Raw genomic sequence first — 72,089 nt, 5'->3', positions numbered from 1 at the left:
GTATTGAAATGCAGAGGAATGAGAATTAATGTTGTGCTGGCAACAAATTTTAATTTTCCTTTGGATTTGCTAACATTCTCTGGGATAGTTTTTCAGACAGCATTTTTCCAGTTCAAATAACTTCAAGTAAAAATATTCCTTCAAGAAAATGCAAGATTCTAGAAAATATTATTTTTTTAAATATTTCTGAAAGTCTCACTACTAGCTTTGCATAGCAGAAGGAAAACAAAAGTCTCCATGGGATACACAGTTCCAAACTTATCCACTGAGATATTCTAGTTAGTTTTCAGCAGGGCCTGATGGTTTGTGTTTGAAATTTCTTCTAGTTTATGAATCATTCTTTATGTTCTTGGAATAGGTACATTCATAAGGAAGGATTTACTTTAAGCTGTATCTGCTTCCTCAGATTTTAGTACATTATTATTCTCAGCTGGTTAGAAACACAAAGCAAGGTCATATGGCTCTAGTTTCAAGAATATGAAATGTAGATTTGTGGTTGTTAATCTCATTTGTCACTAGGATTGCCTTCATAATTACTCACCCGTCAGCCTTGTAAAGTAAAAACATATGTAGTGTGGTAATGTCAACCTCTTTGTATTCATCCAGTGTCCCAGATCATTCCAGCCCTATGACAGCTACTGAAATATATGACAAGTTCAGTCAACCAACAATGGCAGTGAAAACTCTGGTTAAGGGCACATAGGCAAAGCATTACATCAAGAGCTCTACTGTTCAAATATATATTTTTAGGGTGGCCAGAGCTGCAGTGTCAGACATCAGTAAAGAGGGAGAAAAACGCATTCAGTGGAGAAACACACACCATATCCTTCATGCATGGATCTATTGACATCACACCTCTGAGCTCTAATACCTTGCAAGAAGCCAGGGCAAAGACCTTCTTTGAACTGAGCTAAAGAAGAAGTCATCGGTTAGACCCAGATGGCCTTTTTTTTAGCTAAAGGAACATGACAAGAAAGCCATATATTTTCTGTTTTATTTGAAAGGTCTAATATCAAAAAGCTTGGAGTGTAACTAAGCAGAAAACTTGTTTTCCATGTATTTTTAAACCTTTTGATTTCATTTCTTCTGGGAATAATGAAAAAGCTGAACCTATTTTTCTGCCTGAGACCTGCACCCATGTGTATTCTATCATGGGTGCTTGCTGAGTTTTGCTGCATGTCCCTCTCAAATGGGAATAGTTTCACTGCATGAACAATTGGTTTTACACAGGTAACAAACATAATGTTGCTTTCTAAAAGCAGTGCATCAGGAAGTGAAGACAGAAGCCAGCAGGAGCTTCAATTATACAGAAGAAAAGCAGATGTATTGATCAATACACTGTATGTATGTAGCAGCTCTTGAGTCAGCCATGCCAAATGGCATTCAAGAGACTGGGTTCCCTGGCTCAGAGTCAAGGTTTATCACAGATATGGCACCTGCTCCTATTCTTCAGTAGAAAATTGCTGCATATTGTATTTGATTTGCAGCAACAGTATTTACCAAAAGAGAGAGGGTTGTCATAGGGAAGAATTTCAAGAAAGCCTGCCTGAGCTGCCTCCACAACTCAGGAACATACACACTGGTGCAGTGCCCAGGCTCTGAATGGAAAGGAGAATGAGAAACACGCACATTTCAACAATGTGAGCAACTGAGGCACCAGAAATTCCTATAATTGTGGACACTCAGGGGAAATGGATTTTCTGCAATGACTTTATGCCGAAATCGATTGTGTTTGCCTTTGCATGTGGGGGCAGGAGGCTGGGGAATAATACAAGAAAGGAAAGAAACGTTACTGCCCAGAGGTTGGCGAGCACTTTGCACATATCACCAGAAGAGGGAAAAGACCTTACAAACTTTTCATGACCCCAGGATTCTTCTTTAAAAGAATCTTTGATGCTTTCTGGGAAAAAAAGACAGCTGATGCTGAGAACAAGCATAGTTTTTAAGTGCCACACATCATAAGTAAAACCATCCCAGATTCAAACCCAAATACTTACACTAGTGGCCTCTATTCGCAACACCTTTCCATAAGAGAACAGATCTGATTACCTACCGTGCACTTTTTTTGCTCCTGTGGGTTTTAGGTATCTAAAGTAGTCTGCTTTTCCCAAGTCCATAGATCTGCATTCCAGGGTTTGAATAGGTGGTCTATAGCAGTATTTCAGGCTCTGGGTAGTGTAAGTAATCTTGTTGAGTGCATCTAGTAATAAAGGACACTTAATAGTGCAGCATAGTTGGCAAAGGAACAATGAGTGAATACTGTCCTCAAGCAGCTTTGACCTGCATGGTGTTAGTCTCCAGTGATGGTCTCTAAGCTTTCCTCATGATTTTCTTTAGGTCGCCTCTCCCTAATAACCATCACCAGTTGTTTCTTGGTAAAAGCACTGAGAACAGACAGTATTAAGCTCTGAAGGCATCTTCAGTGAGGGAGATTTTTCTCTGTGCTAACAAGAATTGCATATAGATCACACATACATTATTTTGAACAGATGCAGTGGAGGTTTTTATTTACATTCACGTTGCATATCTGTGTATTGCAGATATCAGTTTAAGTAACAGAGTTCAGAGTTGGCAGCTCTCTACAATACTAGTGGCTGTGCTGTATTTATTCTGCCGTAGATTGTAGCATCCATTCTGAAATCAGAAGTAAAAAAGACAATTCATAACATTTACCTGTTCACAGCTAATTTTCCTATATGATAATAATATAGGTATCTTGTATATCCACTACAATCTCAATTGCTTGAAGACAAGAAGATCAAACTGTTAAGAGCATCAAAAATCTTCTCTTGTACACATAGGAAACAAGCATAAAAGAAGTCTGTGTTTCAAGGTAATAAATCAATGCTTAGTTTAGTAAAATGTTGAGTACTATTAGCATCAAGTCAGGAATATCTTTCAAAATAAATATGTAGGTACCATAGGATATTTCCTAGCATTTTTGATAAATTGAAGAAAGACAATATTATTAACTATGTATAATTTACATTTAAGGCAGGTCAATGTTTAATTACTGGGTACACAAATAAAGTGTATGTTTCCTTTCTTTTAGAATTATTTTGGCTAAGATTATAGGCTGGGAGGGGGAGGGCGCACGGGAGGAAGGAGGAAAATTCATCTAAGAAAAAAAAAATTGTGGTGAGGCTGCATCTCGAGTACTGTGTTCAGTTTTGGGCCCCTCCCTACAAGAAGGACATGGAGGTACTAGACCGTGTCCAAAGAAGGGCAACGAAGCCGGTGAAGGGTCTGGAGCACAAGTCTTATGAGGAGCGGCTGAGGGAGCTGGGGTTGTTTAGTTTGGAGAAGAGGAGGCTGAGGGGAGACCTTATCACTCTCTACAACTACCTGAAAGGAGGTTGTAGCGAGGTGGGGGTCGGTCTCTTCTCCCAAGTAACAAGTGATAGGACGAGAGGAAACGGCCTCAAGCTACGCCAGGGGAAGTTTAGGTTGAATTTTAGGAAAAACTTCTTCACCAGAAGGGTGGTCAGGCATTGGACCAGGCTGCCCAGGGAAGTGGTTGAGTCTCCATCCCTGGAGGTATTTAAAAGACGGGTAGATGTGGTGCTTGAGGACATGATTTAGTGGTGGACTTGGCAGTGCTAGGTTAATGGTTGGACTCGATGATCTTAAGGGTCTTTTCCAACCTTAACGATTCTATGATTCTACGATTCTATAATTGTAGATGATTAAGGAAAGGGGTATTCATTTTGGGTCAGAGTCATGTCATTACGCTGTGATAAACATGAAAGTGCTATCAGTGTATTTTTTTATGTAAAGCATAATTGTTTTGAAAAATGGAGACTGAAGATTATTTAAGCCTCATGGAGGGATCACAGGAAAACTGAGTTTCTTTAGGGTACTTTAAACACAGTCTTTATCCTCCACATTCCCTTCCTGCCAGCTTTTACCCAGAACCCTGGTAAAGGCTGATGTCACATCTGGGCTGGCTGATGTCATGATAGAGCCCTTTCAGGCTGCTCTCAGACTCTTATTACTCCAATTCCTCTACCATCTCCTTTTGCATTTGATAACGGAAAACATTTGTGTTTACTTTTAAAAGGATGCTGGAAAAGCTGGCAAGTCCCTTCTCAAAGACTTTCTCTGGAGAAACAGTGTCAGCAGCATACAGCTCCTCACCTACAAAAAAAAATTGGAAGTGGGCAGTGCTGGATCACATATGCTGCCTCTCTTTAAATGCTCTCACCTTGCAGAAAATTAGAAAGTAGCTTAATATTACCATTCCTGAACACTATGAGATATTTGTCTGAGTCTGCATTACCTTAACTGTCAGCAAACTACCAAGCAAGGTCATGACTACATCCACCCATAATTCACCCCCGAGCAATCAGAATTGACTTCTCACATGTAATTATATCCAGCAAATATATTTAGCTGTACTGTGCCTTCAATGGCTAAAACTCAGCCTCACATGCTGTATCTCTTTTAGCAGACGGTCTGGTAACTGACAGAGCAAAATTGGTTGGAGCAGTAAACAAGAAAATAATAAGCAGCTAAACTAAGCTCTTGGCTTGTGTTAGTAGATATAATTTATGTCATTACAAAATGTCCACTGCTGAACATTCTGCTCCAGAAACTGAGATAAATGGAGAAAAAAATCTATGAGTATTTTAATCTTATTATACTTCAGTGATGACCTCCTTCTATGTCTTCTTCCTAGGATCCTGAACTCTATGTTCAAGTGCTGTGTAACACTGATTTTCAGACATGACTTTGACACTTTGCTTTGTTTGCACCTTTCCACCCAAAGAATCCTGCCTCTATAAGCTGAGGTAATGATTAGTTTATATAGACTAAGCTATATAGGCTTGGCTTATATAGGCTTGTATAAGCTAGGCTTTCCCTCAGCTGCAGACTGTGCAGTTAAGCATAATATCCAGAGGTTTGCAATTTGCAAGCTGATTGTATCGTTGTGAGGATTAGCCTCCCATATTTAAGAAGAGCAATGACTTTCCCCTTTTTAGACTAAGCTGACTGGGACTTTAAAATAATTTGCACTGTTTCCTCACTCTATCTGTTTGTTCTTTGGTCAGCAGAGACTCTTCCAGGTAGGCAGGCTAGAAACGCTTTTTGGACAAGATTTGTCAGGATCTTAATCATCAATGTTAGTGGCTGTGAAGATGCCTTTAGTGTAATTAGTCCCTTGACATTTCATATGCCTCAGTTCCCTTGGTATGCTTTTTGTGTTGCAGAGATCATTCCGTTAACAAGGCGCATTAAAAAGCATATGGAATTCTGCTTTTGAACTAGTGCAAGAATTACTTCAGATGGACAGCTGAAGTGTTGGAGACCTTCAATGAATTTCAGGTCCATAAAAGTCAACAGTTTCACCACTAATTTCCATGAGGTCAGCATGTCTTTGCTAGTGAACAGCATCTTTAGAAATGGGCTCGGGACTTGTTTTCTTTTACTTCTAATCAGCACTGCAGAACAATTTTACAGAATTAACCCATCTCTGCTCATGTTGTTTGCCCTTTGAAGCCACAGGGATCTGTTTCACAAGGGATTCACTCTTCATATCTACCTCCTTCTGTGGCTTCACAGGAGTTAACTACTGAATACAAATCCCCGAATGCACAGAAAGGAAAATAAACACTCCCCATAGCCTCTGATTATATTTGACTCAATCTCATTATCCATCTTGTTTACATTGTTTCAAATTAAACACTTACTAAACCGAAGCTTAATGTCTCCAAAACAATTGTAATGTATTTGCTACTCTTCACTGCATTTTGGGTACTCAACAAATGTTGTTCTCTTGAAAACATATCCTCAAAGTACCCAGTTCTGATGACAATTAAAAAAGATCATCAACAGCTTTGTACCATTTGCACCCTCCTTCTGTCATATATTACTTTCAAGTACTCATGTTACTTTCTTCTTCAGAGTATTCCCCAGTATTTACTTCAGAATATTTCCTAATATTGTTATTCGGAGTTCTTCATTATGAGATAATGAAAAGATTAATATTAGTACTGTGGCACCACATCACATTTTAAATATACATCCAGGCAGCTTTTTAACTTATCTTTTTACAGCAGTTGTTCCCAAGTTTGGTGATGGAAAGCCCTAAGCAGAATGTCCCCCCTCCATCCCATGCTATACAGCCAAGTGGAATTCAGAGGGTGGACGTCTGTGTCGCTTGCATCTTCTGATCTCTTTGGTGTCTTAACATTTCACCTGAAGTTCTTATTCATAGATGTTTCACATCATAATAATTTTTCATCAGATCATTAAATTCGGCGCTCAGATCCTATGCAGTTTTAAGAGTTAAGAGTTCTCAGCTTTGTCTGCATTTCCATGTCCTGTGACCAAAATGGCATGCTTCTCAGCTATCCTTTCTGATAGCTATGGACCAAGAAAGGAATCTCAATACAGAAATTTCACATGCACGGAAAAATCACCACATTAAACCCAGAACTGGGCAAATATTTTAACATATTAGTCAAGGCTATACTGGCTGCGTTTTCTCTTTTCTTCATTTGTTTGCATCTGTCTAGTTTTGCAGCAACCTGATACCTAAGTAGCTTTCTGCTATCTCTCCTCTTGCAGGCAGTCTGGTGTCTCGTTTCTCCTTTGTGAGTAATTACTGCTCTATTGAATCCTTAGTTAGGAGATTGATTTTTCACAAATCTATTAGCAAATGTTTTCTGGGTTTATTCATTTCTTACTGGAAGTTAAATGAGCACAGGGAGTATTGCCAGTACAGTACTTGCTAAAAACTTACTCCATCTTCTGGATCAATCACTAATAAAGAACTGAAATTCAGCTTGGCATAACAAACTCTTGGAGAAGAGAGCTTTTCACACACCCATGTAAGTATACACACCCTCATCCTCATCACCATTGTTTCTTTACAGACATGCAGCCAGATTCTTTTCATTTAACACTGCTCTTTTCTGAGGTATTTTTAATTAAGTTTTGTGCTAAGTTTTTGTAAGGCACTGAATCAAATAACTATTTGTAATAACTATAAGTCCAGATTGCTCTGACTGCAGTCAGTCCTTCCATTTCTGAGGATTGACCACATTCATCCAGGATCTCTTTTTCATACATTGATACCATTTATTATTTTTAGTTCTGTTAACTTTGACGGACCTAATCTTCCTACCGTCACGTGTGCCTGACCTTGGATATTTTCTGAATGTGGAATAACTTTAGAATGAAACTTAAATACACCTTTTATTAAACCTTTTTTTTAATCTTAATTTCCTCCTTAAAATTAATTTAATAGCTTTAAAAATGCTAATCTTGCCTAGTCCATGCTATCTATTCTTTTTCAGTTCTTGATTTTCTCTTATTTTCTCAGTTAAAACACTGATTCTTGCCCTTGCAGCTTGACCTAGCAAGCCTGGTTTTATCCCCTTCCCCCTTCGCATCTAGTTTAAGGCGTCACTGAGAAAGCTTTAAACTAGATCCGAAGGGGGAAGGGGATAAAACCAGGCTTGCAAGGGATGAGCCTAGGGGTGGCATGCCTGTGTTGGAGAAGAGATCAACAGCCCAACTGAAGTGCATTTACACCAATGCACGCAGCATGGGCAATAAACAGGAGGAGCTGGAAGCCATTGCATGGCAGGAAAACTATGATGTGGTCACCATCACAGAAACATGGTGGGATGACTCACACAACTGGAGTGCTGCAATGGATGGCTACAAGCTCTTTAGAAGGGACAGGCAAGGAAGGAGAGGTGGTGGGGTAGCCTTGTACGTTAGGGAGGGTTTTGATTGTCTAGAGCTCAATGACGGTAATGATAAGGTTGAGTGCTTATGGGTAAAGATCAGAGGGAAGGCTAATAAGGCAGATATCCTGGTGGGAGTCTGTTATAGACCACCCAAGCAGGATGAAGAAACAGATGAAGTTTTCTACAAGTGGTTGGCTGAAGTCTCACAATGTCTAGCCCTTGTTCTCATGGGAGACTTCAACTTACCAGATATCTGCTGGAAATACAACACTGCAGAGAGAAAGCAGTCTCAGAGGTTCCTGGAGTGTGTGGAAGAGAACTTCCTGATGCAGCTGGTAAGCGAGCCAACCAGGGGAGGTGCCCCGCTGGACCTGCTGCTTACGAACAGAGAGGGCCTGGTGGGTGATGTGGTCGGAGGCTGTCTTGGGCACAGCGACCATGAAATGATAAGAGTTTTCAATTCTTGGAGAAGTAAGGAAGGGTAAGCCAGCAGTAAGCCAGTAAGTAAGTAAGCCAGCAAAACCGCTACCCTGAACTTTAGAAGGGCAGACTTTGGATTGCTGAGGAGTCTGGTTAACAGAGTCCCTTGGGAGGCCGTCCTGAAGGGCAAAGGAGTCCAGGAAGGCTGGATGTTATTCAAGAAGGAAGTCTCAAAGGCACAGGAGCAGGCCGTCCCCATGTGCTGTAAGTCGAGCAGGTGGGGGAGAAGACCAGCCTGGCTGAACAGAGAGCTTTGGCTGGAACTCAGGAAAAAAAGAAGAGCCTACTGCCTTTGGAAGAAGGGCCAGGTGACTCAGGAGGACTACAAGGATGTTTTGAGGTTATGCAGGGAGAAGATGAGAAAGGCGAAGGCCCAGCTAGAACTTCAACTGGCCACCACCATTAAAGATAACAAAAAATGTTTTTACAAATATATCAGCGACAAAAGGAGGGCCAGGGAGAATCTCCATCCTTTGTTGGATGCGGAGGGAAACATTGCCACGAAGGATGAGGAGAAGGCTGAGGTACTTAATGCCTTCTTTGCCTCAGTCTTTAATAGTCAGACTGGTCATCCTCGGGGTTTTCAGGCGCCTGAGCTGGGAGATGGAGATAGGATGCAGAGTGAAGCCCCAGTTGTCTAAGAGGTAACAGTGACCGACCTGCTCCTCCACCTGTATGCTCACAAGTCCATGGGCCCAGACGGGATCCACCCGAGGATACTGAGGGAGCTGGCAGAGGAGCTGGCCAAGCCACTCTCCATCATTTATCAGCACTCGTGGTCAACCAGGGAGGTCCCGGGTGACTGGAAGTTAACAAATGTGACGCCCCTCTACAAGAAGGGTCGGAAGAAGGATCTGGGGAACTACAGGCCTGTGTCCCGATCCAATATCGGGAGAGGTTTCGATACGATCCCAAGGACGAGATTAAGACGCAAACGAGGTCAAATGCCGTACAACCTTTTACTTTTATTAGAGGGGAGAAGAGAACGGAGGGAGGAGGGAGGGCAAGGGAAGAGAGGAAAAGAATTGGAGAGAGAGAGAGAGAGAAAGAGAAGGAGAAGGAGGAGTTTGTCACCACCACTTCGAGTCCGGTGATCTTCTGCAGGGTCTTCGGTGGCCTCGGGTTCCGGCGGGGATCGAAGCGGGTGGGGGGTGAGCCTTGAGGGTGCAGGAACGGAAGGAGGAGTCTCGCGCGCGCCGCTGCCGCCCCCGCCGAGGGGCACGTGCGCTCCTTATATAGGGGCTCCCACGCATGCGCAGATCACGAGTGTGTACGTGCAGTTCGCCACGGCCGTGCTGCCCCCGCCTCTGCTCTTTTCGCGCCTTTAGTCCCTGCGCAGGCGCACGAGGTTGTTTTTTCTCAAAGCTGTGGAGAAGATGGTCTTCTCGAAGCGCTGCGCTGGATGGCGCTACAGCAGCAATGTCGAGACAAAACCGCATTTGGTACCGGTTCTCTACACCACCCCGTGGCTCGACATTGCAGCTTGGTGGTATAAGACAGAGAAAGAGAAAACAAAGGAGAAAGAAAGAAAATGCAGAGTTGAAAGGGTTGGAGATAAGGGTGGAGGAAAGTTGTGGGAAGGGAAACGGGAATAACATTGTTTCAGGTGAGGGAATGTCTTAACACAGATTAACTGAGGTATTGCTCAATGCAAGCTATTCTTGAACGACTTTAACAATTCTTCAACTTTGAAGGGTAAACATTAGAAATAGGGTTGACAATAACTGGCAACAGCAAACATTAGAAATAGGGTTAACAGTAACTGGCAGTACACGGTTTCTTCCTTTAGAAGTAATTGGGGATGGGTTTAAATGATGGGTACTGAGGTTGGTTGTGGCTGACGGATGGTACAGATTTTCGTTACACCATCAGGTGAGGTGTTAGGAACAAATTGCATATTTGACACAACGTGTCGAATTAATTGAATAAAACATGGAATTATACAGGGTAGGAACAGTAAGGTAGCAGTTGCACATAGCAAGTACAATATTAATTGTTTGACCCACGGTGCCCCTGGTAACCAGGACCACAAATCACCATTCCAACCACTCCAGGTTTGAACAGGGACATGGGCTATTTTCCTGATATCTTGGGTCAGTTGGAGAACCACTTCTCCCACATCATCTATTTCTAGGCAGCAGTTAGAGATATTTAATTTTCCACATACCCCTCCCTCCTCAGCCAGTAAATAATCTAAAACCATGCGGTGTTGAAGGATTGCCGTGCGCATTTGTTGAGACTGCCGAGTTAATAGGTCTATGGCGTCAGCGGTTTTGTTGGTGATAATTTCTAGGGCCGCTTGTAGTCTGATTATTCGGTTTAGATTATAGATTGGTTCTCTTGCCCCTGCAATGGGCTCGTTCGGATTCCAGGTTGCTGGTCCATAGTGTTCAGTTATTCGCTCAGGGGGCCATTCATCATTCCCCAATTTTTGTGTCCCACCTAAATTTACCTTGGTAGATCGCGTCTTACGGGCAATACTTCTATGTCCGAGGTTATCATACACTTTTACGCCTAATTGGGGTCCACCAGTTTCTGGCAGGAGGAAGAATAGGGGCCTTATGATTCCTATGTAACAAACTCCCGACCACCCCGCGGGTAAGAATTTGTATGCCGTGTTTCCACAAATCCAATAATGCCCTTTTCTGGCTTTATTTCCTTGAGAAAATGGCCCATCTTTCCCTGGTGGAAATTGAAAGTAAGTTGTGTCTTTGTCACCCAGAGGGCTGAAAAGGTCGTTGCCCCATCCCTTATTCGGCCGGTACAATACCAAGCCGCATAAGTACTGAACATTCAATATTTACTTTTTGCAAAGAAAACTAGACAATTACATTTTCTAAGCAAGTACAACATTTCATGTTACTTGACTATTAAGTTTTCCCATATACAGGACTATTTAATGATGAAAATAGAGGAAGATCAAAAAAAAGAAAGAATTATATATACGGTAAATCATAGGTTGAAATCCTTGAGATGTCCAACATAAATAGGTATCATTGGAAAGTTATTGGGTATTTTTTCTTAAATAAGCACACACACATATACGTGCTTAGACACGCACCAGACAATTAGATGTCTTTGTACTATTGCCTAAAGACTGTAGTGCACTGAAACATCTAATATTTAGCCTGTTTGACATAGATATTAGATCTCGAATTATTCATAGAGCTGCAATGAAGTACAAACATGTACGCACACATATGTACCACCAATTATAAAAACTGATATACACAGTGGAATATTCTAATGGATTAGTGTCTCTGAGTTAAAATGATCCAAAGCAGCAGGTGCGTCATGGTCATATCGCTGCCTTTAAAAACAGAAACAGGAACAAAACTCGCTCCTTGGGTTAGAAGGAGGGAATAATCCATTTGGTGTGTATTTTGTGGGTTCTCCCACTAGTATCTTTCGCTTTCCACATGTGTTTATTTAGGGGGGTATCTAGTACAAGAGGCACAGCTCCCACAGTGGGAAGCTCAACCAGAACCGGTTGACCAGGAGAATAACATGGTGTCCCGGGCGAGTTGGGGTTTCGAGAGACAGGTACCATGGTTGGGGCTTGTGGACAAAATGCTGCAATTTTCGGGCACCCGTTTGCACCCCAGCGATTATTGACATTGGTCACCGCCTCTCCTACCCGCTCAGCCCACCCCGGTTCATGTGGTTTCAGGAAGCGCTTCAGCAAGCCATTTGTTCTCTCCACAATCCCATTTGCTTGGGGGTAGTATGGAGTGTGGAATACCCATGAAATCCCCTCCTGAGTCGCCCATTCCTGGACCATCTTGGCTGTGAAGTGTGTGCCATTGTCAGATTGTATCAACTGCGGTTTAGGGAAGGTCCCAAACCATTCTTTCAGGGCCTTCACCGTATTCTCCCCTGTTGCCTTAGCGCAGGCTTTAGCCTGTGCTAGGCCAGATACTATTTCAACACCCACTAATACATAGCACTTCCCTTCTGATTTACGGAACAGACCAATGTAATCAACCTGCCAGGCCTCCCACAAACCTTTTCCCTCTCTCAAATGTAGGGGACTGTCTTCCAGGGGGTGCCTGTCTAAGCGGATACGACATTGCTCACAGGCCGAAATGCAAGTTTTGCAATTTTCTCGGGTAACCGGCCAGCCTCTGGCCTGAGCCTCTCGGTAGAGGTCTTGGGCTCCAGTGTGCCCTCTCTTAAGGTGCAACCATTCCAGGAGTCGCTCCCAATCCTCTGCTACTGGATCACTTTGCAAGGGGGCGAGGCGGGCCAGCTCATCAACCCTATTGTTCCAATGACCGGACGGATCTTCTCCCGTCTGATGGGAGGCTACCCATCCTACCGCAAAGTTCCCCTGTCTGGCAATGGTTAAAATATCTTGCCACTTTTCCTTTTGCCATACAGGTATTCTGTTAACTTCCCACCCATTTTGTTCCCAAAAGGGGAGCCACTCTGTACACCCCTTAAAGACAGCAAAGGAGTCAGTGTAGATATAGATTGGAGGGGCAGATTGGGCTTCATGTTGAAAGACACTCCATACGGCCACTAATTCCCCTACTTGAGTGCTGCCTTCTCCTTCGGTAATTATTTTTTGGTCGGTCCTTATCCGTAGGGCGACTGCACGGTATTTCCAAGTTCTGCCCTCTCGTTTAGCAGAGGCATCAGTGAACCAAGCGTTCTGTAATTGTTCTGAAAATGGGGGGGCTACCTGCACAGCAGAAGGGGACACGTCATCTTCCCGGTCTGGGGCCACTCCCTCTTGGATAACTAAATTTTTGGCAGCGCCCTCAGAAACTTCAAAAATACCACAATAATGTTCTATTTGCGCGTACCATTTCCGCACTGAAGCTCTTTGTGCCACCCCGTCAGGGGGAGGTGTCCCAGTTAAAACTGGCTTAATCACTTTGAAAGGACCTCTGAGCACTATTGGTTGCTGGCGAATGGTGCGCTCTGCTTCTCGTAAAGCCAGGCTGACTACAAACAGCCCCTTTTCCCACGTAGTGTACCGTTTTTCTGCATCCTTGAAACTCCGAGAATAAAAGCCAATGGGGCGGATGGGCCCTGCCGGCCCCCGTTGCCACAAATGAATCGATAGCCCGGTTGCGGCAAACCCCCATTCGATCTGCACCGGGTCTGTCGGGTGGATAGGCCCCAGGGCTTGGTATGCATTTGCCTCGAACACCAATAGCCGTAGCGCCTCATCGTGGACCGGGGTCCACTCCCATTGCGCCCTTTTCCGTAGTAAATCATATAGGGGTCTCGCGATAATTGAGAAATCAGGGATATGCTTTCTCCAGAACACAAGCAGCCCTAACGCATGCTGTAAGTCTTTTTTTGATTCTGGTATCTTAATTTGGTCGAGGGAGGAAAGGGTGTCTGGTGGGATACATGTCATCCCTCCCTTCCACCAAATTCCTAAAAATTTCACCTCACTTGAAGGGGTTTGCATTTTCTCAGGTGGGATTGTCAATCCTATACTCTCTAGATGGGTGATGATGTCCTTCTGGACTTCCCCAACCTCTTCCACCTGATTTCCCCCTATGAGTACGTCATCTATATATTGGTAAACTTTCACCCCCGCCCTTATGGGAATTGCTTCCAGCTCCTGTGCTAGAGCATGGTGGGCTAAGGTGGGGGAGTGCTTGTATCCCTGAGGGAGCCACGTAAAGGTGTACTGTTGCCCCCGCCCAGGTAAAAGCAAAGCGGTCCTGGTCCTGCGGCTGCAGGGGGACCATAAAGAACATGTCTTTAACGTCAATAGTCGCCATAATAGGGTGTGATTGCTCTTGAATGGCGGCTATAAGCTCGGCAATGTTCGGTACGGCAGCTGTTAATGGGCCTGTGTTGGCATTCAGCCTCCGGTAATCTACTGTCAACCTCCACTTGCCGTTTGGTTTTCGGACAGGCCATACCGGGGAGTTAAAGGGGGAGTGGGTGGGAACTATAATCCCCCTCCCCTTTAGGTCCTCCAGCACTGGCACGATTCCATCTCTTGCTCCTATCGGTAGCGGGGAGGGTTTCACGCTTGTCAGTTTGGAAGGGGGGAGGGCAGGCGCCGCTTGCAACAGGCGCACCCCCACGCCGGGGGCGTCGGCCAGCCGCCTGATCTGCGGGACGCCGAAAGACCACGAATTTCCCTGGGTGTCGCGCCACTGTCTGCCCTTTAAAACGTCTATGCCCAAGAGGTTCATTTGAAAGGGTCCTATGGCTGCCATGGTGTTCACCGGACTCTCATCTCCTGGTAGCCATAAGGTTACTGGGGTCATGGGCACAGATTGGGTTTTCCCTAGGGCGTTTAATACTATCAGGCGCTTAGAAGGAGTTGAGATGCCGCACCGTTCTGCCTCGCTTTGTTTTATTGCTGTAATTTGGGCCCCTGTATCAATTAAAAAGGTCATGGGCCTCTTCCTCGGCCCTACTGCGACGGTAATGAGGAGGTCCCCTTTATTGTTGCAGGTGAGTTGTCTAATAAACATCCACCCTCCGCCTCCCCCCTCACCCTGAGGGGGCGGAGGTCTTAGTTTTCCACCACCCTTTCATCCCCCTTGAACCCCTCCTTCTTATCTAGTGCCGGCACGGAGGGCGCGTTTGGTTTGGGAGAGGGTCCTTGCCCGGACCACCTCCGCACAAGGAGCTCTAATTTTTTGGTGGGGAGCCCATCCATTAGGTCTCGGGGCACACCTTTTTGCAGTCCCTTCTGCCACAATTCTTGTCGGAGCAGGGGTTTTTCCCTTTTTGTTGGGCCGGGGCTTGTCCCCGAAAAAGCCAGCGGTTTATTTGCCGGCTCCGCTGCCCGCACGGCCCTAGTTTCCACCTTGTGGTAAGTTCTGCCTACTGGCCCGTATTTCCTTCCATAGTTTATCAGTTCCTGAGCTATCTCCCCCCAAGTCCACACCTTCCTCCCCCGCTGTCGCTGTTGCGGTGTTACTGTTCCCTCCAGGGCAGCTGCAATTCGCTCTTCGTGAGGCACATTTTGGATTCTCCCCTGTAATTGGATCCCGATAGGTTTTAACGAGTCGGGGAGTCCTCTTATTAGCGGTGTCAGCCGCTCGGGGTCTACTGGTAACAACATCGGAGAGCTTAAGTTTGGTTTAAGTTCCCGGTCATACATCATTTGCAGGCATGCTGCCTTTTGTACGTTTTCTAGTAGTTGCTCAACCGAACCAGTTATAGCTAGGGGATCCCCCCTTTCTAATGGGTTCAGCCCCCCCGCCCAATATGCTGCCCTCTGGGTCAGAGACCATGGGGCCCGGCGATCGCCCGTGGTGAGGAAGACGCCGGGGCCCCAATACCCCTCTGCTTCTTTTTCTGATAGCATGATCCCGTCCCCCCCCGACAGGGATACCCTCCACACATATTCGGTTTCGGACTCCCTTGCCGTCCTAGCAAAATCCTTTCGGAGTTTAGCCAGTTCCGTGGCAGTAAAAGGGATTTCTTTAGTTACAACTTGGGGACGGTTGTCGCTATCGTCCTCATATATATACTCCGTTTTTACCAGCGGGCACATATGGGGGGGGTTATCCACCGTCTCCCTTAATTGCTTTAGGTCTTTTTGGGGGTAGATTTGGCGTACCCCTTTCTCCTCCAACATTACCTCCGCCTCAGCGAGGGTGTCTGCCTCCCTCAGGAGCTGAATCCTCAGCTCCTCCTTCAAAATCATATTTTGGCGCTTCTCCTCCTCTAGCGCCCGTTTGGTCTCTAGTAGTTGCTCTCGCAGCGGCGCTATCGCTGCTTGCAACACAGCGGCCACAGCCTCCGATTGGCAGGGCGCTCGTTTCTTGTCCTCCACCGCCGCTGCCAGACATGCTCCTAACACAGCACAAACAACAGCCTTCCCTTTTCCCTTCTTCACCCTAGCTTCTTTATGCAAAACCGCTATTCGGTCCATAACACTTTGCAGTTGGAACCAGTGGTCCCGTGCCCAATCTCGTCCCGGGGGCGAGGGGCGAGAGCGGTACGTTTCTAAAAACTCATATAATTTCTCTGTCTCTTCACAAAAATCGCCTGCCTTTTGGGCGGCCATATCCTACAAAGGGGAGTTCGTCCCGGGAGGGTTAAACCTTAAAAAAAAACCACGTTTCCCCTATACGCTCCCAGGAGGCCAATCCACACACTACTACAAGACAAATACGAGCCTACAAAGGGGATATCGTCCTGAGGGGGTCACACCGTACAATCCAAACTTCCCCTATACTCCCCCAGGAGGCCAGACCATAAACTACTGTAAGACAGAGCAGAGCCTACAAAGGGGATATCATCCTGAGGGGGTCACACTATAAAATTCAAGTCTCCCCTGTACGCCCTCAGGAGCTCAAATCACAAACTGCTACGCGCGTTTCAGTACAAAGCTCTCAACACCCACTCCGTCCTTGTGCTTCGTTCGTCTCCGGCTGCTTCCCTCGCGGGAGAGCAGAACCGCGGATCGGAACTCCGCACTCGCTTCGTACTTGCTCGTACGTCTCGTTCACACACACTCGTTCAGCACACCGTAAGGTTGTATGACACTCTCGTCTCAAGGGATCCTGTCCGTGACGCCAATTAAAATGTCCCGATCCAATATCGGGAGAGGTTTCGATACGATCCCAAGGACGAGATTAAGACGCAAACGAGGTCAAATGCCGTACAACCTTTTACTTTTATTAGAGGGGAGAAGAGAACGGAGGGAGGGGGGAGGGCAAGGGAGGAGAGGAAAAGAATTGGAGAGAGAGAGAGAGAGAAAGAGAAGGAGAAGGAGGAGTTTGTCACCACCACTTCGAGTCCGGTGATCTTCTGCAGGGTCTTCGGTGGCCTCGGGTTCCGGCGGGGATCGAAGCGGGTGGGGGGTGAGCCTGGAGGGTGCAGGAACGGAAGGAGGAGTCTCGCGCGCGCCGCTGCCGCCCCCGCCGAGGGGCACGTGCGCTCCTTATATAGGGGCTCCCACGCATGCGCAGATCACGAGTGTGTACGTGCAGTTCGCCACGGCTGTGCTGCCCCCGCCTCTGCTCTTTTCGCGCCTTTTTGTCCCCGCCTCAGCTCTTTTCGCGCCTTTAGTCCCTGCGCAGGCGCACGAGGTTGTTTTTTCTCAAAGCTGTGGAGAAGATGGTCTTCTCGAAGCGCTGCGCTGGATGGCGCTACAGCAGCAATGTCGAGACAAAACCGCATTTGGTACCGGTTCTCTACAGCCTGTCAGCCTGACCTTGGTGCCGGGAAAGGTCATGGAGCAGATCATCTTGAGTGCCATTATGCAGCAAGTGCGGGACAACCAGGGGATCAGGCTCAGCCAGTGTGGGTTTATTAAAGGGAGATCCTGCTTCACTGACCTGGTCTCCTTCTATGACAAGGTGACCCGCTTAGTGGATGAGGGGAAGGCTGTGGATGATGTCTGCTTGGACTTTAGTAAGGCCTTTGACACTGTCTCCCACAGCATTCTCCTGGAGAACCTGGCTGCTCATGGCTTGGTTAAGTGCACTCTGCGCTGGGTTAAAAACTGGCTGGATGGCTGAGCCCAGAGCGTGGTGGTGAATGGAATCAAATCCAGCTGGCGGCCGGTCACCAGTGGTGTTCCCCAGGGCCCAGTGTTGGGGCCAGTCCTGTTCAATATCTTCATTGATGATCTGGATGAGGGGATCGAGTGCACCCTCAGTAAGTTTGCAGATGACATCAAGTTGGGTGGGAATGTCGATCTGCTGGAGGGTAGGAAGGCCCTGCAGAGGGACCCAGACAGGCTGGAGCGATGGGCTGAGGCCAACTGTATGAGATTCAACAAGGCTGAGTGCCGAGTCCTGCACTTGGGTCACAACAACCCCATGCAATGCTACAGGCTGAGGGAGGAGTGGCTGGAGAGCTGCCTGGCAGAAAAGGACCTGCAGGTGTTGGTTGACAGCCCCCCGAACATGAGCCAGCAGTGTGCTCAGGTGGCCAAGAGGGCCAATGGCATCCTGGCTTGTATCAGGAATAGTGTGGCCAGCAGGACCAGGGAGGGGATAGTGCCCCTGTACTCGGCACTGGTGAGGCTGCATCTCGAGTACTGTGTTCAGTTTTGGGCCCCTCACTACAGGAAGGACATGGAGGTGCTGGAGCGTGGCCAGAGGAGGGCAACGAAGCTGGTGAAGGGTCTGGAGCACAAGTCTTATGAGGAGCGGCTGAGGGAGCTGGGGTTGTTTAGTCTGGAGAAGAGGAGGCTGAGGGGAGACCTTGCTATCTACAACTACCTGAAAGGAGGTTGTAGTGAGGTGGTGGTCGGTCTCTTCTCCCAAGTGATAGGATGAGAGGAAACGGTCTCAAGCTGCGCCAGGGGAAGTTTAGGTTGGATATTAGGAAAAACTTCTTCACCGGAAGGGTAGTCAGGCATTGGACCAGGCTGCCCAGGGAAGTGGTTGAGTCTCCATCCCTGGAGGTATTTAAAAGACGGGTAGATGTGGTGCTTGAGGACATGATTTAGTGGTGGACTTGGCAGTGCTAGGTTAATGGTTGGACTCGATGATCTTAAGGGTCATTTCCAACCGTAACGATTCTATGATTCTATGATTCTATGACCTGCTACACAGCCACATCTCTGCTCTCCATATTTATTACTTTCTTCCCTCGATTTCCTCTGACCACAGACACAAGTTCACTCTCCTCCTGGCTGAGCTTCAGATCTGAGACTCTTTGATTCTGACCCCTCCTTGTGCCCTTTGTAACCCTCCCAGGCTTCTAGGCCTATGGCTGAATTACCCACAGTATCCAAAGGTGTGAAATGCAAGAAAACTTCTGAATCATTTCTAGAAGCAAGGCAATCCAGGAAATCCATGACAGGGACAGGCAAAATGAATAGACTCATTTGTGCGAATTTCTCAATCAGATCAAAAAGTAGCATACACATATGGATGTATTAGATACCCAGTGTGTCCCACAGAACCATTAGCTCTTGCATCTTCTGAATAAAGGTTTTCTTTCAGGACGCTATACTACTTGGAAAGGCCATTCTTTCCTTTTTTCATGTGCTAGTTATTTATTTGATAACATTTGCAATTAACACTTTCTAAAGTGGACTTTTCCCCTTAGACAATTCATTCAAGGACTGCACGTGAGTTTCAAATCTGTGCTTACAATACACAGGAAAAGTGGCAGAGTAGAAGTACCTGCCTGTCTTAAAAGTTCTGTCACTATCCCTTGTTGTGGTTCAATCTCCCCGCCCTCTAAATTAGATAAGCAACAAGTCTGAACCAGGGCACAAAATAAATTAGAAGGCTGATCTTGTGCTCTGTCTACCAGGGACATTCAATTTTGCAGTATTCAGGTTTTGAAAAGTATTTCTTACCCACCAAAAGTCCTAAAAGTCCATCCTGAAAGTGGCCAAGTGCCTGCATCTGATGTGATCTCATTCAGCAGTAAAGGCTGCCATTTCTTTGCAGCTTTGCACAGTATCTGCTTATTTACACCAGTATTTGCAAGTGTAACCCACTCCATGCAGACTTTGAAGGAACAGAGAATCAGATTCAGCAACTCTGACTGCTACCCCAAATGCATCTCTTAATTTCTCTAGCTGATCTTCATTACGACAAGCTTATGCAGTAAATTAATTGTACGTACACCATTTTTTCAGAAATACTCAGCAAAAATAGTTCAATATAACCATCATGTGACAGGACATAAATCACATTCTAGCTCGAAATTTACTTAGCCGGAAAACACTTAGTCCATGATTTTCAACCTGAAGGATATCTCAACCACTTCATTTGGAAAAGAGTGTCTTTAAAAAAGCCTAATTAACAACAGGCTTAAACTCCCGGTAATGCACTCTGTCCATCCACTAAAATATGGTGATGTGGTCTGCAAACATAAAAAATGTGAAAGGTAAAGATGATCAGCTCTCATCCATGTGCATAATCCCATTTTTTCCTTACACTAATCAAGAATTTTTAATTTAAGACAAGGAATTTGCTCACACAACAAAACCACAAACACTCCAGAATCTATACATTTAGCAAGCCAAAAGACTTAGACAATTAAAATACAGGCTAAAAAGATTCTTATATCTTATATAGCTAAAAGAATTTAAAACCAATGCCTTTTGTACAATTTTTCAAAGTATTGGCTGTTTTTTTTTTCCAGCCTGCATCCTGGCAACAGCAAACACAACTTCATTTACTTAACAGGTATCGTTGATCATTAGGGACTTTGCCCTACTTTTTTTTTTTTACTGTTCATTAAATGTTTCTTAAAAGACTGTTCAATTAAAATGATAGTTTTATCAACAAAGATTAGGCATAATGTTATTGCTACTGAATGCAGGAATACAGTTGTGTATCAAGCCATTCTCAGTAATTGTTAACTTGTATACATTTGAGCACTGAGGGAAAGTGTATTAAAGTAATGAAAATTGCTTTTAAAAGAAATGCCTTAAAGATCAGACATCAACATAAGTTGAAGAGCCTGACACGAGTAACCAAAGTTCAATTCTAGCAGCTGTAGCAATTTCAAGAGATAAAGACTGGGAGCTTGTAAGTAAAAGCCTTTCCATTCCTCCCTTCCAAAGAGCCGTGGATTTCACAAAAGGCAGCAAGTCTAAAGCATGAGTTACCCAGAAAGAGTCTGGCAAGATCATGATAAAAGAGAATCAATTTGTTATGATCAGACTCCTGAAATTTCTTTTTTTTTTTTCCCTTTGGTTTTCTTTTTCTTTTTCAATGGCAAAAAAATGAATGAGAGAAGTGAAGAAGCTATCCTCACTCTGCTTCACAGCGAGTCCTGCAGTTGTAGTAAGTGGGACTGACAGCTTACCCCAGCACTGCCAGACACCCACTTTTGTAAGACAGTTGTCAGCAGCTTCTAATTTTTGCAAAATTGTGCTAGAATTTTCCATTTCTCTGGGCAGAATATACCTCAAAATAATGTTATAGTTTCCTGTTGAAAATGTAATTAAAAAACGGGTGTCCTCTAGTGACACTTTGATTTTGTGAAAACTAAATATTATCTAATAACAAGGCTATCCATTAAGTCCACAAATATATCGCATTTGCTTAGCAGCAGCACTGAATCTAGAGGAAACTGTCTAGGTCACAAGAACAGGACTCTGAGCATACTGAATAGTGCCACTTTTCTTTAAGTTACATCTAAGAGATCTGGGATTGGGCATAGAAAAAAAAAAAAAAAAAAAAAGAAAAAGAGGTGACTGTTCTCTTACCTAAATCTTTCTGGTAATAATTATAAAATGGGAATGACTAAACTCTACCAGTAGTTTTCTTTAAAAAAAAAAAAAAAGTTTCTTAGGTACTCATAATATATTGACAAGAACCATTGAAAACCACAGAGAAAATTAAAAATATTGTCTTCAGAGCAGACTCTGACTTGTGGGAAGTAAATATTAAATGGAAGCTCATTAACTGAGTGCTGCCTATGCTTATCCTATGCAAAGACAGTGGAAAAACACATACGGTCTGAAATTGAGAAGATTATCATAAATGCAGCCACACAAGGAGATTGAATTCTGTTACACAGACAGCCTTAATTTTGTCATTTTGGGGTGCTTGATACAATATTAATAATGTTTTCTGGTGCTCATTCCATGCAGTTTGATATTGTAAAGATTCCTATATATATATTTGTACAAACTGATCTGGAAGAATTAAAGTCCATGAAAACACTGGTCTCCATCCAGGTTTGTTTTCCCAGAGAATCAGTCTTGGCCCTTTCCTCTTGTCCACAGTGATGGCCACATAGTGACTATTTTGTGCTCAAGTGTTACATGAGATACTGGTCACCACCGTTCTAGGAGGTCTTGTCAGGGTAAGACTTGTAGTTTTCCCAGGTCTTATGCCCAAAACTGACATGCCTCTGGTGTTGTCTGTGAAAGAGCAGGTGTTATTTCTGAGTTTGGTCTACTTGAACTACTTCTGTCCACACTCAACTTGTGTTGAAAAAGCAGAGTCCAAAAGAAAAAGGTTTGTCCAAGACATCTAACACCCCTAAACTGTGCTCATTCTTTCCTAGCTGAACATACACAGACACACTCAGGACAGGGCCGTAAGGACCTTGGTGGAAAGGGTTGAAGAAAATTATTTCAGGCTTCCTTTCACAGCACGGTGTCTGCCTGCAGTGGGAAATCCCGGCAGAGACAAGGCAGATGGGTCTTATCATGACAAAGGAAGAATGAAATAGTCCACTCCATCGCCTTGGCGTCTGAATTTTCATCAGGCCACATCGACTTTATTTTCCAGGAAAATGGCCCTCAGAAAGTCACAGCTAGATAAAGCAAAGAATAAAGGCCAGAGCTGCCCCTGCCTTCATTGTGGTACAAACCCCAGGACCTCCCTGGGGATCCACTGGGTCCTCTCCGGGCACCAACGTTACTCAGCTCACGACGTGTTTCAGACGCAGGTCATGCCCCGTCTGATCATTACAGCCGATGTGCCACAGCACCTGCACTGAGTGCCCGTGGGCTTCGTGCCGTCTGGCAAGGCTGAGGCAGACACATGCTGGCAGTTCTTCAAGTCTTTCACACCCTCCCTCCAGCTATGCCCTGCCACGCTCACCTGGGGGAAAAATTGGAGAGCAGCTCAAACATTTTACAAATGTTTTCCCTCCCCCTTCACAACTTCATATATGTAAAAGGAAGGATAATAAAGGAAAGGGAGAAGAAAGATTAAAGAAGATCTGCACTGCATAAAGGTATATCGCAGTGAAATAAAAATGCTGATAGATATCCTCTGCCATGTGTTTTTTCCACTTCTTGTACTTTTAGGAATTGTGAAAGAGCACAAGCCTCTTTCCAGCTTTTTTTACCCCCACAGTTATGCCTCATCACTTGCAATCTGCGTTCTGTTCAGCCGGTGAGTATTTCTGGGCAAGTCATAGGCCATTCTGCTGCTTCTATTTTCTTCCTACCACTCTCTCCTGCAAAAGGAGAAAATATTTTACCTTCTTTGCTAATGAGCCAGTACCTGGTGTCACATTAATAGCCAAGTACAAGAAAAGGCTCTTGTTAAAATACACTCTTTTCAAAAGTATAAAGAAGGAATATAGACTAAGAAAAACACAAAGCTGGGCATATCTCCATCAAGAACAGTTTGTTTTTTTGTTATAAAGCTCTGTCGTGGTTTAACCCCAGCCAGCAACTAAGCACCACGCAGCCGCTCGCTCACTCCCCCCCAGTGGGATGGGGAGAGAATCGGAAGGGTAAAAGGGAGGAAACTCGTGGGTTGAGATAAGAACGGTTTAATAATTGAAGTAAAATAAATTAGAACAGTTAAATAGGCAAAGCAAAAACCGTGCACGCAAACAAAACAAAACAAGGAATTCATTCACTACTTCCCATCGGCAGGCAGGTGTTCAGCCATCCCCAGGAAAGCAGGGCTCCATCACGCGTAATGGTTACTTGGGAAGACAAACGCCATCATGCCCAATGTCCCCCCTTCCTTCTTCTTCCCCCAGCTTATATACTGAGCATGACGTCATATGGTATGGAATAGCCCTTGGGCCAGTCTGGGTCAGCCCTCCCCCCCGGCTGTGCCCCCTCCCAGCTTATTGTGCACCCGGCAGAGCATGGGCAGTTGAAAAGTCCTTTACCACTGTGAGCGCCACTTAGCAACTACTTAGCAAGAACAAAACGTCAGTGTATCATCGACATTGTTCTCATCCTAAACCCAAAACACAGCCCCATACCGGCTACCAAGACGAAAATTAACTCTATCCCAGCTGAAACCAGGACAAGCTCTAAAGCTGGTAATCTCTAGCAGGCCCTCCATGTTAATCATGCTGTTTACAGCTCAAAATCTGTCCACCCCAAACAGGATTGTTGACTCAATACAACTTTTAAGAGTGTTATTGAGTAATGTGTTTCTCGTCCTGCTGAAGCTTAATGTCCTTCCTTCACCCAGATCTGCTTTCCTTTGTGGTGGTGATAGCACAGTGAGAAATCACTTCATGGTTTATGTTACAACATTCCAAATAACACATAGCTCTTCCACTTCTTATCATTGGTCTGATTAGCTCAAGGACTCTTCTGATCGTACCAGCCTTCCAAAGTTTTTCTACGGTATTTCAAAGGGTTATTTTGATCCTGAGCAAGGTGTGAGTAATTTGAAAGAACTCTCTCACTTAACTACAATCTTGAAAGGTCATTTGGCCTCCAGTTGGGATCCTATTTTAATTTCTGTATTGGTATTATCACAACACTAAAGACCACAACAGTGATAACTATTTGCCACAGAGAAAATACACGGCAAAAAAAAACCCAAAACAAAAAACCAGGCAACACCTGAGAAACACCGTGTTTTCCTTGTCACTTGTGTGTGTTGTGAAGGAGGCAGCGGGCCGTGACGGCACAGGTGGCCAGGCATCACTCCTGGCGTTCAAGAAGTAAACTTGCAGAATATACTAGTCTTTTTCCAAGGCAAAGGATCATTTTTCTTGTGGCAGCCACTTTTCTCAGTGTAACAGTACATCTCAAGCGCTGCCCTCTAGAGTTGAGAGTTGGACCAGCATCATATGCTGACAATATGTGTTACTATTTGAAAAGCATCCAGCACAACAAAACTCTAATTCAGATTGAAGCTCTGGCATAGTGGTAACATAAACGATTGTAATTCACTGTGAATCCCGTCTCCCAAGAGTATATTGGGAAGAGTCATAAAATGACTCTTATCCTTCCGTCTAAGCACTCACAATAAATATTTGCAGGTCTGAGTCCCCATGTTGTGACAGATCCAACCTAATTTACTTTGTCTGTTTGAACTGGGGAGGGATATACAGCAGTGCTGCCTATGTGCCCTGCTGCTGCTTCTCCCACCTGGGCCCTAGGGTCCCCTTCTGCTTTCCAGATAAGGTGCCTTGAGCACTAACACCAGAAACAGTATAAAAGATCAGTGTCTGTACTTCAGTTTAAGAAACGGAGAAAATAAGGTGAAGAGGGGGAATGAAAAGATGTGCCTGAGTGAAGAGACTTTAATATCAAGGGTGTTTTTTGAATAACACAACAGCTGAGAAGAGACCAAATACTGTCAGAGGCGCCTAACACAAACACTCTGAATGTTGTTTCTCAGTTAGGTGGTTTATCATTTTAATATTCCCCCTCCGGGTGCACTAAATCAAACCAGAGGGATATTCTACGGCATCTTGGCTCAGCCAGTCTCCTAGACATGAAGGGCCTCTAGTGGCTGATGGTCTCATTCTATTAAAAATAACTCCTAACAGGCTTTCAAGGTATTAACATCAGGCATTTTAAGGTGACACTTTCTCTCTGCCTGTCGTCTTTTAAACAGTCTTAATGAACAAAGAAGCCTTTCGCAGAAGAATACTAAAATGTAGGACGCCAATGCTGTTCCACATGTGACCGAGTGATATGGAAGGTCAGAGACTGAACCACACCATTTCAGGCCACCAAAGTATTTTATACATATGGGTCTCCCTTATACAGTCTTCCTGTATCCTTAACATGCCTCACCTGCACTGGAGTTAGAAGACCTTACTTTTCAGAAATGTCAAAAAAAATATATTTTTTTTTAACAGCTGACAGATGCCTAATTGATTTACCTTGTGAGAAAGAGGGTAAGAGATGATTTAATTGCACTCTGCAGACGTGGCAAACAGAGAGCTGATGGTAGCACATTATTTCAGTATAGCAGAGAAAGGCAAATGTAAGAAGTTTGAAGCTGAAGTCAGCAAAGTTCAAACTGGAAATAATGCTGGATTAACAGAAAGAATAATTAAGCATTTAAAGAGATAACAAGATACAAAAAATTCCTAGTGGTGGAAAAGAAGCATCAACACTGGGTGACTTTCTAAAATAACCTAAAACCAGCAGGCTGAGCAAAAGCTAGTTAGAGCTAAATGAAACATCACTAGGCAAAATTCTCTGATCTATATTTTTAGGACAGAAGAGACTAAATGACCTTCTCTGGGCTAAAACAACATTAAAATGTTTACTATTATCTGAGATAGGAGATCAGTGGGAGGAAGAAAATAGGAAAAATTGAAAACACAGGGGACACAAAACATTAGGAAACTAGCAAAATACAACAAGCAAATGTTGTACTATAGGTTTATTTATCTGAGAAGGGCTTCGGCGGGTGAACTGTCATTACTGGAGGGTAGACAGTGTTATATGAATGGACAACAACATTCACTTCACTTCGAGACAGCCCATAGGATTCATCATCCCAAGATACAAAAGTCAACAAGTCTAATGTAAATGCCTTGTAGGTTAAAGTGTAGAATTAGAGCTCATCTCTAGCCATTATTATTGACATTATGGGAAATAAGCACAGACTCTCACACATGGTGATCTTACTTGGCAACTGCTATGGGGCAGCAGCTGGACAAGGCACCCAAAAGGTGTGCAAAGAAACCATACCCAACAAGAAAACAGTAACCATCTCTGAGCCACCAGGATCTTTCAAGCTAACCTTGTTTTAAACATTCCCTCAGTTGCAAAAGATTTTTTAGTTAAAAGGTCAAGCTAATTTTAACCATTATTTCCTGTTCCTGATCAAATGTTTTGGTCAGACTGGTTCAGGCCTGCTCTTTTCATTTTAGAAAGAGAAAGAATCCTGCTGAATACAGTAATTGTTAATAAAATACAGCATACGCTTCACAGATGAATAAGGTATTATGGTAGCCAAGATGTGAATTCCTGAACATTTCAGTACAATTCTCTTATTCACAAATACAATTACTTTCCAAAAAACACAAGCAAAATGTTCCAAAATGTGTTTGACAAGACTAAAACCGTAAGCCCAGACATTTAGGACTCACCTTGCTCTCTGTGTTCAGAGTTCAGAGTACAAAATGAAGGATATATATGCATATACATATTTTAATAAATACTGGTTTTCTGTTCTGGAAGCCCTGTTTGTCCTGACACTTTTGTCATTTCAGCTTAGATTTTTTGTACTTTTCTCTGCATGTCTGCTGAATTAACAAACAGTGTCCTTTATGGAAATTAAATTACTATCATAGATCTTAGTGGGAGTGACAGTTATTGGCAGAGAATGGGGGATATAATAACCCTCTACCTATATCTGGGATTTTAAATGGCTGATGGCTGCTAAGTGCACTGTTACAGCAAGTCACTCTGGGCTATTTTGATCACCTGCAAATGCAAGGAAAAGTGTGTCCTGTAATAGTCCACTTTTGGGGGAATTGATGTTGAACCTTTAAATTGACTTAAGAACACAGCAGAGAGCTTTCTGGTGCCATCACATTGTAGGTCACTGTCAGTCCTGGCTAGCAGAGGGTAGCAAGCTGACTTTATAAGCCAGCATAAAACACATCTTTACCTACAAGAGGTTGTGCTGTGGATGAATATTATCCTTCCAAAACCAGGATTCAGGTTACAGCTGTTCAGCTCCTTAGTCATGATTATCAAGGAGGTTGAACGGTAAGTCAGTAGTGCAGCAGCAAGTAAGCTAGCAAACACCAAAGGGACCTGCAGCTACATCTTGGCAACAGACCTAATTAGGCTAGGGCATGGGCTTGAGCACAGGAAGGGGGTTTGGCCACCCCAAGTGCATAAGTATTAGTGTGCTCCCCAGCACAGCCAGTCTGCACCCCTGAGGCATTGCCCAGGTGCAGCCCTGGGGAAAGCATAGGACAGGGACCCTTCATGAAAGACCATATACAGAAGGCCATGCCGTTTCACTGGTAGGATGGGATTTTTGCAGTATAAAGATCCCATCTAAACCCCAGACGTGATCTCCATGTTTGTCTGTGGGTCATCACCACAGACACAGCTGACTGTGTGTGTGCCTCTTCCTTGTCCTCGATACCGCCCAGGATTACCCTGAGTGGTGAATTCTCTAGCATTTACCACGTATTGCCCTAATTTGAGAAGACAAAGTGATGAAAGATAATTTTTTTTTCCCATTAAACTACTGAAAATACCAGCTATGAAAACTGTGCAAGGTGTTTCCCTCTCTTTGCCCTACCTCACAGACAAAAAAAAAAAATTGGACTGAATCAACTGAAAAAATAGGATGGAATGAGTGAAGGGAAAGCAGTAATTTCTGCCATGGAATAGGAGCAATCAAGAGCACGGGCTTATGAAACAGAACAACCGACTGTGCCGCACTTCTACAAAAGAGTATTCATAGCATAAAGAACATCAAATGATTAACACCAGCTTACAAAAAAGAGCAATACTTTGAAAAATGGGATCAGCTAAAATATGAAATCTAGAGCATGGCTGGGGAGACATACCACACAGTCCTCCCACACTTGCAAAGCTTTGGTTGCAGTCCTGACATGATGATCCTGCATCTGAAAATATATGGGCAAATTGGAAAGTATCTGGAGGAGTCCAGGCAGCAAATAGAGACAGAGGTTTAGAAATTCTGTAAGGAAAGACAAAAAAAAATTGGGTTCTCTTCAAGAAGATACTAGGAGGCAATACAACATTCTTCAAATATGTGAAAGGGAGGAAAGTAAGAAATTCTTCTCTGTATTTGCCAGAAATGGGGTTAGGAATGATGGGCTTATGTACTGCTGCAAAGTTTTGACCATGAGGAAAACTCTAAGAGAAAGGCTAGTTAAGCATTAGCAATATCTGTCTGTGAATAGGTTGGACAGTAACCTGCAATGAATAGTCTTGGTATCATTGATTCACTTCCTAATTGCAACTGGTTCCAGTACAGTGTTACCAACTACAGGTCTGCCATAAAGCACAAGTTTGAAATGGGCCCTGCAGATGGTACCATAAATGCATGTACACTAACTATGGCACTATTTGCTTCCTTCAACCTTAATTTCACCCTTAGGAGCTATTTATAGCTTTCCATAACCTAGACCAGAGAAAAAGATGTCTCTGTTTCTCAGGAGAGTATCTCACCAGCTGAGGCTGGAAGAGAAGAGTTGCTAAGGCACAGTGTTCAACCGGGATTGCGCTTGTCACAGAGTGGATGGTGCTGTGAAAGATGAGAAGTAATTAGCCATCCTTTCAGTCCCTGGTCTTCAGGCTAAAATGTCCATTTCAGTGATTTTCATGCTACACATGCATTTGCTGGAACCAGAAAATAAAGCTATGGATGTTTATTTGATTGGTCTCATATTAGGATATGAGGAGGAAAGAATATAATTTTGTACTTGCTTTTGGTAGTCAGCCACTTTTTTTTTTTTTTTTTTTTTAATTTCCTCTCTCTCCCCCATTTTCCTCTGTTGCTTTATTCTTTACCATTATAATCTCTTGCTGAAATAAGACGTTTTCCTCAGTGCTGTTTGCCTAAGATCTTAGAGCTTGGAAAACTCTGCTTATTAAAGTGAGTCTTTATCACTGTCAAGGTTTTTGAAGCTTGAAGAAACTCACTCCATTTTTCCGTTACCCTGAAGGAAGGCACACATAAAAGGAACAATTGGGCAGCACAGCCAAAGTACATCCTCCAAGATGAAGGGAGGTCAAATTATGTATCACAATTTGATACAGAATATGAGCAGATCTGTCCTTGTCATCATTTTAAATCAGAGCCACTTTGTCACCTTATTAAAAACTGAGAAAAACAAAACACAGTCGGGGCAGTCTTCAAATGCTCTGTTGAAACCTCTGTCCAGCAAAAGCAAATAAGACCCTTTTGTCCAATATTTCTTTGTACATTTCCATAAGATGAGGGGATAAAAATCTTACTTATGTCTTTCAGCAGCACAACAAACATGTACCATCTGTAGATGTAAATGTAGGGAAGACTGGGGAATATGCAAACTTCAATTCAGGGTGAATTAATGGAAGCTCATTTTAATATCACTGTCTCTTCTCTATATACCAAGCAAAACCAAAGAATGTAACTGGCATACTCATCCTGCCCACTATTTGCAAAAGTGCTCCTGCAAGGTGTCAGAATTTATTTAGACATCTGGGATCAGAGCAAAGGGCTCATGATCTGCACCAGACAGCTGCAATTGTTATTCCAGCTTCCAGGCAACAGAAGCAAAACCTAAATCTGATGAGGAATCTGGGTCACTGCTGGGTTTAGTAAAAAAAAAAATCCTGAAGGAAATAAAAAACCTGAATATTTCATATTCTCTAATTGTGTTTCATCATAGTTGCCAATGACTTCAAAGTAATCGGAGACTTGGAAGCTGCCTCTGAATAAACAACTGAGCCGTTGCAAGCCACAGAGCTCTTCATCAGGAGTTCATCTTGTATCAGCAAAGCCACCAGTTCCTCTGGGCTCAGAGTTTCCCCTGTAGGGAGCTTGTCCTTGCAAATAAAGCTCAGACATTGATATTTGCAACAATTAGCAAAGCTCTTTAATGAGAAAAAAACAAACTTTCTTCATGAGAGCTGCAGAACAGCCTGCTAAGTGTATAGCCCGAGGGTATAATGTCAGAAAGGAGGTCTGGGTTTTGTACCCTGGGTGTTTTAGCAGGAAGGCCAGAGACTGGTAAAGCAGCCAATTCCCACCATTAGAAAAGGGACTAACAGAAGAGAGGGTAATCACACCTGGATGATTTGGGGACATAACTGAATCACCAGGCACTGCAAAAGAAGATTTAGCTTTCCTTTATAAGCCGATTGGCATTGTGAAAATGCCTGTGAAAGGCTGGTATTTGGCAAGACCAGGGTGCTGAGAAATGTTAGAAACAGGAATCGGGAGGGAGCCAAGGCACAGAAAAGGTTACAGTGCTCTTGAGAGGCCTGTTGCCATTGAAGAGCCTGAGGAGAAGCATCAAGTGTTGCAAGTCCAAAAGAAGGGGCACTGGGGAGAATCACAGCGTTTGAAAGGGTCACAGCAGCACATGTATTCTACCCTTTAACATTCCAGTTAGCCCCCTTTAATAACCAGCCTATATTTTGAAATAGATCAGACTTCAGAAGCTTCTACCAAATCTTTCCCTGATGATTTATCTATTTTTTTTAATTACATAATGCAGGTTTAAGTAAGGAGCTTACTAATTCTGCTAAATGAAACATAATGCATGACTGAAGTACACTGCATCTTGTGTTTTGAGCAGATAATGAAGCCTTCATTACCTAACCAGTTAAGACCATTCAGGTAGCCTGGCTTTTCCTGACTAAAGGTTTCTGTTCTGGGACACCTGCTATTCCATACAGGGAGGGCATTATGGACACAACCATTTGACATGTCTTGATCTGGGACCTAAATTACTATGCACTGTAGAAGTCTGGCATAATGCTGAACTACCTTCAACAGAATAACGGCATCATAGTGAAAGCTAAGTTTCCAGTTTCACTTGTCAGTTCCTCCTTCTCTCCCCTGATTTGTTTATTGTATGCAGACAGCATGCCTTGCTCTGTACAAATTTAGGTAAGAAAGCCCCTTTTTCTTCCCTTCTGCATTCGTCTGCCCTGTCTTTGAAGTAAACATTGGTCTGCCTGATCCAATTTGACCCTAAAAACCCTGAAGTGATGTTTAAGTAAGGTTTAAAGTTTGTACTTGAATGAATTTCACCTGCACAGAAAGGGCCAAAACACCAAATCCTGATGTAGGTATGGATCTGGTCTGAAGCTGGGATTGTCTGATATGTGGCTTTTTATGAGGTGAACTGGAAGTAAGATATCAGAGAAATGTTGCCAAGCATGCAAGCTGCTACTCAAAGCACTGCTATCCTGCAGACAAAGTTACTGCCTGAAATGGCACCAAGACCTTCCTTACAACTTGTTCCTTCAGGAGAACCATAAAATGCAGATGTGAGAAGGCTGGCCAGGTGGCGGCACAGAGCCTGGCATGGCCGAGTCGGAGGGAGCCCCGAGGATCAGTGCATAAAGGGCTGATGCTTTCACCAGCTGCTGTCATTGGGTCCTTAGGTGGTCTCTGCACATATCCAATCTCTCGTCTTGAGGAAATATCCATTAGAAACCCACAAACTTCCATTTCACCCTTGGGCCTGTGAAAGTGGTCCTCAGCGATGCAATTGTTGGTTTTGTGAGGAATTGCTGAGAACAGCAAAAATCAATGCCAAGCACTGCCCTGTAACACTGGGGGAGCGTAAACTCCCATCCATGGGACCTCAAATGTTCACAAGTTGTAAAATCCTATTTGGAGTGTGCACTGTATCTGGCAACAAAAAACCCCCATGCAACTGATTTAAAGTAACACTCTTTTTTTAGACACTGACCTTCTTTGATTACATATCTTCTGATCTACATGCAGCGTCAAAATCTCTCTTCTCCTTGTACTCTCCTAACTGCTTCCTCAGATGTTTGCCACTTTCAACAAATGAACCAAAATGTAAGTGCTCCTCTCTAATCTCTGCCTCTTTTGGCTAGCAGCCTCGATACTAAAACTGGCATTCTCCTACCACTCTGAAACATTTACTGCTGCATCCCCCTGCACCACGTGGAATACCTGGCACCATACCCTACCTGAAAGGAAGATTTAGTTGTCCACCCCGTGGCTGCTTACCTCTGCAAAGGAGAGAGTTTGGAGCCGTTCTGCACAAGAATTCCAGCTAATGAGGACACTTAAAGGCTACAGGCAATGGGTCCTCTCCCAGCTTGTGATCAAAATGCTTAAATCATTTTAGGCTTGCTGAAAAAAAAATTAGCTGTAGGTTACCAGCTGCTTTCTTAACTTGTGAAGACAACACAAGCATCATGATGTAAGATTACAATGATAACAATGAAACTTGACATTCTAGTTATGCCTGAACTATTGTATGGTATATGACATATATTGGTAGGAGAAATAGCTTGATTTGGAAACCGGTTTTAGTAAGTCTACTTACAGTAAGAGACAACTCCTGAAAGACTCTTTGGATCAGAAAGGTAAGGGAAAGATTTTGAATATATCCACGCCTCTTTCTTGTCTTCTGATCTGAATTCTCTCAGTGCCAGGAGGCACACAAGGCGCGAACATCGTTCTTCCACTTTGATCGGTCTGCGGCTGCGTGCTCTGGAGTCCAAGGGCCACAGCGCAGTCTTCTGTTGGTTTTTGCCTCAGGACATGACCGATCCAGTTCCATCTCCTCCTCCTCACTTCATTACTGATTTTCTCCATCTCCGCCATTTGATGCTCATCGTTTCTGCAACTTTTTTTTTTTTTTTTTTTTCCCGGGAGGAGGTAGTTGGCCTCCTGCCCAACCCCCATGACTTGGAGGGCCAGTGGTTTTTCTGTCAGGGTGGCCTTCCCTTAGGCTGCGTTGGTTCGCGGCACCTTCTTCAATTTTATCCGGTGCACCCTCCAGGGAGGGATCCCCTATCCACCACTCAGGGGACGCGCCTTCTAGCCGTGCAGCCCCAGCCGAAGGTCTTTCTTGTCTTGCCTGAACTAAAATATAAATGAATGGAATATTTTTTCCTATTAAATTAATGATTCAAAGTGTAAGTTGTTTAATGCACAGGAAGAGCAATATAAAGACAAAGTACTAGCCTGGCACTTGGGAGGTAAAGATTCATGCTCTTCATTTGCTACACACTTCCTTTCTACAGTTAGGTAAGTCACATTCAGTATTGCCTTTGCAAACTGGTTGGGGTTTTTAATTTTAAAATACACTGAAAGTCATGAACTTCTCAGGATATGGCAGCATATGCAGTTCAAAACATGAGTTTAGTGTTTGGAGCCTAGGAGTGTCAGTATTCATGCTTTAATTGATTGTCCGTGTAGGAGAAGTGTGAGCTCCCTCTCAGTTACCATGTGATGAGAGCACTGCAAATTCACACCATAGCTAACATCTTAAAAATGGTTTTGTATCAAACCCCTCATCTGTTGTTGCAATGGGGATAGGAAAATGAATGTTCTTAAGCAGTTTCTCCTGCATTACCAGGAAACGCTGCCAGCTTACTGTGTTTGTATTCTTCTCTCTGCCTTGAACAAAAAAAATTTAGGAGGAATCTCAACACTGAAGTAGAGAGGAAGGAGATTCCCAATGAAGATGAAAACTGCTCTTGTTTGGGGAGTTTTTTCCATTACAGGCCTAACAAAATATGGTGTGTTAGCACTCTTCTGGGAAGTCCAAACTGTGGCTTAAGATTTGAGTTTTACCTCTCCTAGTCACATTCATCTTCTCACCTGTACCTTTCACTTTGTAACAACCTCAAGTGGCTGCAAACAGCTGGTCACCAGCAAAGAGATACAGAATTGAGTAGTCTATATATCTGGCTGTCTTATAGGTCTAAAATAAAAACCTTTCCGTTAAATGTCCTCTGTTGACTATCAAATAAAACCTAAATCTCTCACCTGAACTTTAAGAAACAAATCTTAATTCTATAGTCGTTCTAGGAAGCATAATTTCATACAAGGATTGCTTAGTCAAAGTCACCTATACCTGGATAAAATATGATGTATACTTCAATATAATTTTGGGCAGTTTTAAGATTAATACCCCAGGGGCTAGATTAGGCTTCATGGGGAGAGAAGTAATTTTTGAGGAGAAAATTTTCTACCTGATATCTCTTTTATATTCAGCTCTGATTTTCAGGTAAAGGGCAATATGCATTGTATCAGATGTTTTTAATGCTAGCTACTCAGAAGAGGAGAGAGCTCATTTTGATGATGCCTGCTGGTGGGCAGGAAAAAGAAGTGTTGAAGCCTACCTGAGAAGTCCAGACAAATGGACATAGATCTCAGACTGGGGGGCAATCTTCTCTTGGCGGCTTCTAGCAAGCAGAATACAAATGAGGTCTGGTCCTAAAGTCATTTACTTTAAATCCTATTCAGGACTGTACCATACCTTTGTTTTCTTTTCTTTTTTAAATTTTGAATACATGATATTGCCAAAGGATTAAAAAACAAGCCAGGACTTTTGAATAATAACATAATTTGACAAAATTTCCACAATTGCCAAACTTCAAATACAAGAAATAGAAAAACCTTTCCCCTGCTTGGTAATAGTTAACAAGAAAGTTGCATTAAGCACACCTGGGGGCTCTCATCACATCCTGGAGCAATAGGGTGAAGGAGCACTGAACAAGGCACAAGGCAGGAAGGGAAGCACTCCACTTAAAACAGAAACCTCAATGTACTGCGGTTTCCTCCCTGAAAAGATGAACTGGTGCACAGGCAGTGACTTAAGGTCTGTAACATGGAGATGTCTTCTGAAGCAGTGAGCAACCAAGACACCTGAGCAAAAGCTGTCCTAAACAAAGTCATAGCTGTTCCTGCCATTCAGAGGGACCTGGACAAGCTCAAGAAGTGGGCCCATGTGAACCTCAGGAGGTTGAACAAGGACAAATGCAAGGTCCTGCACATGGGTCAGGTCAACCCCTGGTATCAATACAGGCTGGCGGATGAAGGGGTTGAGAGCAGCCCTGCAGAGAAGGACTTGGGGGTGCTGGTGGATGAAAAGCTGGACACGAGCTGGTAATGTGCTCTTGCAGCCCAGAAAGGCAACCATATCCTGGGCTGCATCAAAAGAAGCGTGGCCAGCAGGTCGAGGGAGGTGATTCTGCCCCTCTACTCTGCTCTGGTGAGACCCCACCTGGAGTACTGCGTCCAGCTCTGGGGTTCTCAGCACAGGAAAGATATGGACCTGTTGGAGCAGGTCCAGAGGAGGCCACAAAAATGATCAGAGGGTTGGAACACCTCTCCTGTGAGGAAAGGCTGAGAGAGTTGGGGTTGTTCAGCCTGGAGAAGAGAAGGCTGCAGGGAGACCTTATTGAGGCCTTTCAGTACTTAAAGGGGGCTTATAACAAAGATGGGGACAAGCTTTTTAGCAGGGCCAATAGCGATAGGACAAGGGGTAATGTTTTTAAATTAAAGGAGGGTGGATTTAGACTAGATATAAGGAAGACATGTTTTACGATGAGGGTGGTGAAACACTGGAAGAGGTTGCCCAGAGATGCCTCTTCCTTGGAAACATTCAAGACCAGGTTGGATGGGGCTCTGAGCAACCTGATCTAGTTGAACATGTCCGTGCTCATTGCAGGGGGGTTGGACTAGATGACCTTTAAAGGTCCCTTCCAACCCAAACCATTTATGATTCTGTGCTCACTATTACCCTGCCACAACACACCGTTAAAAAAATTGTCCTTAGATTAGACATCATCACCCATAGATAATAAATCATGATGCTGCACAGTGCAAAAGAGTAACGCTGCCTCTGTTGCTCACAGCCATTCTGGGGAAACTCTCTCCGTGCTGTTGCCAACATGGCAATACTGATGACAGAATAAAACCAATACTGTAAGCTCAAACCCAGATTTGTATTTCCCTCACAGTAAGATTAATTGGTTTTAAACCTCTAGGCTCATCCCTGAGAATGGAGAATGCTGCTTGTTACACATAGCATCCTACTGCCCAGACTACTAGCTAGGTTTCTGGCTGCTGGCAGCTAGTCTTTTGGAAGAAAGCAGCAGATAAGCCAGTTTTGAGACATATAACCCTCCTGTTAGGTGCTCCTTGTAGTTAAAAAGTCTGCTGCTCTCCACAATCTTGTTTAGGTGCTGGAAAATCTTATACCTAGTCCCTGTGAAATGTGTTAATTACAATCTCATCGTATCTTTGATTTTTCTTAATATTATCATTGAAATAGTCAACCCCTATTTGACTATGTTATTATACTTAGACTGTAACAGTCAAAACAATTGAGATATTTTGGAATAGTCACTAACATAGCATGTATCTTTCTCTCTGTGCTTTCCTCATTACACTTTATTCAGGACAAGAATAAAAGGCTATTTTAGCTTGTTTATTCTCATGCAGGTACACACAAACACTGTGAACAAAAACATCATCTCTTCCTAGAGGTTATGAGTCACCCCTGCTTCCAACAAGAAAAAAACGCCAGATGTTAGCAGCCACACATATTGTGAAAAACAAAGCACTTCAAAAATTGTTAGACTAGGAGTTAGATAACTACATCTTATCTACCCAGAAGGTTTTTTTTTTCCTCCAAGCTTTATTTGCCTGAGGCAAATAATACAATCCTTCCTTTTTCAAAGTTTTCACCTTAGAATCATAGAATCATAGAATTGTTCAGGTTGGAAAAGACCCTTAAGATCATTGAGTCTAACCGTTAACTGCCAAGTCCATCACTATACAATGTCCTCAGGCACCACATCTATCCGTTCCTTAAATAGCTCTAGGGATGGAGACACAACCACTTCCCTGGGCAGCCTGTTCCCTGGGCAGCTGTCAACCAACACCCCCAGCTCCTTTTCTGGCAGGCAGCTCTCCAGCCACTCCTCCCTCAGCCTGTAGCATTGCATGGGGTTGTTGTGACCCAAGTGCAGGACTTGGCCCTTAGCCTTGTTGAATCTCATACAGTTGGCCCCGGCCCATTGATCCAGCCTGTCCAGGTCCCTCTGCAGGGCCTTCCTACCCGCCAGTAGACCAACATTCCCACCCAACTTGGTGTCATCTGCAAACTTACTGAGGGTGCACTCGATCCCCTCATCCAGATCATCAATGAAGATGTTGAACAGGACCAGCCCCAACACTGAGCCCTGGGGAACACCACTCATGACCAGCCACCAGCTGGATTTGATTCCATTCACCACCACGCTCTGGGCTCGGCCGTCCAGCCAGTTTTTAACCCAGCGTAGAGTGCACCCATCCAAGCCATGAGCAGCCAGGTTCTCCAGGAGAATGCTGTGGGAGACAGTGTCAAAGGCCTTACTAAAGTCCAAGTAGACAACATCCACAGCCTTCCCCTCATCCACTAAGTGGGTCACCTTGTCATAGAAGGAGACCAGGTCAGTGAAGCAGGATCTCCCTTTCATAAACCCATGCTGGCTGAGCCTGATCCCTCGGTTGTCCCGCACTTGCTGCTTAATGGCACTCAAGATGATCTGCTCCATGACCTTTCCCGGCACCAAGGTCAGGCTGACAGGCCTGTAGTTCCCCAGATCCTCCTTCCGACCCTTCTTGTAGATGGGTGTCACGTTTGCTAACTTCCAGTCACCCGGGACCTCCCTGGTTGACCACGAGTGCTGATAAATGATGGAGAGTGGCTTGGCCAGCTCCTCTGCCAGCTCCCTCAGTATCCTCAGGTGGATCCCATCTGGGCCTATGGACTTGTAAGCATTCAGGTGGAGGAGCAGGTCAGTGACTGCCACCTCTTCAACAACTGGGAGTTCACTCTGCATCCTATCTCCATCTCCCAGCTCAGGGGCCTGAAAAACCCAAGGATGACTAGCTTGACTATTAAAGACTGAGGCAAAGAAGGCATTAAGTACCTCAGCCTTCTCCTCATCCTTCATGGCAAGAAGTTACCTTAGAAGTAACTCAATCTACCTGAGACTCTGCACACCAGAATGCTGCTAAAGAAGTCACCAAAAACATAGCTCTTTCTATAGTTGACCCCCTTATGACTTTCCCCCAGACACCCAGAGAAAAACACAACCACCACTATCCAGCTTACCTGCTTAAGAGCTCTCCTTAAATATATGACTACTTTGCATGCATGTGTTACTAAGGTGCTAATTGAAAAACATAAATGGTGCTAATTGACAAACATGTAAATTGCCCTTAATAGTCTGTATTTAGAGTTGCTACATCAGAGGCTCTCTAGTAGGTAGGTTTATGTTATTGCTAGATGTTATATCTGCTCTGTAATTAAATAAAACTATTTATCACTTAATAAATAAACTTATTTTATTAAAAGTAAAAGTTGTACTTTTAAAAGACAACTCTGCATGTTTCAGCAGGGAAACATAGGTGAGCCTGGCAAGGCCAGGGGCAGTACCTGCCTGAGCAGCCTTCTAAAGCCAATGTTCTGTAGCAACTGACCAGGCACGCTTGCATTTAAAGTCTTTAACACTAGTACAGAAAATTCCTTGAATTGAATTGGGTTGCTATAGTTAATAATTGGCTGTTGTACAGAGACAACATAGATTAGCTGTGTTGTACATATTGTAATTCTGTAGGTTTACTGAAACTGCCTTTTCTTGCTGCAAATTACATCAGAAAGGGATCTCTGTTCCTTCTTTCTTAACAACGCAAGCTGTAGTCTTTAGTGATAAGACATTGATTCTGCTTTAGCCTGTTTTATTGCTTATTTCTGTAGAACAGTAAGCTGCTGGATATCATCAGCAGCCATGCAATGTAGGGTGAGTGCTGTTAACAGGAGGGTGGCTGGCTGCTGCAAAGTGCTCTTTGTGCTATTGGGCTTTTATCACTTCCAATTGTAATTAACAGCAGATAAAATTGGGAAGGAAAGAGCTGAGTAAACAAGCTGGAAAATGTTATTTTTAAATGCAGATATAAAACAATGTGAAGCCTGATAAGGAACAAACTGTACTATTTGTATTACTGCATCTCTTGCAACAACAGGTTCTCATGTCAGTGTCCAAATGATTGCCTGCTAAAAATAGTCTCTCTTCTGCCTTAGCTTCCCTATAATACAAAGGATCTTTTCTCTACTTTTCCTTTTCCTCTTCTGTCACTGATGCAGCAGAAAGTTTCCTTCACAGGTGTGCCATCTGGAGTGGCTCTGTGCTGGCTGCATCAGGTGCATAGCGAGGGAAAGAAGGGGGTGGTGGTTCCTAGAAGATCCTGGTAAGTGGGGTCTGCTCTGCTCAACCTCCCAGAGAAGATGGGCTTCCCAATGGGTCTGTTATGTTGGGATCAGCAGAGGTCTTTCAAAATGGCATCACCTTTGCTGCTACATTTTTGATCAAAACACACAAAAAAAAATCAGGGTGCTGGAGCTCTGATTAATGTTTCTATGAGGTGAAGCATGGGATTCAATGGCTCACCAAAACTTGGGTACCCAAAAGCAGATGTTTATGCTCCAGACCTCCTCCCATTTATAATCCACTGCAATAAACAGGATTGCACGTGTCAAACTGTGATCATCTTCTCAGATAGCACCTGTTTAATAATGTGCATTAAAGTTGTTCTGTGTTTTGATAAGCAGGGGATATTGCATGAACATTGCATGTGTGTGTTAATCAGCGTTTTCTGAAGTGTTGGGGCACACAGATGAAAAAAGCAGTTAAAGTGGTTAAGTGTAGGGCTAGTTGTTGTGACTATTGTGATTGTATTGGGCCCACACTGAAAGGGAACCCCTTAGCAATGCCACCTATTCCAGTTTCACTTGGAGATTCAGGACATGGGGTCTCTAAATCCACTATCCATCTCCAGAGGAGATGTCCAGAAAACTGCTTCTGCTGCTTTCCCCAGCTCATCCTTGTCCAGACTCTGAAGAGCCCCAGGCAGCACACACTGCGCCCACGTACAGAGCAGGGGCTGTGCAGCGATAGCTGAATGCTGTTTTCCCCTTTTGCTTAAAGCCAACTATTTTTTTCCACAGTACTATTCTACTGTAACTCTGGTTTAGTACTGCTAAGTGTTTCCAAAATGGTTAACACTTCTGTCATGGTAGTCCAGCAGACTTCAGGGATGTTTGGAATCACTGAACTCAACGCTGACAGTGTTTAATGCTCTGCTTTGAATTGTGGGCAGTGTAAGGGAGCAGGTGCCTGATGCTAGCAGGTACGCTGCCTTTCTGTGCCAGTGAAGGACAGAAATATTTCTTCCTGCTTTTACTGGGAATTTTCTATGTGTCAAATATTGCACATCTTAAAGGGGCTTGAACAGTATGGTTGTGAATTGGAAATACTGAAAAGGGAAAAGAGGAAAATAAATGCTTTTGTATATAAAGAGTATACAGTTACATAGTACAAGACAAAACTACCTCTGTATCTTGAAAGATTGAATAAGCTGAAATCAGAAACTGATGTATACAACTTGGAACTAATGGTTAAAAAATGCATGCAATAGCTTTGTATTTTTAAAGCCAATACATACATCTAAAACTATACAACCAGCTGTCTTTTAATAGGGCTATTAATCTTTTCCACCTCACTTGTGGGATCTAAGTGTATGATTTGAGCATAAATATGTTTTTCACTAAGTTCCTCTTTCAAAAGTATGAAAAACTCACTTAGAGTATTACCCACAAATGATGCAACAAGTCAGATGCAATAGGAGTTTAATAGAGCTCCTATTAAAAAAACCAACCTTGCACAGACATACTCATAACTATTTACTGGTTTCTTATCTGAATGGAAAAGAATAATCGATTAGCTGCCAGATAAATAGCTGCTCTGTTTTCTTCCCCTTTGGTTTTAGATGATGCTAGGACAATGTGATAAGAACTTGTTAATTAAAAATTAACATTCATCTGTGGCAATGTTTTAATCTCTAATTTCTTAAAACTTATGAAGAGATGCTATTACCTATTGCAGCTATAGTTTACCTTTATAAAAATACTTGTCTGAGTGATGAGTATGAAAATGTGGAAGACACTGCTCTAAGAAGTTGAGGAGTGTATGAAAAAGTGAAACTTTCATAGTAATTCTTTGTAGTACCTTGCTTTTCTGTGTATTCTTCCAAATGTTAGAAAAGCTTAGGCCATGGGGGTGGGAGAGGGCAGGGGGAACTGTCTCTTCAGGGGAGAGAACTGGAATCTCTCTCCTGCCTGTGGTTGGCTATGTCTCCAAAAAACACATTCAGTTGTGAAAATTATTGTCTGTTAAGGAGACAATTACACTGGAAGCTAAGCATTGCTTGGGAACGGCTTCATTTTCAAAGGCTTTCTCACTTAAAGATTCTTTGTAAAAGAACATTTTTAAATTAAAGCTGATTAGCCTTGAAAGCTCATGTGTTTCCAAAATAATATCTGTTTATAAGGGTTGGAAATTCCCCTTGTAACAGCAACATGTAGACTGTGGCAGTATCCATATTCCTTAGTAAGGCAGCCTCTAAATAGATGATCACCAATCCAGGGCTGCACATTCTAACACAAAATCATTATCCTTAATGTGGCATTACTGCTGAGACATCTTCCAGCAAATATGGGCTTACTTTGGAATTTGAGTGCTATTTGCAAAGAAAACCGTAGTGATTCTTGCAGTGGGTGAATCCTTTGCCTGTGGCCATTCTTGCTAAACAGTCTGCTCTGAGTAAGTCTTGGTATTAAAGGGTTTTTCCTCAAGTAGGTGGAAGTGATAGCCTGCAGATATATGGTTTAAAATTTAACTGCACGTTGCTTTGCTTGTAGTAAAGTATGAGCAATTCTTGCTGGGCAGACTTATGGGAACATTTCTCTGTTACTTTTTCATAAGCACTATCTCATGAACTAAACCCTTGAGGAAAAGTAGTTTATCTCTCATAGAAGGTATTCTCTAATGTCTGTGAAAAGATGGAATCTGGAAATATTTAGTAGGTGTCACTGCTTTGTTTTTAATCTCCTGTTGTGTCTTCTCTTCCTCTTTTTGAGTTCCATGTACCTCCATCTATGTAGTGTCTTCTTTATACCAATATTCTTCATACAAATACTGTGTCAGGTCCTCTAAATCTTGCATTTTTTTTTTCTCCTTGTGTAGCTTAAGCCATTTGAGATCTGTTTAAGCACCAAATGTGTTCAGACAGACAGATATTCAAAATAGAACTACGGCTTAGCCCTGCTACTAACATTTGTGTATTGTAAAGAAAGGTAAGTGTAGTTAATTATGAGCTAAAATTGCACCTGTAACACCAAGCTACAATTTTTAACACTGCTGATTGTAAAAACTTCCTTTAATCTTCCCTCAGGGTCCACATAAACATTACTGGCTAAGAAAAGATGGTAAATCATTATATTGCTTTGGCTTCCATCAGTCACAGTTCACATAATTCATGTAAGGAGATGGATAACATCAGTTGAGTGGTTTGGAGTCATTAAACTTAAAGAAATATCTGACTTGTGGGCACTGGGACTGTTACTTACATGAGCATGAGCCATGTGTTGAGGATGGAAGTATACCTTCATCCTTCAGACCTGCCAGTCAAGTGGCTGGAAGGAAGCAATGTGCTTGTTGGAGGAACAGGCCATGTTCTGCCTCTCAGTGCAATGTTCCACTTGAACGTAGAAAGACAGAGCTGAGAAAAAGTTGGACCCAAGGCATTTATTCATGCCTTGAAATGGATTTGAATTCAGGGGGTTGAAGATGGATGATTTGACTGCTGCTATGGGAAGCTTTTTGCATTTTGAAGAACCAGAAGGCCTTGCTCCAGTTCTGGACTGACGGGTTTTTCATGGATTTACTTCACAGCAAGAAGCAGCAGCATTGGGCCCTAGTTCAGAAACAGGCAGCTGAAAATACTCAAACTTTGGTTAAGCTGCCTGCCTGCCTTTGCTATTTCCAGGCACCAGAGAGGGAGAATGGACTCTGGCTTTCTTGCTCAGAGTAAAGTCTTGAGAAAAAGAAACCTCTGGTGTTCTCACCCTGGAAGTGCCCGTACTTCCTGATAAGCTGGAGAAGGGGAGGGTGGGCTGACACAGGTGTGCTCGGCATCTGCTTGGAATGACTTATGGCGAGACAGTTCTTAGAAAAACTACTAGTGGCTCTGTCCTGTCCACTTATTGCCAGAAAAAAGATATATATTCCTCCCATGGATGGGAGAAGTACAGTTTGCTCACATTTGCTGTTATGGCTTCATGAAAGATTTATGTTCTTTAGAACTGAGCTCAGACAAATTCCTCATGCCTGGGTGAGTTTACACAAATGTGGGAGTTTTGTAGCATAGTCTAATGGATTTTCAGTTACATGTTAAGAGTTCACAAGAATAATGTTAATGATGAGTTTTTGAATGGTGGCTGGAGGTATTTATTGGACTTGTTTGGAAGCAGCGTTTCCAAGCATCATACACCTAAAGCTGGAGATGAACTGTCATACACACCTTAAACACTTAAATGACAGGGCAGTTCAGCTCATTTTGAAGCCATTATGTCTGCCAAAGGAGATCATTGTTAAGAGGGAATCTGCAGAGATATCAGTGGGAATCACTTTTTTGGGGATTATCATACCCCAAAAGGATGAGGGTATAAATTACAGCTATTTGCCTTTACATAAAAACCACATGCAGAGTCTCTAATATTCTTTTCTTTTCCTTTGCATTATGCATTTATTTCTGCTAAAGCATTTGCAGTGTGCTTTAAGCAGGCTCTTCGGAGTGTCTGGCTGCAGCCTATTGAACCACAGCCCTGGGTGCATGGGGGATGGGGCAGTCAGGAACCAGCCAAATGGTGCCCGCGTGTATCAGCTCAGTTACAAGGAGGTGATGGGGGGGTCATAGCTGTGGACCCAGCAGAAGCAATGCTTGAAGAAAGGACCAGGAGTTTACCTGGTCTGGAGCTCAACACAGTTATGGAAAGAGCGTATATCATTAGCTATTCCCTTCTCATACTGTTTGAAATAGGGTCCTGTTTAATGGTAAAAAAAGTATTTTGCACCCAGCAAGAAGATCCCTCCTATCCCTTTACTGCCCAGTGAATTAATTCAGACTGTGTTAACTCTAAAGAGCCAGATGAGTTTCATGATTAATTGTTTTGCACCCTCCATGTCTGGGGAGCTATGCCCCAGTTGCACTTGCACACACACTCTCTGGCCCTGGTACAATATAACTCAGATGGCCTGAGCAGATCAGTCAGCACATCTTTGCAGGAGCAGATTTCTCTCCAGTTTGGGAGCAAAATACAGGTTTTAGCCACAAGGCATGCATAGAACAAAATGTAACACCTTAGATAAACACCTTGCAACTTTCATTCCTGAATCAATCTGTCTTTTGCAGTCCCTGAGAAAGGAGTTGCTCGTAACTTCTCATAAGATTACAAAGTAGGTGATCTATTTTATTATCCCCTCTCCCCTGCAACTAATTTGAACGTTAAGGAATCAAATCTGTTGAGAGAATATGCAGTGGACGAGTATCTTCATAATTGTTATTTGGAGAGTTTCTCAACTCCCTCACAGGCACTGCTTTGTTCCCTTGATGAAATGGCTGTTTCGTGAGGCACAGGATGATGCCCGCAGAACAAGCAACTGTATAATTAGTGTTCATGGAACAAGGTACTTGCCAGTTCTTGAGCCTGTTGCTGTTTACTGAGGTGTGCGCGTTCTCTCCCCATAATATTCTTCTCTTTCTAAACCCCTTGTAATTCAGTAAATGCTGCTTGATGCAGTATCTCAGTAAGACTGTTGAATACATTGTTCCTTCTTAGAGAGCAGTGAGGGAGAAGGAACTTAGAGTTACTTCAGGTGAGACGACTCACATCCATTTGTTCCCAAACTTGTTAACCTTAAAATCTGTCTAGCTTAGTGTTTGGCATCAACTTCTTGCAAAGCAACAGCTTCTAATACAGTCTCTGCTTTGGATTTATTGCATTGTTTTGTTCTTTCCACTGGCTATTCAACTTGGTTACTCTCCCTTCCTCTCACCATACACTTAATTTTCTGATGCTTCCACATGTTATTTCCTGATGTTTCCAAAGCTGGTTTTGAGCTTTTTCCCCTTCTTTTCAAACTTTGTGCTGGAGCAAAGTGAACAGGTTGAGTTAATGCAAGTGGGAGACAGCCCCAGGCAGCTGCTGGAAAAGGTTTAGGCTGCAGAGGAGGGTCTGAGAGCTGCCCAAAAGACTGACTCGTGGAGGCGAGCTTAGCTTAAGAAATTAGTGAAGCAGAGGATATCACTCAACTAAAAATCATAAGAGGGACACAGTGGCTAAGAGAGGGTAAGATAGATTAAAAGCAGGAAAAAAAAAGAAAAAAAAAAAAACAAAACCAAAAACCAACAACAAAAGAATAGTCACAGATGGGGGAAGCAGGAAAATATTAGGGGACAGAATCATTATTCCCAAAGTTTTCTGCCATCAGTTCTAGCAAAGAAGTCCTAATAGCTAAGTGTCTTTCTCAACGAGGAATGAATGTATGTCAGTGCAATGCAAATTCCATGTATTTTTTCCTTTATTTCTTCAGCGCAGAATACAATATGGTCTGTTTTATTTTTCCCTTTGGTCAATTCTTTGTTCTCATCAGTGACAGATTGTGCATTGAGTTTATCACTACGAAAAGTCTTGGTTATCTGGCAGTAATCTATGGGAAACAGTGATATAAGAAAATAGAGTTTCTCTGAGTCTGAAGCTGGAGCAAGTCCTCCAGTACCTAGTAAATATTGTCAGGTATGGCAAGGTCTGTGCAGGAGAAGGAATTCTACTGGCAGGCTCATGTGACAAGTATCTCCATATTGACAGGGGAGAATAACCTGGTAAGCCTGGGTCTAACAAAGTCCACCGAAGTCTGTAGTCCTTAATGTGTATAGACTTGGGCATCCGCGCTTCTTGGTCAGAGACCTTCCTAAGCAGTTTATCTGCTTTGTTTCTTTCTGTACAAAGACATGCTTGGGGATCAGTCTAACTGAACTTGGAATACCTCTGAAGTGGGTTTGTGATGCAGTGCTCTGTGTGGGACTGAAGTCTGTTTGAAAACATTTGTTCCAACCACAAATGGCTATGTATATTTAACATCTTGGTATGTCTTTAAAGCACTGTAAGGTAGTTGCAAAATAACACTCACCACATTGTTTTCCACTTAGGTGACCTTTTCCTGTTTTTTGGCAAAGCACATGCAAGTGTGAACAGCCTGTCTGGCTGCTGAAAGGGCATGAAACCAGATTTTCTTGTCACTGGACTTAAAGCTGCTCACTCTCTTTCTGCCCCTCTCAATCAGTATTGCTCTTCTAGAAGCAACCATGTTTCCTTAAGCACCATACGCCTAACCAGAAAGACTATCACCAGGGGACCAAAGGCCAGGAAAGCAAAGTTCTAATTTTTTAAAAGTAGATATGTTTTGTGCAAGTGAGTATTGGAAGATTTCCTTCATACATTTTACTTACCAGATGGGTATTCCTTGGAAACCTGACCATAAGTCCCTGTCACCATTTGACAGATGACTAAAAGCTGTCCATGTTAGAATCAGAAGTTTGCTGATTCCACGATTCTCCAATCTGTCATTTAAGGCTAACAGCAATGAGCTACTTAACTAAGAAAAAATTAGCAAGCTTGTGATGGCAGTATCTCTGCCATGAGAATCTAAAGACGTAAACCAGACAAGGGAGAGGTAATATTTTTTATTTACTCGGGTTGATGTATCTAAAAAAAGAGACAGGTCTTTCAGCACACCAGCCCTCCTGGAAATCTAAAATAGAAGCAGGAACTTCTAAAGCTAAATGCAGACTTCAATAGGAGAAACGTCACGGTTCACTGTGAAGGTCACTGCTACTCTTTCACTGGAGGAAGTGCCCTGCTCTACTTGAAATGAGAGCTAAAATTAGCTCAGTCCCATCTCAGAAGTCCAATAATCCATGTTGTGGGCTAAGCTATCACATCCTGTTGCTAAACTTGTATTTGCAATATTTTACTTCCTCTCTGAAGGCTCACTCTTTGCCAGGTACCACAGCTTCTCTTGGCGTCGCAGAGCTGCAATAACTACTTGTGTTCACGTTTTTACCTTGTCATAAGTTCAGTTGAGCATTATCTTTCTGTATTATTTTGCAGTTGCTGTGGGCTACAACTGTGCAGTTTAGACATGAAAGTGTGATGTACTTGTTACACAATAAACTCGCTGCGGTTGATCTAAGCCAATAGTAACTGCTCTCAAAACTTAAAAACAACTGCCCCACGTCAAGCAATACAGAACATTAAAGGCCAACAGAGAAACCACAACCCAAACCTGCTTAAAATATCAATTTGACATAGAGCTAAAGATTAGATAGAACTAAAGTTTCCCAAAACATCCCCTGTGCTGGCCAAAATGCCTGGGCCAGTTTGTAGCTGTGGAACTGAGTTCTCATTTTCCCCTTCAGTAGTCCTGACTTTCTCTTCTTAATGCAGGTGCGCAGAAAAGCATCTGCTATGATGCTGGGAGGAATATGTGTTTTTTACTGCCCAGCGTGTGTCCAGTCTGTGGGGTCAGTGACTGGACCCAGACAGATTCTCCATGTTTGGAGGGCCTTCTGGCTAGTGGATTTAGTCATTTTGCCAGCAGGTTTTCAGTTATAGCTCTGGCTTTGTTTGCACTTGTCAAATACCTTCCCCTGGGTTTTTTCTTTGTACTGATGAGGAGCTTTATTCAAGGTACTGGCTTCCCTATTTAAAAAAGCAGATGTCCAATAACCGCACGAGGTCTTTGGCCATTGGTGGACCATGCAGCTAAGCTCAGGAAGAGGAAAGTACCGCGCTGGCCTACCTACCTTCCCTGGGTGGCTGATGCTAATAATAGCTTCAATCAGAAAAGGATGCTAGAACAAAAAGATCAAAGTGAGTTGCTGGAAAAAAAAATCTAGTGGGGATTTTCATTTTCACACCTAGCTATTTAGGGCATGCTTTTTGTTCATTTTTTCTTTTATCCATCCTGTCTTAACCACCACCTGCTCTCATTTCTATTCTCAAAGAGGCCAGCAGACTGGATTTTATATGTCTCTATTTCCTAGATACCTTAACTTTCATCAGAGGCCACTTTTTGTTTATGATTTACTTTTTGTGGTATACTGGCTTTACTAATGACATACTTCAACTCTTCAGATTAGCAGTCAAGACAAGTGTAACTCCAATAAACTAAACGTAGTGCCAGTCACTTTTAAATATTTACATAAATATAGAAAGTACTCTTACCTGGAAAAGCTGTAGTGATCTAAGTATAAAACAAAATGGAGGTAAGAAACACTTAGAAAAGCTTCTAATGTATGCAAGACAGAAAACAGCTTATTGAAAAGTGTGCTTCTCAGAAGCTTTCCACAGAATCTCTGAACATGTGCCTCTGTCATGTTGTGTCTGATAAACAATGACTTTGATAGTAACATTTGGTGCTAACTCTCCTCTCTACATGCTTTTCTTTAAGCCGGTTGCTTTAACATTAGAGTGGTGGATAGAAGAAATCTAGGAAAGGCAATAAATATTAACTGTGTCTGATCTAATCCCAATGGGCAAAAGAGCATAGGATACCCATCTTTCACAGATGATATGGTTGCTTCACTTGGCTCTGACAACAGCAGCTTTCAGCCCACTTTTTCTTCCTGAGCAGGCTCTCTCTTCTGCCCTGTTCCAGGATTGCTTCTGGCATGCCTCGCTTTGGTAGCAAAGAGCCTCTCTAGTACCTGCAGTGCTGAAAGGAAGCTCTGGCCTTGTATCTTAGTTTTCTGTAGACCATCAACTCCTCTACCTTCAACTCTAACTTCCCAGAGTTCCTCTGTATCTAGGCATGCATAAGACATGCGTCACTGTCTTGCTGAGTTTGAACATTTATATGCAACTGTTGAGGATTGGGAATAATGACTTGTACTGCTGTCTGCCAGCACATTTAGGTTTTTGAGCTATTTTGTTCTACAAGCTTAGTTAATTGCAGAAAATAAGACAACAAATGTTTTCAATCTCCTAAATACTTGTTCTTCTCTTTTGTGCTTCATGTTTATAACATATAGTCAGAAGTGGCCTGTACATGTCTAGTTACTGGCAACGCGTGTGTGAAAAACAGATATGATTGTTCTTGACAGAAACGAGTGTCATGGAGACAGATAACCTGTGATATGGGCTCTTACCCCATATATCTCATAACTCTGTTCCTGTGTTGTCTGTGTTATCTGAACACCAGTAACACTGAATTCTGCTCTGTGGATTCAGGAAACTGCTTTCCTACCTATAGAAGGAAAGTAAGTGCTTAGCCTAATCAGTAGGAAACTGTCTCCTGTCCTGTGTCCTGCAGTGGTTGAAGACTGAAATTGGAAAGGGGAAGGCAGAGCAAGAAAGGAAACAAACTGACTGAAGTAGTGACCTCTTTGTTCTGTTTAGAGGATTTTGACTACCCTTTGGCATTATTTCCTTTAACAAGGAGGTTTTATGTTTAAGATATTTGGGCATTGAGAAGGGCTACAAAGAAAAAAAAAAAAAGGCAAAAGAATCTAGACAGTTCTTTAGGGCACAAAACACTACTCCAATTGTTCCTCAGGTTTGAAGCCAAGTGTCTCTAATACCGGGCATGATGCTTTACCATCACACAGATCTTTGTTCCTTCTGCATGATTGATGCAGTTGCATAATGGGCCTACTGGTCTTTTATATGGGAGGCAGGCTAATTCTGGGCATAACCATTATATCACTGTCATGCGGTATCTTAAGTCCTGGTCTCATGAAGTTCCAAGCACCTTCAACAGCGTACTGAAAATCACCAGTGCTTCAGGAGAAGCAGTAGCAGCAAAAACCAAAGCTGCCGCTGGCAGAAAGGGTGCCCAGGGTGCCAGACTGTCTCACTAAATATCTTGTGGACAGATACTCTTTGGCTAAGTGAGCACTTAGGAGCATTCACATTGCAGGCAGAGTGAGTGTGATTCCTACAGGGCACTGCATGAAGTATTTGCATGTGTTTGTGGTCATTAGGTTAAACTGTTTCTTATGGATGGATAATACAGTTGGCACTCTTGGTTCTCCCTAGTGCCTTGGAAGGGGGGCAAATAGAGGCCGTAGAGAATTTTATTGAAGGAAACGATGTATCTGACAGTATTGTCTGTGCAAACACATCCTCAACTATTAACATTGCAAAGTTTAAAATAACAAGTTTGATCAACCTTTAGAGGTAAAGGCAGAGGCTTCAGACGCTTTACTTTTGCAGCACTGTTAACTTTGAGGTTAGTATAATCTTTGTTTTGGTCTGGGATGTACAAGAAAAACAAGTCAAGCTGTGAAAAAAACAAAATGAGAAAAATACCACAATGTGCAAACCTGTGGTCTTACTTCAGTCGTAGAAGTAGGTGCTGTATGAAGGTGTTACCGCACTTCCTGAGTGCAGGGGCTAGTGCCTGAAATCAAGCTGTGAGACATTACCCAACCCAAGCAGGACAGGGAAGGAGTGTGAGAGCAATGAGGGATAAGAGAAAGCTGAGCCTCTTTGACACTGTCTTCACTTGACACTGACACTTGATTGGAGCTATATTATTTCCCATACTCAATCTTTGCACCAAGGGAACGCCTTTCAGAGCCAGCCAGACGTCCTGACCATGTAGGTACTCATTAAACTCCAGGAAATAAAGAGAGTTTTGTGTCATTGGGGACATAATACAGCATCCTATAACCACCACAACTGCAGCCTTGCCTTCCTGCCAGCCTCAGGGAGCCCACACCGAGATGGCAGAGCAGGAACAGACCTTGGCACCACCCCAGAAGGAACAAAAAACTAGCACAGCCTATGTGACCACTGGGCTAAGCACCCTCTTTTCTGGAGATTTTTCTGGGAAAACATATGATTGCCTTAAGCTCTTGGTAGTCTGCCTGCTTTTTAATTAGTAGATCACTTCAAATGAAACTGCAAAAGAATTCAGATCTTTGGAAACTTTGCCAAGCTTCAAACAAAGGAAACGAAAATACATGAATTATAGCAGAAACAAGTGCTTTGCACTAGCTCTGCAGTGAGTTAGGGAAGATAAATGGTATCACAACTGTGTGTGAGGATGATCTGTGATAATAAAATCCTGCAAGGGAAGTGACACACTGAAACTGCGTGGCAGCATCAGAGCAAATGTTTAGTTCTGTATCTAGTTCAGCTTTTATGCGTTTTATATTTTATTTGGTGAGGCTGCCTATGCTAGATACCCTACAGGCTATGAAATGAGTACTTTACTGGAAGCACAATAGCAAGTGCCCTGGAGAGCAGGGAAAGCATGGAACACAAAAGGAGAGCACGTACAGACCCATATGGGGTAGTGGGACAAGGCTGGTGTGGAGCTGGTGGGGTAGAAAAGGTTAAACTAGAAGAATGAAATGAGGGGGATGAGCTAGGGAAGAAGTCAAGAGGAGAAATGAGACTTAGTCAATCACTATAATACAGTAAGATTAGCAACAGTTTCTCCAGACATAACTACTCTCTTCTCTGACAAGTCGCAAAGGATCGTTGAAGCACATTGTGTAAAAGCCACAATTTCAATAACACAGTTTCTATAGTGTGATATTCTAGAAATAAGCTGCATAATTTTTATCACCCATATATGTTGGTACATATTCCAGTGACGATGGTATTCATGGGGCTTATTAGTTTGTCCCATCTTTAAGTTGAATATGCTTCTTTTCGGACGAACTGTCGTAACTCCATTTCAGCAGCTGAGGGCACTCCATGACTGGCTAAGTGGAAAACGCAGTCCTGCCGGCAGCTAAATTGAGGCAGGAGAGCAGAGCTTTTGATAGCAGAAATCAAGTGAGGAGGCCAGCCCCGGGTAAAGGCCAGCTCTGCCCGCCGAACCAGCGTGGGCTGCCATCCGAGCCCAGCGTGACCCGCGGGGCTGTCGGTGGAGCACAGTGAATTGGCTCAGACTGGCATGCTGGTGAGGAAAAAGCGTATTAGTGGCACCGTAGGAAGGAAGTTCAGTTGTGAGACAGTCTGGAGGCCAGGTAAGTGGCATTGATAACGATTTCACATAAGGACTTGGTTGCCCTGGCAAATTCACAGCCACGAACAGAGTGCCAAGGCTCTGTAATATGCAGGGAGTGGGACATCTAGGATTTAATGCACTTCTTTCTGGAAACATAAGTCTTCAAACACCTCTTTTTCCCAATGCTAGGGTAAGAATGAGAGGTTCCTGCCAAGACCTTCTTCCCACAAGCCTGTAATTAGGCCACTTACGACTCCGTCGAATTGCCATTCCTCATCTGACCCAGGGATTTATGCATGCCCAGGCTTCCCAGACCCTCGATAATCAGGCTTTTATGAAAAAGCTGTACACTTGTGTCAAAATGAAGCTGTAGGGATAAGGGATTACTTTTTTTCTGGAGCCAGAGACAGAAGGCATGTGTGAAGCCTGAGTTCAGGCAATGTTTGCCCTGTTTCTTGGCAGGGTAATTGCAGTGCTGCGTACTGATCTGGCTACAGAGCTGCTGCTATCTTAGCTAGCTTGCAAACGAGCTTCTCATGCAGGCTGCATGAGCACTCTGCTGATGTAATTTGGAAGACGAAGTGGGAGATTACAGAGCGCTGGCTAGGATGGCTTTCCTCTTGCAAGATACGAAAGGGTCAGTTTCAAGCCTTTGCATTAATGTTATTTTATCCAAGAGAACAGCTTTAGAAGGAAAAAGTGAAATATATTAATTGCAAAATACCCAGTAGCTCTCCGCAGAAGCTAAGAAATGTAAGTAATGTAAGTGCAAGAAATTTAAGTGCCAGCACATAAGCTTTTAGAGGCCTCTGGAGCACTGAAGTACTGAACTTAGTACCTCCAGCTAAAGTTACCTGATGAGCTGTGCATATTTGGACTTAGAAGGCAGGGCAGAACTCGCAAGACAGTGGAAAGACTGGAGAAGAGAAAAGATGGAGGAGAAAATTCAGAGGCAGAAAGGTCAGAAACACAATTCATCATTGGGGTTAAGAATGGTGTCAAAAATTCTTGTTCTTCCAACGGCTTTTCCTTTGTAAAACCTCGCAATGAGTAGTATGGTAAACTTGGCACCTTGACACAAGTGTTATGCTACCTGTACCAGAGTGGGAGAAGCAATCTTAGGGTAACTGAACAGGCTGCACGGGGCAGCCTCATGGCCTTTTGTAACTCAGAGGGAACATAGCTTAAAGACTTTGCTTCAGCAAAGTATGTGAGAACAAATAGTCCTAGTCTTGCTTAGCAGAACACTTTGTACATTCAGATTTAACCATGTCCTTGTGTCTTCTTGAAGTCAAGCTTAGCAATCTCCCCTAAACCTTTACCAAACAAAGCTTGTTTTTCTCAAATTTGTTTTTTACCGTGTGTAGTGCCACTTCTTTCCAGTGGAGGGAAAACGTGTACGTCTATCCTGCCTATTTTTTCCTTTCCCCATACATCTTTCAGCACAGCAGACCAAAGCAACTTACTGACAGAAAACAAAGCATCAAGAAATCACGTTTACATTAAGCAACTTATTTTGCAATAATGGATACTAATTTAGAGAAAGTTAAATTGCGTGAGGGAAAGAATATTAGCCTGGGAAGCCAGTGCTTGTAAGGCTAAGATGTGAGTGGGCACAGGACTGAATACATCCCGGGTATCCCAATTTTTCACTCTTCTTGTTTTCACCTCTATCCTTATGGTTAATCACTAGTAATACTAACATGACTTGACTAGACTTTGCAGAGTGAGGTAAGTGGGTTGTTCAGCCTGGAGAAGAGAAGGCTGTGGGGTGACCTTATTGCAGCCTTTCAATACTTAAAGGGGGCTTATAAGAAAGATAGGGACAGACTTTTTAGCAGGGCCAGTAGCGATAAGAAAAGGGGTAATGGTTTTAAACTAAAAGAGGGAAAATTCGGACTGGATATAAGGAAGAAATTTTTTACAATGAGTGTGGTGAAACACTGGAACCGGTTGCCCAGAGAGGTGGTGGATGCGCCATCCCTGGAAACATTCAAGGCCAGGCTGGATGGGGCTCTGAGCAACCTGATCTAGGTGAAGGTGTCCCTGCCCATTGCTGGGGGGATGGACTAGGTGACCTTTAAAGGTCTCTTCCATCCCAAAGCACTCTATGATTCTATGATTCTAAGACACCTGCACGTAGGAGTGCATGTCCAGTGAAAAACTGTGGATGGGTAGAAGTAGAGTGTACACAATCTAGTATATTTGAGACTTGAGCACTGTTACCTTCATAATGCAATACCTACATAGGGAAACTTAGATACCGTTGTTCTGCACTTTTGCTGTTTTGGGGGAGGTTCTGGTAAAGCATGCATCCTGATGTTAACACTGTAAAATAAGTCTATTTTGCTGTTATTTTAAGATCTGAAATGAGGGATGTTCAGCGACTGACACTGAAATAATTTATACAGTTACATGCTTTGATTTTTACCAGCAATGAAAGAGAGTAGAAGTGTTCTTAGGGTGTGCCAGCAAGCAATTAGTACTTCAGAAATGTGTAACAAACCAAGGAAGTAAGGAACTTCAGTGGTTTTGCATCTTCAGAATGGGAGAAATGCAAAACTATTTCACATTTCGAAACTTTTCTCCCATACGCAAACTTCACTCTTCAACAGTTGTCTGTACTCAAACATCTAGGTCAGAGGTCCTGGACTACAGCTGCCTTCAGAGGTCTTCAAAACTAATTTACGTGCATTTGGGATGTTTAAGGAAATGCTTCTGCTTGTGAAAAGAAGATTTGAGAGCTGAGTGTTGTCAGACAGCTCTGGGGGCGTCACTCGGCATGGGCTCTCCATGCAAAGGGAGGGACAGGGTAGCTCCTTGGTACTGGGGCGTGCACCCCAATGACTTGCGCTGAGCAAGTCCATGGGCTGCAGCTTGACGCTGAGACAAAAAGCAAGCCCCAGCTCTCTGCTGTGGGGGAGTTGCTTAGGCATAGGTGGGAAAACTCCTTCCCTCCCTCGCATGCAGCAATAGACGCTTGTAGGGGGCTGCTCATACAGGCCACGGCACTGATCGTCTATCAGAGCCTCCTACCGCCCCGCAAGCAGCAATCGCCAAGCCAGGAAAATACACCTTCTGCTGAGGTTGCTCCCGCCGGGGCCGGCGGTGGGCAGAGCGGCCGCCGCAGCCCCAGCGCCTGGCAGGGAGACCCCAAAGGCGCCCGGCCCGGCTCCCCCGGACTCCAGCGCGGTTCACCGCCCGCCCGGCGAAGCTGCTCCCGCCGCACGGCCGGCCCGGGCGGTGCGGGGCGGTGCGGGGCGGCCCGCTGCGGCCCAGCTCCCCTCGGGCCGCCCCGGGGCCGGGCCAAGCCGGGCGGGCGGAGCGGGAGCGCGGCGGGGGCCGTCCCGCAGCGCCGGGGCGGAGCCGCCGCCCGCGATATAAGGGAGAGCCGGGGCGCTGCTCGGCGTCGGCGGCGCGTCGGGAGCGGGGTGGGAGGGCGAGGCGAGGCGGGCGGGCAGGACGGAGCCGGCGAGGCGCGGTGATGGAGCTGCTGCGGACCATCGCCTACCCGCCGGGCGGCGGCGGCGGCGCCAAGGGCTGCGAGGCGGCGCTGGGCAGGGCGGCCGGCGGCGAGTCGCGGAGGAAGAAGGCGGAGGAGCACCCGCACCCGCACGCCCACCCCGCCGCCGAGGTCTCCCGGATTATAACCGACCCCACGACGGGGAAGCGCTACTGCCGCGGGAAGGTGCTGGGAAAGGTAATGGCCGCGGCGGGCCCCGCGCCCTCCCGGGGCGGCGCGGCTGTGCCCCGGCCCGGCCGCCGTCCCCGGCGGAGCGCGGCGCGGCGCGGGCGCTGCCGCTGCGGGGCGGCCTCTCCGGGGAACGCCGCGCTGCCGCCCCCGGCCCGCCCGGAGACCGATTTGCCCGTGCGTTGCCCCGGTTCAGAGGCAGTGGGTCCGAGCACCCCGGTTCATCTCTGCCCCTAAATACAAGGGGAGCCGTGCCTTCCGCTCGGGCAAGCCTGCAGAAATGACTCCGGTGTGGCATGCGGGGCGGGGGGGAGCCGCAAGGCGATCCTTCAGATAGGCGATGAACCCAAGACCTGCCTTGTACCAAATTGCCCCGTGCAAAGGAAGTTGCGCTCCTTGACTAATACGTGAGCTGGGGAATGACTAAGTGTGGGACTTCTTTCATACCTGCTCTAATTGCCTTTTTCTCGTGTGTCTCTCTAGGGTGGATTCGCCAAGTGTTATGAGATGACAGATTTGACAACAAATAAAGTTTATGCTGCAAAAATCATTCCTCACAGCAGAGTAGCAAAACCTCATCAAAGGGAAAAGGTGTGTGTGCATGAATGACTTTTCTTTTTTTTTCCCCTCTTCAGACTCTCTTTGTGTGCTGAATTGCCCAGCCCTTTCCCTGAAATGGTTCTGATAGAGCCTCTGCTCAACCTTGTGGACGCAAGGCTAACAACGCTTTTTTTTTCTCCCCTTCTTGTCTCCTCAGATTGATAAAGAGATTGAGCTGCACAGAATGCTTAATCATAGACATGTTGTGCAGTTTTACCACTACTTTGAAGACAGAGAGAACATTTACATTCTTCTGGAGTACTGCAGTAGAAGGGTGAGCATCAACTGGGAGAAAACCAGTATTTACTTACCTGGAATCTGCAACTAATTTAAATGTGTGATGTGTAAAAGGTATTTTTTGTGGCTTCTTCAATTGTCATTTATCCATGCATTGATTTACTGTTGCTTAAGGTGAATCTTGTGCATGAATGCTCGGTGACATTTCTGCCTTTGTTTTCCCTCTGCAGTCAATGGCTCACATCTTAAAAGCGAGGAAGGTATTGACAGAACCAGAAGTACGATACTACCTCAGGCAAATTGTGTCAGGGCTAAAGTATCTTCATGAACAGGAAATCTTGCACAGGGATCTTAAACTAGGTAAGTTCTGCACCTCGCTGACTGCAAAACACACTCCTCCAGCCCTGTCAGCATGGTACCACTTTACACTTGTATGGTGATAGCTTAATTAATAGAATCAGCTCAGTCTGTCTTTACAGTGGAAACTTGGAGTGCTTAAGGAATGACATTAAGCATTCCTACTTTAAAAAAAAAAAAAATAGATCTTGGCTAACTTCTGGCTTTGAACAAAGAATGACTCAGCACCTGTGGCAAATGCATTCCTACCCTGCAAGAGAAGGACTAACTGGAATTTCTGTGTCTGCTAGGTAACTTCTTCATTAATGAGAACATGGAACTGAAACTGGGTGACTTTGGCTTGGCAGCTAGGCTGGAACCACTGGAGCACAGGAGGAGGTAGGAGCATCAAAAGATGTAAAGTCTAGTAGTAAATGAAACCAAATTCATTTAGAAATGAGAAATCCTGTTCCACAGCAAAGCTAATTGCTTCTGGGATCAAGATTTCCCCTTCTAGAAATCAGGCTGCCATGCTTTGACTTCTGCTTTCCTCTGAGCATTTGAATAATAGCAAATGCCAGAGGCAGGGTACCTGACTGACGAATAATGCAGATATGAGTCTGCTGTTCCTGTATCATTAAGACACCATGAAACATGTCTACACTATTAATATTCATACAGCTCCTCTTTAGGAGTCCTTAAGTTCCTGTCCAAACTTGAGAGGAAAACCTGCCCTATGAAAAATAGCTTCTCTCCTCTTTCTATCTGAAATACTAACCGGCTCTGTGGCCTCTTTGATTTGCAGAACAATATGTGGCACACCAAATTACCTCTCTCCAGAAGTCCTCAACAAACAAGGGCACGGCTGTGAATCTGACATCTGGGCCTTAGGCTGTGTAATGTAAGTACTTCGCTGCCTTTGAAATGAAATATTTCTATCACTGGCTTAGGCTTTTAAGAGTTCAAAGGGGATGCAGTACTGCAGCCCTTTATACACGTATAGCCCAAGTGCAGAAATTCTCCTTCGTCTTAGGAGACAAACAAAGCCTTTTCAGTAGTTGTAGATAAGTATTGTGAGTATGTAAAATAAATAAAATTGGTTTCCTTTGCTTTTAAACAGGTATACAATGCTGTTGGGAAGACCCCCATTTGAGACCACAAATCTTAAAGAAACGTACAGATGTATAAGGGAAGCAAGATACAGCTTGCCTTCATCTCTCTTGGCACCTGCGAAACACTTAATAGCTAGCATGTTGTCTAAAAATCCTGAAGATCGGCCCAGTTTAGATGAAATAATTCGGCATGAATTTTTCTTACAGGTTTGTACTGTCTAGTGTTCTGGCTGAAGAAAATATCCACCCTAAAAATGCGCTCTGTGGTCTAAAAATTATTTTTTGAATCTCATTTCCATAGGGCTTTACACCCGATAGACTTTCTGCTAGCTGTTGTCACACCGTTCCTGATTTCCATTTGTCAAGTCCTGCTAAAAATTTCTTCAAAAAAGCAGCTGCCGCTCTCTTTGGTGGTAAAAAGGATAAAGCCAGATACTTCGACACACACAGTAAGTAGATTGTAGCTATGCTTGAAACTTGTTTCTATGCCATCAATGTCACGCTAGTAATGTACAGCTATGAGATAGCAACAGAGTGCTTGTATTTATGTCTCAGAGCTTCCCTGGGTTAGTTTTGACCTCTTTATCAATACGTATAGATGGTAGCCTGCAACTTACACCAACTTACATAAGTAAATGCTTCTTAAGGCATACTGACAATCTATATTGGCCATCTGTTAGTCTGTAATGTTTATTAATAAAGTTTAGTCTCTTAGTGATCTGTGTGTATCATGTCACCACTGTTCTGGGAGACTATGGCAGGTTTAGAGGAAGCTACTGAAGGGAGACAATGCGCTTTCTGCAGCTAACTTGTTAGGCTTTCTGTAATTGAACAGCACTTCCAGATGCAGCATGAAGTATATTTTCCTGTATTACAGACAGACTTGCTAAAGAAGACGAAGAAATCTACAAGCTCAGGCATGATTTGAAGAAGGCATCGATAACCCAGCAGCCTCACAAACACAGAACAGATGAGGTAAATGCAAGTGCAGTTCAATTCAAATCTAATAACAGTTGGGTGGAGTAGCTATAATTAAATTATATTTGACTTGGATATCAGAGCCGGGGCTGTACACAGCATAATCAAGCTTAAATGATTAGCAGAGTTGCTTTAAGACGGCTTAATGAAGCTTCACCAAGGTATGGTAGCCTTTGTAGGGAGACTATCAATTTTGGTTTTTGAGTAATTATAGTATCTGCCTAGACTCCATTGTTGTCTATGTGGTAACTTGTCTGCCAGGTGTTCTTTCCCAATATTCCAAATACAGGGCTTCAGTTCACGATTAACTAGGACTTCTTAAAGAATAAATTGCTGAGATCTAACTCTTACCATTTGGTGTTCAGACCTGCACAGAGCTGTTCTCTTGCTAGGGCAGGAGAGCAGAGGACTGATTAATAGCGTGTAAGATGCAAATTGAAGATCTAAAGAATGGAAAGACCTGGTGTGCTTCTTTAAGCTCAGTCTAACAGCAGCTCTTTGTACTTGCTGGAAACATTAATACCAGTTTCCCTAGAATTTATCATTTGTTGAGAGACAGGAGAGCCATGCAAAACTTGTGTATGAGCCTTGGCTTGTGTTATGTTTGATGTTCACAAGTCTGACATCTCTTCTAGGAGATCCAGCCTCTTATCACAACAGTAGCAAAGCCGGGAGCGTTACCAGAAACTAAACAGGCTGGAGACTCTATTCGGATGATAGTCAGAGGAACTCTGGGAAGCTGCAGCAGTAGCAGTGAATGTAAGTGCAGCAAAATGTAATCTCTAATTCTAAATCCCGCTTTTACTTTCTTCATGTCTCAGACTTAGAAGCTTGAAACCAACAGCTGCTTTCCACCCACCCCCTATTTTTGATGCTCTAAATTTTACAGCTAATATTTTGGAAGAATTAAAACTGGAAAGCCATAAAGGCTAAACTTCTTAAAATTACAGTCTAGATAACTGAAAGGTTTAGAATTAAAGCCTGCTCTTCTCTGTGCTCTTTGTCAGTCTAATAATCCTTCTCTTTCAGGCCTGGAAGACAGTACCATGGGAAGCGTTGCCGATACGGTCGCAAGGGTACTGCGAGGATGTCTGGAGAACATGCCAGAAGCAGACAGCATTCCCAAAGAACAGCTGACAGCATCCTTCCAGTGGGTTACAAAATGGGTGGACTATTCTAACAAGTACGGCTTTGGTTACCAGCTGTCAGATCACACTGTTGGTGTCCTTTTCAACAATGGGGCGCACATGAGCCTTCTGCCAGACAAAAAGTAAGAATGATTACAAAACTAACAACTCACTAAGGCAGTTTAAACATGAAATACTTTTATCTCATCTCTTAACCTTCTTACTTTATTTCTCCTCTTACAGGACAGTCCACTACTATGCTGAGCTAGGCCAGTGCTCTGTTTTCTCAGCCACAGAGGCTCCTGAACAGTTCATTAGCCAAGTAACTGTACTGAAGTATTTCTCTCACTACATGGAAGAGAACCTCATGGATGTAAGTTCAGCACCTTCTGGCTCTTGAGCTGTAAAAATGCACTAAATGTGAACTGAGTGCTTAATGTAGTGTTTGCTCTATTTCCTAGGGAGGAGATTTGCCCAGCCTAACAGATGTACGCAGGCCCAGGCTTTACCTCTTACAGTGGCTTAAATCTGATAAAGCATTAATGATGCTCTTCAATGATGGCACGTTTCAAGTAAGTTTGGTAGCATCACCAGAGAAAATGTTCCTCAAATGCTTTATTGCAATAGAACTAGATAAGTGCCAGAAACTGAGAGGAGAAAGTATACAAACAGGAACTTGCTTCTCTTTTACAGGTGAACTTCTATCATGATCACACGAAAATCATCATTTGCAATCAGAGTGAGGAGTATCTGCTTACATACATCAATGAAGACAGGATATCCACAACGTTTCGTCTGACAACTCTTCTGGTTTCTGGATGCTCGTTGGAACTAAAACACAGAATGGAATATGCTCTGAACATGCTGCTGCAGCGATGTAACTGAAGGGACTGACTCTTAAACCAAACGGACCCTCTTGTTCACTGTGAAATCTACAGTGGAGATGGTGGAGCAACTAGTATGTTGATGATGGATGTGCGGTGGTACGAAAACTTGACTGTCCTAGTGTGCTGGGCACACATCTGTTAGAAGCCTAAACCTACTGTTGGACTAAAATGGTGTGACAAGGAGTTCTTCGGACCATAGTTTTCCTTGCTTCGTGTGTGTGTGTGTGTTAAAGATATTTTTGACTTGAACTCTGAGCAGAGTGTGACTGCTGCCTCTGTAAGAGAGCATTTCTGATGGAGATAAACTGTGAATACGCATCTGGAAAGGGAGGGAAGGGGGAGCTCTATTGTTATGGAATAGCTGTAATAAGCAGCTTCTGGCTGCTTAACTGTGAACTTATGGCCATACTCTTTTTTTTTTTTTTTTCCCCTCCCCCCCTTATTTTTCAAAAATACCCACACTTGTGGCTGGCAAAGTGCATTCCTTGTTAATAATTTTTTTTTTATTTATTACAGCCTAAAGTGAAGTATTTATTACACAACATTTTTTTTGGACCTTGGCATTTTAAATATAAATCTGTTGGCAATAAAGAGAAAAGAAATCTGAAGCATCATTCTCCACTCTTTTTACAATACAACTTAACATGCTTTGCTTTGCATTATTGAAAACCTGGCGGGTCTGCTTTCCTTATGCCATTTTTAAAAAGTCTGCTACAGGTCAGGATATGAAAGACATTGAGCAGTTTGTCCATGTCTATGCACACACGTAGTCACAAGCACTACTATGCTGCTGCTAATTATATCAGCAACCCTAAAGCAACTGCTGATGGAGCTTGCAAAGTAATGATGTAGGTCTTGAGACGTGGTTATTGTCCTAGGGGCTAAAAACAAAAGTACGGATCTTTTCAAGATACTACATTCCAGAATTGATATTGATGTTTTACACTGACTGAAAAGAACTCCTTACTTCTGGATGATACTCAGTGGACAGTAGCTATGATAACAAGCTGTATAAGCTTCCTCCTCTTACTTGCTGTGGAAGTATTGCTCTTATTCACCAAGGGACTGAAGTGCCCTCACACCTCAGTGGTGGACTGAAGTGCCCTCACACCTCAGTGGTAGAATGAATTGGCCATACCTATCACTGTCCCTCTATTGCTGTTTATTGTGTGTGTGTCTTTCTGCCCTTGGTTAAATGGTAACCCCAGTAAAGTAAAATCAAAATGGTGAGAAGATTAAAGGCTGACTTAGTATCAACTTTGGGCTTACTCCACCAAGTTGGTAACATTAGATAACCACAAGTGTTACTAAGACCGAACATCATTAATCGTATGCCATAAGTTCTCTGTAAAGTAGCTCAAAACAGCTGAGAACAGCATAGGGATGGCCTGCTGCTTAGTGCAATCCCACTGCTAATAAGTATACACTTATTAGAACAATTGCTTTCCTAAACTGAAGGCAATGCCATTTATCAGTTAAACTATGTAAATAGACGGGATTACTGAGGACTCATGACTCAGATGTTCCCCCTGCACTACTTGTGGGCTGGGCTTATTTCTCTCCAGATACTACATAGCACATGGAGCTATATAAACACATAGCAGTCTTCAAGCAACTGTTCTGATGCAGTAGCAAGCAGTAGTTCAAATTGCTTATTTGGATTAATCTTCATATAACTGAATGATGCCTGTTCTGAAAGACAGACCTCAATTGCCATGGGAGTTTCAGTCAAAGCAGCTGAATGCAAGGAGCAGGCAGTCAATGTCATAAAGTGCAGACTAAGCAAAGTACAGATATCAACCCAAAATATGTAGCAGAGGAGGTATCACTGGCTTGCTTCATCTTGCAGCAAGTGTGTATAAGTGTGATTGTTTTCCTTGTATTCAATACCATGCATTAGGTAATATTTATTTACTTCTCAAGTCTAGACAGGAAGACCTAATTGAGTTCTTCAGATGGATTCATTAATGTAACTCCAGGCAGTTCAGTGAAGTTAAATATATACTTGCTATAGTGAGCAGAATTCAGCTTCCCAGCTGCCTACTTTCTTCAAGGGATAATGATTGATTTTATTCCTGGAAGGCCATGACTTACTTAATTCTGCTGCACACATACAGTCATTGTTGAGCCCTTCTCTCTTACAAAGTCAGATCTCACTTTTTGTTTATGACACCAGTAAGCATACAGTTTGTGTGCATTTGAAACACAAAAATTACTTGAGTACTTCTTCAAATGGAAAAACAGTTACTTGACTGTCTATGTGCTGGAGAAAGTATGAACCATTACTTCAGCTGCTGTAATTTCTTTGAGTATCAAAATCATCTTTCTATGCCTGAAATTCAGGCTAGTGTAAGCAAAGAAACTGACTTCGAGTGTTGGATGTTTAAAAGTGGATGTAAAGGCCCCAAATCCTATTAGAGGATGCTAGTTGGTTGTGGACAGTTGTAATGCACCTCATTCAAATACAGTTAAGTGAATCAGTTACCTGTATGCAATGTGTATGTGTGGTACCAGGGTGCTTTGTGCTTTCTAAATCCTTCTGTATCTTTCTGGTTAGTGCTCTGCACCCTCACCTCACTTTTTATTTTCATATTGCAAAATAAGAGAGGTGTTTAGATCAGGTTAAGGAGAAATACCCATTTCAAAGTACACTACCTTTGCCCTAGTCCCTCAGCCCAAGAAGGGAAAGCTCCTTTAAAATTTGTAATATAAGAACTTGCATCTGGAACAATGGTTCTGAAATTCTTTCCCAGGGTGGATCCTGTCTTAGATAAGACACTGTAATGTACTAATTGACCTCCTTTACCCAATCATGTAATGTAATATTAGAAAAGTACTTATCCACTTCTCTATATAACAAATGTCTTACCTTCTCTTGAAAGAAAGGTATATGGTCTGGCTTTTATGCTTGTCAGGCAGTGATCCTGATCTTCTCTATGGAAAACAAGAGCGAACACAGCATAAGAGTTTAGCTTAGGAGCATATGTACTTGAATGAAAATGTGGGGATGAAAGGATTAGGTGAAAGTTGGCACATAGGTTTCTCAGGTATGAGTGGTGGACACAGGAAATAACATTGCCAAAAACCCACATCTTTTGTACTCTTATCAAAACATCTTTATCAAATCTTAAATTATATTTTTGCAAGTATACATACGTACTTGTACAGCTCAGTGCGCTAACCTGCCAGTAGCAACAAGTCAAGGAAACGATTGAAATAGGTCATGCTTCAACATTAATGTAATGTATTACCCAGTGATGCCACGAGTCACACAAGTGTTCTAGGGCATTCTGTAATCCATTTAAGGTGTTCTGAAATTACTCCATATCATTATATCACTTCATATACTGTATATGAGAAAAAAAATGAGAGTTTGAGTTATATGCTACTCTGCAATATTGAACAAGCTTTCTGACATTGTCCAAGTTACTTAGGAAACTAGAAAAAGATTCAGTTACTCCAAAGCTATTTCATTGCTTCTGAAAATAGTCATATTGGAGAGTGACCCTTCAGCTGCCCATCAATAACTGCAAATTTCCTGCCTGATTAGATGGATTCTAAATGTAAATGTGAATTTAAAAAAAAAAAAATTATAGGTTCTTATAGGTAATTATGAACCCCCAGCTAGATGCATACCAAAGGAATCAACCAGAATCATGCATGGCAGAGACAATAGCTTTTTTCTTTTGGTCTGTTTTTATACTCTTTATGCCTTATTAACATCAGTAGTGGCAGACATGTCTTTGATTGAATTTCCAGAATGTTAGACCAATACATACAAATGAAGAGATTAAACTCCTTTTAAATATACAGTATTGGAAACAAATACCATGGTTCATCAGTGTTTGGAAATTAGTATAATAGAATGTAAAGATTTAGTCTCTGGGATTTATCTGTGTAAATTAGCTTCAGTATGGAAACAAATTTGATTTGAAAGATTCTGTCATACTGACATAGAATTAGGCTAAGTTTGAAACTGTTGCTGTTTTTTTTTTCCTCTACCATGAAATCATAGGGGAAAAAAAACATTTTACATTGTCCATATCATGTAGATGTGATCTGAACAGGAATAAGGTGGTATCCTGACTGACCATTTACTGCTCTTTCCTACTTACTATTTGAAGAAATACCTTAAACTGTCACAATGGGAACATAAAAAAGTGAATGGAATCAACAGTAGCTTTCACAGAGGCATTATTGGTACCAAACTGGCCCAGGTAAGGAGTTACTAAACACTTTTTCTTCAGTGGTTAAAAAGCAATGAGGTACTTTACAGTTCCTTCCACGAAGGATTCTGAGTGGAGGAACCGAATGAACTCCCCAGCACTTTGCCAGAATGTGGTGCTGCTTTCATTTGTGGCAGGACAGAAATGAAGATTACTCCATGCTCTGCCTCCCTTACTTACCTTGAATGATCATGAAAATGACTGTTTATTTTCCATCAATAATTGCAAAAGTCAGATAAAGGAGAGAGTGGAACAAGCGTGCTCCGTGAGTGGGTGAGTGGGTAGGTGTTGCTCCATACACTGAGAATTTTAGGCAGAGGTGGACAAAAGAAAGTTGAGGGAACAGGTAGTAAGCCCAGAGCCACAAACATGCACGATGCTCCGTTTCTCCTCACCAACTCTTCCCAATGACTTCAGCACAACCTCTGTAGCCTTCCCACCAGAGAACAATCCCGATCTCTCTCCTGACTTAGTCCAGAGAAATACTCATATTCTGACTATGGATATTGAATAGATAAATAGTTCAGATTAAAATTCTTTTTAATTCAATCACTTTGTTTAAAAGAAAAAAAGAGGAGTTAGATATTTGCTCCACAGCATATTTAGTGCTTTACTACTATTATTACTAGAGGTCTCAGCTAATCCTTTTTCCCTTCCTGCAGATCTCATTTCTACCCACCCTCTGATTTTCTGTTCTTTTTTCTCAAGATCCCAGCCTGGGCAATAAACACCAGCTCATTTAAATTATTTACCTGGATTTAAGATCTCTGAGGCTGATACCTATCACACAGCTAGGTCTTCCTAGACAAAGATGACTCCAAAGTGCTATAGTAATTCAAATAACCCATTTAGAACCTGGTCATCTTGGACATCATTCCCGTGGGCCATTCTTCTGAGGGACTCAAATCACAGTATTTCACATCAAATGACAACCACATCAACACCATGAACAAGATGAGTAAAAGAAGCTTTGAGGTCATCTTCTCAATCTTAACTGCAGACTCAAGAAGACCTCACCTGCTCCCACTCATGTTTCAAGCACTGATTTCACAGACACAACTATTAGAATCAAATTAATAGGTAAACTCTGACAATTCACAAAAATGCTACACATATGACATTTTCTGCTCTTAAAAGTAGCCTCTGTTATTTTATAACTTGTAGTGATAATGCTTTTTTCCTTATTTCTTATTAAAAAAGATGTTGAAACATTTGAAGGAGGTTTATCAGTTTGGATTGGCATTCACTGGAGGAGGGAAAGAGGGCTTTTGTAGTGGGATTCTGGCTCTAGTGGATGAAAACTACTGATTCTGATGGGAGGAGAAGGGGGAAGTATACTGTGTTATAAAGTAGGGTATGACAGAGAAGGATAGTCAATGAGAGTGGAAGAAAGGAAGCAAGGTTATGCCATCAAAGCAAGTTTAATCTTCTAAGGGAAAAAACCCAATTTGCTTATCATCCTCAAGGCCAGCTTCTCATGCCTGCCATCACATTGTCATGGATAGCTGCAGTAAAAACATGCATGAGAGGTACAATAAGTGGATAGAACAAGAAAGGCTGGACTTTTTGGTACAGGGAATCCAAGGCAGCTGAGACAAGCTCATGCTAATTTAAATGTGTTTTATTATATATTAGCACAGACTGCAATTGTTGTATATGATGTTTTACAGAGAAAATTAAAAAAGCTGGCCTGATTTTCAGACACCCCAACCTCTGTTAGCGCTGAGCACCTATGGAAACGAAAGTGGATGGTCTCTGCTTACAATCGAGGTTAGCTATCTCGTAACAGGACGCAGGGTGTGATAGTGTCAGGCAGGGGTTATGGAAAGGGGAACGTACACAGAGCGATTATAGGATTATTCAGTAGTATATGATGCTGTTTCTGTCTCTCTAAGCATTTACACTGAGCTTCTCATCCTCACATCTGATCACCTCCACATCATGTCAGTTCCTTCTTGTTATTGTTAATTATAAATAATTAGAAGGTTAGTTTGGGAGGGTGAGTCACGGCACAAGAGGGTACGTGGGAACATGTAGGTTTATAGAGGGGCTCTGGAAAAAGTGAGGGAGCTCATAACACCAGGAGGAAGGGAAGCTGCTGGAGAGCCATGACTCAGGGGAAGGAGCCTTGGGAAGGAAACATGGGCGAGGGCTGGCTGGGGCAGCCGGTGGAGGGAAGATCCTGGGAGGCAGAGGCACCCATTTTGAACCCTCCTCCAGAGCGAACATGTTGTGAAGGAAGTGGAGGCAGGGAGGAAGTAGACAGCCAGGTGAGGTGCTTGGTGGGGCAGCGTCAGGCAGGCCTGAGGCAGGCCTCACAGCAGGCCCGCAGGAGCCGGGGACAGCCCTGGGACAGGTCTCGCTGCAGGCTTAGGCCCAGAGAAGGCCTGGGGCAGGCCCAGGGGAGGCCTCGCAGCAGGCCCGGGGCAGCAGAGGCCCACTTGCAGCCACCTTTACCATGCAGATACAGGTCATAGCAGGGCTGGAGAGAGGAAGAAGAGAGTGATTTTTGGAGGAGAAAATAATAGTGAATAAAAGCCACAGAGGAATTGATCCATTATCAGTCAGTAAAAGGGAAGAAGAAGGAGTAAGTGGGAGCTCGTGTGTTCGGAGCAGGGGAACGAGCTCAAGTGTCATCTCACGAGTTTGTGTCAAAGAAAGCTGTTAGAGACGGTACTCTGAGGGGATGGGAGATGACAGAGAAGACAGCCGGCACGCTGCGCTGGTGATAAAAGTGGGCATGGATCAGGGGTGAAATACCAAGGGAAGAAAACGTTGTGACCGGAGAAAAGACAGCAACAGGAATCAAGAAACAAGAAGGGAATGAGTCAAGGGGAGAAGTTCAAAATCCCAGAAAAATTAGAGCCTTTCCACATTAAATGGACCTTAGAACAGAAGGAAGATACTTGAACTTACTTATTATGAGCCTTTCCACATCTGCTGGCAGGAGAGGTGAGAGAGCAGCGCTCAAGTGTGTCAAGCAGCTGATGAGCGGTGCGAGAGCGAAGGCAGTAGATGCAGGTGGCGTGCAGGCAGGAGGAGCTGGGAGTGGAGCAGGACAGGCGAAAGCAGGAGATAACACAGGGAGAGTGAATTCCCCTCCACATAATGGAGAAGGTGCCATGTCAGGAGGCAGCACGTTTATTACACACAATGTGCATCTCTGAGGAAATTAAATGTGAAGCGTTTTTCACATTCTCAGTAAAACAAAGGATTAACAATGATCCAGTTAGATTAGAGGTGCTAGCACTGGGGATCAGTATTGCAAGACAATGCATTACTCCTCTGAGTCACCAGTTTCGTTCTCACATGGGCCTTTATTAACTGCAAATCTTTACCTCCTGATGGTTGCCTATGGACCATGTGAAATGAGTTGGTGGCTTATTCCTGTTCATACTGAGAAGGTATCCACATTACAAAAATCATCACTGCTAATTACAAGCCATTTGCACTAATTGGTATCCTTGCTGGAAGTCTTCAGAGGGTAGAAGGCTAATGACTAAACAGCACGCATGGCAACTAAAACCTGTTTCTATGAAGCTGGGCTCCTGACTGGTCAGGGACTATGTGGTGTGGGTGACCAGGCATATGGCAGTTGTTGCCTGAGGTGTGTGACATATGGGTGGCCTTTTTAGAACCAACCACTGATTTTCTGAGCCTAAGCTTTCAGCAGTGATGGGGATTTGTGGCTTTTGTATGCTGTACCTGTTCTGTTCTGCTCCTTGCAATGGAAAGAGCTTCTCATCTTCAAGTATTTTACAACAGTTTATTTTCTGACTTTTTGGTTGTTGCTGCTTTTATTTGATTGCCCATTATCTGCATAAATGACAAATAACTTCTATTTTCTAATTTATCCATAATAAGTGAAACTAGTGTCTTCTTAACAGATTGCTTCTTCTGCCTCAGGTTTACCTTTTCAGATAGTTTCAGATGTAGAAGCAGTAGAAAGTCATTGTAACTGTCTGTCCTTCAATGAGAAAAGTAAAACGAAAGAGAAAACAGTAGGCCTCCTATCTCCTGGTTTTACTAGTTACTGGCTAACTTCACATCATGCAGCATCTGTGTAAGTGGAAAAGTAGGGGGAAAACCCACATATTAGCTAACCTAAGTAATAACAACAGCAAATATACCACGCAGGAGGAGCCTTAATGTTTCTTGTGTATCCAGATATCACAAATTTGGCATACGGCGCTCAGATAACCTGAACCATTTGGAACACACAAGTAGAAGGACATTTTATGGGATAAACAGATTTCAGGGAGGTGGGTGGAAATTAGAAATACAGTTACCTGAAAAGAGTAACAACTCGGCAATGTGAAACAGGGGCCTGGTCCAAATTGAGAGTCTGTAGCATCATTGTCTCTGTGACTCACAGTCTGGTTCACCTTCTTGAATGTTATATCCACCCAGCTCATACCTGGAGTGCTGAAGGTCCCCTTGGGAATCTGTTTAGTATGTAGGGGCTCTTCTGCAGGGCTTCCCACTTCACAAATTCTTCCTGGATACTATCACACTTCTATGCAGAATGAGCCTATGCAGAATGAGCCTGTTGGATAAGGAGCGTTAGTACATCCATTTTGCAAAAGTGAAACAGATCTCAGAGGGAATTTGTTTGTCAGTTTGAGATTTCTTTCTCCAGTGTTTATCAAAAGTTCAGAGCTCTTACTGGTATCAATTACTACTCCTCTTGTTCAGTGTTTCTCCTAACCAGGTCCTGGGTTCTCAAAGTAGGAACTTGGAGGATGAGGAACTTGCAACTAGTGATGACCTTGCTTTTGGGCGGAGGAGAAAAAAAAAAAAGGGCAATCAAACGCATGAAAGCATCCTATATACAGATGTGGCATTTTCTACTTAATCCAAATTCTTTCCACAAACAGTGGATTTATGCTGTGGATTTATTGAAACCAGGGTCTTGGAAAAACAAAGGGTGATCCTGTAATTATGTGACCAGTTTATGTTGTACAAATAACCTTTGTTCTACCATTTCCTAAGGTTGAGTATTGGACATTGCAGTTGTAATTATGTTCAATAGCAGAGGTTTATAAATGTTGTTTTTTAACCAATTTGAACTCTGCTAAACTAGAAAACGGAGGAAAATGTAATCAGTATATTGTCTGCCATTTCAAAGACTTTTAGAAATGTCATTAAATTAGTTCTCTCTTTGATAGCCTAAAGAAAGAGCATTTTCATATTTGTAATTTCAGTAATGCTTATAAAAGGCTTTCTGAGTTTGCTAGAGAGAAGGGATCAGTTATCCAATGTTTTCTACTAGTGAACAGATGTAAAACAACCATAAAACTCTAAGTCCTTTACATCTCATGCTTTCAAGAATGCTTACAAAGTAAGATTAAAGCAGGAACAAAGAACAAGTAGAATGACTCTACCTAATATTATCTGGGGGTGAGTAAATCCATAACACAGTTTTAAGTTAAATTTAGAAGAAACCTTGTAGTATTTAAGGTACAGCACAGCAAATTGCAGCACTGATTTGACTTCTTTCCTGAATAGAGCAATAAAGAAATGTAAAAAATTTTATCATTTTGCCTGAATTTGACTTACTGGTTTCATTTTAAGAAGGCATCTCTTTCTTTGTCCCTGATGAATACTTCCCAAAACCAAAGGAATGTGAAATCATTACCTAATTTAAATGGAATAGACACTCCTTATTGCCTTAGGTGCTTATTTTGGGTAAATTGTGCTCACATGGGTCACATTAGCAGTTCCACTGATATCAGGAGAACTGCACTGAGAAAGAAAAGCTGTATTTGTTGCCAGTGCTCTTGTTAGGTAAGGGCCTGAGATTGCAGATCTTTTGGAATGTGACTAGTGCTGATAAGGGCTGGCTAAGTGTCTTTCTGAAGCGAAAGGACATGAGATCCCTTCTCCTGAGGGACTTGCTGAGCAGTTGCTACCAGTGGCTGCTGTCCTCTGCAAAACCCTTCTGATTTCAGGAAATGTTCAGACAGGCCTAAGGAGCCTAAGGAGTTAGTATCTCCTGTTGCAGCAGTGTGAACTAATTATAGACATAGAATAATTGTTGAGTAATAAGGCGGTGATGAATGACAGAAGGAACAACAATAAGATTATGTGGCCACTTGGCAAGGGATGGTGCTTGGTATAATGCAGTTAAGGGTTTTTTTTGTTTGTTTGTTGTTTTATTCTAATTAGGGTGTCCTATTTGGCTAATGTTACTAAGGCATTGTGAAAGGAGTGTGTCTGGGGGATGGACTTAAGAGAATTCATGACAGTGAACTTGCAGAACGACTCAGGACAGGCACTCTGTGCAGAGGGCATGTTATGGAAAAAACACAGAGCTAGCTGTCGGACCAAGATACAAAGGCTGCTGGCATTGGCAAAGTAGGAGACATAGGCCATTGGGTGACACACCTGGGTAACAGAACACAGCAAAATGATGATGTGGCCTGGCCTGGTCTGACACCACTAAGATCAGTGAACCATTACCCTAAATAAAAAGCACGATCAAGCCCACAGACATGACTTTTGAGCAGTCTCCACAGGCAGAAGTAGACGGGCCTGAGCTCATGCTCATTTTCCTCCAAGCTGGTCAGAAGCAAGCATCTCTGGTCCTCATAACTGTCATCCCAAATACACCCTGAAAAAAGACAGCTTGGGTATGGTGTAGCTGTATGGCTTGTGGATGGAGCTGGCTTACACTCAGGCTGCTTGGAATGGGCAGTGGTGATCACACCTACTGTGTC

At 43.3% G+C, this 72,089-nt stretch overlaps 1 protein-coding gene across 1 annotated transcript; it reads left to right on the top strand.

Moving 5' to 3' along the window:
* The first annotated feature begins 55,632 nt into the window (after window positions 1-55,632).
* PLK2 (polo like kinase 2) lies at window positions 55,633-61,752 on the top strand. The gene is made up of 14 exons (XM_082335563.1): window positions 55,633-55,876; window positions 56,351-56,458; window positions 56,625-56,741; window positions 56,935-57,064; window positions 57,352-57,439; window positions 57,846-57,941; window positions 58,161-58,359; window positions 58,454-58,601; window positions 59,030-59,127; window positions 59,766-59,889; window positions 60,160-60,400; window positions 60,501-60,630; window positions 60,719-60,829; window positions 60,951-61,752. Exons 1-14 carry the CDS (start codon window positions 55,661-55,663, stop codon window positions 61,140-61,142), a joined length of 1,998 nt encoding a protein of 665 aa, XP_082191689.1. The 5' UTR covers window positions 55,633-55,660; the 3' UTR covers window positions 61,143-61,752.
* Window positions 61,753-72,089: the final 10,337 nt, after the last annotated feature.

The sequence above is a fragment of the Platalea leucorodia genome (assembly GCF_965183815.1).
Source record: "Platalea leucorodia genome assembly, chromosome: Z".
NCBI classification, from domain to species: Eukaryota; Metazoa; Chordata; class Aves; order Pelecaniformes; family Threskiornithidae; genus Platalea; species Platalea leucorodia.
The sequence above is the reverse complement of the archived record's forward strand: the minus strand, read 5'-3'. Positions and strand labels throughout refer to the sequence as shown.

Coding starts and splice junctions, on each gene's coding strand:
- PLK2 (XM_082335563.1), top strand. CDS start 55,661: ATGGAGCTGCTGCGGACCATCGCCTACCCGCCGGGCGGCGGCGGCGGC. Junction 57,942..58,160: donor TGGGCCTTAGGCTGTGTAAT/GTAAGTACTTCG, acceptor GCTTTTAAACAG/GTATACAATGCTGTTGGGAA. Junction 60,401..60,500: donor AGCCTTCTGCCAGACAAAAA/GTAAGAATGATT, acceptor CTCCTCTTACAG/GACAGTCCACTACTATGCTG.